General features: G+C 41.7%; 2 protein-coding genes across 18 annotated transcripts in view; one reads left to right on the top strand and one right to left on the bottom strand.

The window, feature by feature from the left end:
- Window positions 1-3879, bottom strand: part of Arhgef37 (Rho guanine nucleotide exchange factor 37) — a 65664-nt gene extending 61785 nt beyond the window's left edge. For 3 of the 7 annotated variants that reach the window (XR_010059573.1, XR_010059572.1, XR_010059574.1), the window contains exon 1: window positions 3511-3669. The gene's annotated coding sequence lies outside the window, so the exon portion shown is untranslated. Of the gene's footprint in view, window positions 1-3443; window positions 3670-3743 lie in introns of those variants that run through there. The other 4 variants (XM_006254811.5, XM_039096828.2, NM_001100974.2 and 1 more) reach the window with 4 other exon arrangements.
- Window positions 3880-17750: 13871 nt separating this feature from the next.
- Window positions 17751-53135, top strand: Csnk1a1 (casein kinase 1, alpha 1). 11 transcript variants are annotated; one of them, XM_063277052.1, is made up of 12 exons: window positions 19935-20622; window positions 21165-21271; window positions 32056-32182; window positions 32872-32970; window positions 35284-35367; window positions 38914-39053; window positions 39512-39590; window positions 39914-39988; window positions 41408-41514; window positions 43274-43422; window positions 45197-47415; window positions 48108-53135. In XM_063277052.1, exons 1-11 carry the CDS (start codon window positions 20500-20502, stop codon window positions 45229-45231), a joined length of 1125 nt encoding a protein of 374 aa, XP_063133122.1. In that variant the 5' UTR covers window positions 19935-20499; the 3' UTR covers window positions 45232-47415; window positions 48108-53135. The 11 variants fall into 11 exon arrangements, with proteins under 11 accessions (XP_063133125.1, XP_038952466.1, XP_063133124.1 ...); XM_063277053.1 differs by having other exon boundaries at window positions 47232-47415; XM_039096536.2 differs by having other exon boundaries at window positions 43274-43386.
- The last annotated feature ends 18412 nt before the right edge of the window (window positions 53136-71547 follow it).

A 71547-nucleotide genomic window follows, 5' to 3' on the forward strand; every position in this document is an offset into this window, starting at 1 on the left:
CACTGACACAGTCATCAGTCTTTCTTGTTTCTCTGGGGCTAATAACCTTGGGCACACTTTCCAGATCTTATTTGCCACCGATATATTTTCTGGAACAACATCTTTAATGCTCGTAAGTTAGGAAAAAGGCTCTTGCTCATTACAGAACCAAGTAACAACAGAGAAGGGTGTGAAGAAGAGGGCATAGTCCTTCACACTAATCACCACCCCGTGGCACGAGGGTAACCACGGGGTATGTGAATCACAAGAGACACATACAAACTAAGCACAGAACTCCCCTCGAAAAGTTCTGCTTCAAAGGGCTGGCCTGAAGCATTTAACAAATGTCTAGGAGTTTTTGATGTAAGGGTTCTATAAATTGTTCCTCAAAAAGTCTGTTCTGGGATGTAGGTAAGTGGGTCTTGGGCAATTATGGGGGCTAGTGAGCAACTGTTACCAAGTAAGGAAGGAACTCTTGCTAAAATAGGAAGTATGTTTGCCATAAATGGTCCTCTATGGAGAGCTAAAGTTTGAAGTCTAAAAGGTCTAAACTGATCATTAAAGCCCACTGTTGTGATGCATGCCTTAATCCCAGCACTCAGGAGGCAGAGGCTTGCAGATCTCTGTAAGTTTGAGTCCAGCCTGGTCTACATAGTGAGTTCCAGGATAGTGAGAGCTACACAGTGAGACCATGTCTTGAAAAAAAAAAAAAAAAAGAAAAAAGAAAAGGAAAGAAAGGGCTGGAGAGATGGCTCAGTGGTTAAGAGCACTGACTGCTCTTCCAGAGGTCCTGAGTTCAAATCCCAGCAACCACATGGTGGCTCACAACCATCTGTAATGGGGTCCGATGCCCTCTTCTGGTGTGCCTGAAGACAGGCACAGTGTACTCATATACATAAAACAAATAAATCTTTAAAAAAAAAAAGGAAAAGGAAAGAAAAGAAAATTCAAAATGTTAGAAACAACTGGGGAGGGGGGCGGTTCCAGAGGACCTGGATTTAGTCCCCAGAACCCACAGGTCAGTTCAAAATAGTATTCTCTTCTGATTTGGGGGAGCACTGCACACACAGGGTACACAGACACACAGAGAGGCAGGCTGGACATCCATATACACAAAATAATAAAACCAAACCAAACAAGTGTGGAACAAAAATCATAGCATAAAGCCAGAAAAAGAGAGTTACCATGCTGAAAAAAAACAAAAACAAAAACAAAAACAAAAACAAAAACAAAAAAAACCTCCATGAGTTAAGAGTGATACAGAAGTGAAATAGAACAAAGACATATCTGTGTCTGTCTGTGTGTGTGTGTGTGTGTGTGTGTGTGTGTGTGTGTGTGTCTTCTCTTTATAAACACATGGTCAGACAGGTGGTACATGTCTTAACCCAAATTAAAGGACAGCTATTTACCCTTAGCCAGACTTCCCTAGCTCTACTTGGAAGGTTGAAAGGGGTAGAGAAAGGAAACCATACAGTATTTAAAAAAAAAAAAAAAAGCAGGTCTTTTTATAGAGCAGTGGGTCTGCCCAGTCTGTGTCTTCACAATTGCTGATCCACAGATCTAAAGTTGTTCAGCCTGTCAATAAACAAGCACCAGGCTGTGGACTGTCAGGCTTGGTGAATGCCATGCTGCTTGGGTGACAGCACTCGGACACACACCCCCTCTCCAGAGTTAAATAAGAAGCCATTGATTTGAGCTGGAGCAGAATCAACCAAGGCACTGTTTGCTGCAGTACTCTGCTGATCAAGAGAGATGCGAGCCAGCTGTTGGCGAATCCTGGGCCCTGGCACAAATTCAATGAGGCCATGTGGCTGGGCAAGAATGGTGCTGCCAGGTCCCAGGTCATGTCCTCTCCTCTCCTTCCAAAACACTCTGTAAGGTTCTGGCTCCATTCGAAAGAGGCAAGGGGGACACCTAGGGCCCACCTTCGTTAGAGTATCTGCGAGTTTCCATTTTTACTTTTGACTTATAGTGAACTGAGGGGCTGGAGAGAGGGCTCAGTGATTAAGAATGCCCGCGGCCCTTCCAGAGGACCTGAGTTTAGTTCCCTTTGCCAATGTCACTCAGCTCACAGCCACTTGTAACTCCAGCTCCATGGGGATTGGAAGGCATCTGACCTCAGAGAGTTCCTGCGCTCACAAGCACATACCTACAAACAGGCACACACATACACGTGATCAAAATAAAAACAAGTATCTTAAAAATAGTGCATGTAGTACCTTGCTGCACCCTTATTTAAGGTGCTCTCACCACAGTACGAGCTGGGTTTTGCTAGTCACGATATCATTGGCTTTATTATACTTTCATGTGTACATTTTTGTCTTTGGGGTGGTGCATGAGTGTGGAGGCCAGAGATCCCAGTGGGATCAGCCTCTCTCCACCCTATTTATTTATTGGCAATCTCTTACTGACCCTGCAGCTCACCTATTTGGCTAGAGTAGCTGGCCAGCAAGCCTCAGGGATCCTTTTATCTCTGCCTGTCCCCACTCCCTGGGCTGGAGTTACAAACTCCCCAGCAAGACCAGCCTTTTAAGTGGGTGTTGGGGATCCAATTCCTCATGCCTTTGGGCTTTGCCCCGTTCACGATCTCCCCAGCTCCACTCACATACACACTTTTTCAAGTTTTCATTTTAGGTTACTTTGTACACAGCCTAGTTCCTTCCAGGCCGTTCCTAACTGGCACAGCAGTGTTTGATCAGATAATCGGCATCAACCCTTCTGTTGAGCGTCTGCTGTGTGCCAGGTACCAAGCTTTACCCTCAAAACAAACAGGAGGGCAAAGTACAGGGCCTGGAAAAGGGCAAATTGGGCTTCCCAGATCATATAGAAGGTCAGGAGGCTGCCTACTTCTCCACTGTCTGTCTGTCTCTGTCTTTCTGTCCCTCTGTGTGTCTCTCTCTTTTTACCCACCCATTCCCCAGGAACAAACTGTTCTCAGAGATTCTGCCGGGATTGGCAGTGGACAGCTTCTTTGCAGGACCACTGACCTCCAGAGGACTAAGAACTAGCACCTGTGCTAAGGGTGCACCGCGCCACCTCCAACTTGCCAGCACGCAGGAGCCACGGTTCTGCTTTCTGGACCCAAGTTCTGATACCACTTTACTACCGGGTCAATTCTCCCTTCAGTTCGTCTTGAATTTCTGACCCTTTCTTCCTAGGTCTTGACCGGTCTACTCAGTTTCTTAGCCAAGGCTCTTTACCGTCCTTTGAATCTTCCCTTTGTTTTAATGAATGCTTTATTAAAAGCCGCCTACCAGGCAGCGAGGTAAGAAACAGAACAGTTATCATTTGCTCTAGCCCAGCTTACTTTCCTGGACCTTCCTCCCACCCAGAAATAGGATCGGGGGGAGCCATTTGAATCTGGTGACTCCAGCTCCTAACAGGGTAGAGATCCAGCACTGTGGGGCCTGGGATCCGGCCACACCCTGCCTCTCTGCTTACCCCCGACCCCCAACCTCGCGCACCTCATCTGTCCAGCAGCTGTTTCCCCGCAACCCTCCTGGCGACATCCTGTCGCCAGGCTGGACTCACCGCGCACGCGCCGGATGCCCTCCGGTGTCACTCGCACCCGCTGGGCTCCGGCTGCGAGTGCAGCTCCTCTGTCTGCTGTGCACGCGCAGAGCGCGCCCCCGCCTTTGTCAGTTGCCACTCTAAGCCTAGGTTGTTTTCGGCGCGCGCTCCCTGAGTCACCCAGCAGTCGAGGGCGTTCCCAGACCGCGCCTCCGCTGGTCCGGGGCGGGGCAGCGCCACACCTGCCAACTCACCTGCCCGACTTCACCCCAAAACCAGGGCCACAGGTCGGCTAGTGGGCTCTCCTGCTGGCAATGGGTTTCTTCTGTACTGCAACCAGAAAACTCCAGGGCAGTGTCTTAACTTACTTTCCGTTGCTGCGATTAACACATGACCAGAAGCAACATAAGGAGAGGACTGCAGTGGGTATCAAAATCACAGCCAGCTCTCAAAGGAAGTCAAGGCAGGAACTGAAGCAGGGTAGGAAGCTGGAGGCAGGAACTGAAGCAGAGACTGTACAGGAATGTTGTTTACTTGCCTTCTCCCCAGGGTTTTATTTTGCTGAGCCTGCTTTCTTCTACAAACCAGGGGCTTCAGGGGTGTCATCATCCAGAGTGGGCTGGACCTCCCCACAGCGATCATTAATTAAGAACATGCCCCCACAGACTTGCCTAGAGACCAGTCTGAAGCAGGCATTTTCTCAACAGACCCTTGCTTGTGTCAAGTCCACAGAAACTAACCAGCTGAGGAATTAAACCTGGGAAGCACTAAGGGTTCTTGCTCCAAGGGTCTGTGCACGTGATCTTAGACAAAGCTTCGAGCAGTTTCTTCTGGGATGAGAAAGTGCTGGTGTTTTATTTCGTATTATTACAGTGAGCAGGGGTGACCTCTGGGTACTGAAGAATCAGAAGTTAATTCCACAGCTAGGGTCCCTGTTAGCCTTGGACACTGAACCCACAGTTGGAAGAGCAAAATACAGCGAAGCCCACAGTGTTCCTTATCAGTTACCTAAGCTTGTTTATAGGGACAGCACTTACCAGCTCTACCCTCCAATTTATCTAAAGACAGGGTCTCACTATAGAACCAGAGCTGACCTGGAACTCACTATATAGACTAGGCTGGTGTCAGACACACAAAAATCTACCTGCCTCTTCCCTCAAGTGCTGGGATTTAAAGTGTGCACACTACGCCTGGTCCAGATTTTTGTTTTTGTTTTTTAGTAATGATTTCTTGAACTTTAAAAAAAAGTGAATATCACCTTGCCCCAGTGACAGCCAACCCAGAGAGAAAAACGATTCACCTCTACTTCTTTCCTCAATAGTCGCCGATCTTTAAAATTTACCTACCTAAAAGTTACATTTGTCCCACAGAGTGGTGGCACGGATCTCAGCACTCTTGAGAGGGAGAGGCAGGCGGATCTCTGTGAGTTTAGCCAGAGCTAAACAGTAAATTCCTGTCTCAAAAACCAAACAAAACAAAACTACATTTATTTGTCTCATTTAAAATTCAAAAAGCGTATTCTCGGGATTATTTCTCGTTGATCTTTGGCTTGCTTTAGTACCTGGCATACTGCCAAAGACACCGTTAGCCCTGAATTAGTGTTTGTTAAGTGGGTGGGTAAGAGACTACGAATTAAGAACTGTGAAAGTCAGAGAGAGAGAGAGAGAGAGAGAGAGAGAGAGAGAGAGAGAGAGAGAGAGAGAGAGAGTTATGATTTGAAATGGGGCAGCAGATATTTTGGGAATCAAAAGACAGTTACCCCTTTCTCTGCCATTTCTCCTTTTTCCTGAGGTATACAAGACTTCAGAGGAACCCAGATAGAACTCCCAAACCAATTACAAAATTAACCTAGGGGGAGGACTGCAGTGGGTATCAAAATCACAGCCAGCTCTCAAAGGAAGTCAAGGCAGGAACTGAAGCAGGGTAGGAAGCTGGAGGCAGGAACTGAAGCAGAGACTGTACAGGAATGTTGTTTACTTGCCCTCTCCCCAGGGTTTTATTTGCTCAGTCTGCTTTCTTCTACAAACCATTTAGAGATACATACTATAAGCTGCAAGATCGAACTCCTTGGGATTAAATCTATCTAGAGGTGATGGACTAACTGTGCATGCTAGGGTCTTCAGCAGTAACAAAAACTGGTACTGGTTAACTGAAGCACCAGCAGAATGCATTGGGAGATCGTAGGGGGCTCGCCGAGCCAACAGTTAGAGAACTAACCGAGAGTTAGAAGAGAACTAATGGCTCAGCAGTTAAAAGTGCATGCTACTCTTCCAGAGGACCTGAGTTTAATCTCTAGCACCCACACCACTGTGGGCAGCTTATAGTGGCAACTCCAGCTGCAGGTGGGTCTGCTACCTTCTTCTGGCCTCCACAGGTAACTGCACACGCATGGCTCACAGGCATACAGGCAGGTGTGTGTGTGTGTGTGTGTGTGTGTGTGTGTGTGTGTGTGTGTTAAATCTTAAAATCCTAATAAATCTTAAACAAAAGGGACAAAAGGAAAGAGTGAAGAACCAAGCTAGAAACATGGGCAGGCATCAAAGGGAGCTAGATAGTGATCTTCAACCTGTGGACACATATCAGATATCCTCTATATCTGATATTTACATTGTGACTCATACAGTACCAAAATTACAGTTATGAAGTAGCAATGAAATAGTTTTATGGTTGGGGTCACCACAACACGAGGAACTATATTAAATGGTTGCAGCATCAGGAAGGTTGAGAACCACTGGGCTAGATGATCAGATCCATGAAGAAACCACACCACAGGAAAGATACTTCTGCTCTAACACTGGCAGTGGGCTCTGGGTCTGGTGATGGAGGCTCAGAGTTGACCCAGCTGTCATCCTCCGAACAAGTATTGACTGATATCTTCACTGTAACTCACTACAGTTGACTGAACACTTTTATGAATTGCCTGCTTCCCTTTACCTCTATCTGTCTGTCTGTCTGTCTACCTACCTATCTGTCTCTGTCTCTTTCTCATCATAGTCTAAGATGAACAGTGTATTTTTGTTGCTGTGACAAAATAGCTTAGGAGAAGAAATTTTATTTGTTTATGGTCTCATAGGTTTAAGTCAATGACTGTACAGGTGCATTGTTGTTAGGTCTGTGGCAAGGCAGAAATGTCATGGAGGAAGTTCATGATAAAAGAAAGCTTCTCACCCCCAAGAAATCAGAAGAGAGAGGGAAAAGGAGAGAGAATGAGAGTGAACAGAGATCTAACCCTCCAACTAGCCTCTGTTCCTGATAAACCCATTCGTCTATGAATTCATCAGTGGATTGATCCATAGAGGAGATCAGTGTTCTTGGGATCCATTTGCCCTCTAATAAAAACAAGTGTTGGTTTCATGTTGTCTTAACTACTTACTAATTGGTATGATTAAAATATCCTGGCAAGGGCGAGTGAGACGGCTCAGTGGTTAAGAGCTCTGACTGCTCTTGCAGAGGTCCTGAGTTCAACTCCCAGCAACCAATCATCCGTAATGGGATCTGGTGCCCTCTTCTGGTGTGTCTGAAGACAGCTACAGTGTACTCTTATACATAAAATAAATAAATCTTTAAAAATATATATATATATATCCTGACAAAAGTAACTTATGGGAGAAAGGGTTCTTTTTGGCTTACTTTTTAGGAGAGATATGGTTCATGAGGGTGGGAAAGACATGGCAACAGGCAGGGAAGGTGAGGGGCAGAACAGGAAGATGATTGGTTATATTACTCTTGCACTCAGTAACCAAAGTGTGAGTGGGGCCAGGCTTTAAGGCCTCAAAGTTCCCAGTAACTCTCCAGCCTCGGACAAGGCTTCACCTCCTAAAGGATCCATAGCCTCCTCAAACATCATCATCAGGAGTGTGTGTGTGTGTGTGTGTGTGTGTGTGTGTGTGTGTGTGTGTGTGTGTGTGTGTCCTGGATTGGTCCTGTCCGAAAAAGCTGGCTGTCTCAGAAGTCCCTTCAGCTTCCTTATATCTGGACCACACCTTGTGAGGTGCCAGCCACATGGAGGTGGGTCTTCCCCTGTCAATTAATCATCTTCAGAAATACTCTCACAGACATGCCTAGAGATGTGTCTCCTAGGTGACTGGGAATCCTGTCAAATTACCAAGCCCAAGTATCACATTTGTGAAAGTGTTTCTAAGGAGAAAACGTTTATCAATGACCTGAAAGAAGTTTGTATTAGTCAAGATTCTCCAGATGGTGACAACCAATAGAGGTTATGTACAGACACAATCCGGACAAAGGTGGGGAGTGAGGAAGAAAGATGAATTTCAACAGTTTGGTTCAGGAAATTGTGGAAATGCCATGAGAACGAAGTCTTCGGTGGATGCTAGTAGACTTGGGACTTGGGAAAGCGGTAAAACTTGTGGTCCAAGCCATCTCCTGATACAGTTATTTCCAGGTTAGTGGAGGTCAGTCTTTGTTCTCTTTGGGCCTTTGGGCTGGAACTCCTTAGAGAGACCAGGCTAACCTTGGACTGATAGAGATCAGACTCCTTTTGTCTCTAGAGTGACTTGATTAAAAGCATGTGCCACAAAAGCCTGACATCTCCCTGAGCAGGGCTTCTCAAGCCTTTTCCATTTATGACCCTTTTCTCCTAAAATCCCACAAATATAGATATATAAAAAAGTGTTACAAAACTGAACACCTATTAACACATCATAAAGAAATTTTAAAGCAAGTCTTTGGTATACATTTTCTTTTAAAAAGAAGGAGGAAGAAAGGAAAGGAGGGAAGGAGGGAGGGAAGGAAGGAGGGAAGGAAGGAGGAAAGGAAAGAGGGAAGGAAGGAGGGAAGGAAGGAGGAAAGGAAAGAGGGAAGGAAGGAGGGAAGGAAGGAGGGAAGGAAGGAGGAAAGGAAAGAGGGAAGGAAGGAGGGAAGGAGGGAGGGTTTATTCTGGTTTCTAGTTCCAGGAGGTACACACTGTCCTGGGAAGGAAGGCACAGCAGTAGGAACAGGAGATTGCTGGTCACACTATACCCGCAGCCAAAAAATTGATGATATAAAATTTAATAGTACAAACTTCCTATCATTTCACTCATGACAAAAGCACATGTTAATGGTAAGGTTGATATTCTTATTTATTTTACATAAAGAATTCAATTTGAGGGGCTGGAGAAGAGGCTTCAAAGATTAAGAACACTGGCTGTGCTTTCAGAGGACCCAGCACCCACATAGTCACAGCCATCTGTAACTCCAGTTCCAGGGCACCCGATGTCCTCAGGCACCAGGCATGCACATGGTCTACAAACTCACATACAGGCAGAACACTCACCCACATCAAATAAAGCGAATGAATCTTTTAAAACGTTAATACTAAATTCTAATAAGCAGGTTTCTGAGGCTACCCTCTGGACTTTTAATCATTGGGCCAATGATGAAAGATAACTTAGAGATGAAGAGGAACCAAATTTCTGCCTGTTAAGACAAAAAAAAAACAAAGCAAAACAAAAAAACAGGACACTGGAACTAGAAGTATACACATTGAAGAAGAGACAAACCAGGAACGTTGAGCACACTTAGCACCCAGATCTTGACTTTTTTTTTTTTTTCCTGAGCTGGGGACCGAACCCAGGGCCTTGCCCTTGCTAGGCAAGCGCTCTACCACTGAGCTAAATCCCCAACCCCCAGATCTTGGCTTCTAAGTAGCATTCCTCATTAAAGGAGCCACGACTCTCTTGGAAGAAGGGGCTGGTAAGCCTAAAACAGCTTGCTTTAGTTTGTTGTCCTGTTCCTGCAATAGAACAGTGGCCAAAACCAAGTTGGGACAGGGGGATTTTCATTTTGACCTTCCATGGCAGGAACTCAAGGCAGGGATCTGGAGACTGGAACTGAAACAGAGGCCATGGAAGAGCTCTGCTTGCTAAATTGCTTCTTCCTTTCCTTTATAGCCTAGGCCCATCTGCCTAGGAATGGTACTACCCACAGTGGACTGGGTCCTCCTACAACAAACAGTAATTAAGAAAATCCCCACTGCCTGCTGGTGGTGGCACACACCTTTAATCCCAGTAGTTGGTGGGTGGGTCTCCGTGAGTCAGAGGCCATCCTGATCTACAAAGCAAGTTCCAGGACAGCCAGGGCTGTTACACAGAGCTCTATTTCAGGGGTGAGAAGTGGGGTGTGGAAGAATATAATAGTCAAAACGGTAAGAGAGTTAACTTGCAAGGGTTTCCTTGCTAATTCTAAGTTAATTTATCAAAGTAAGTATCACCAAGGAATGATAAATCAAATATCATCATCATCACCACCACCATCAATCATCTAGGGCCTGACAAGATGGCTCAGTAGATAAGAGCTCTTGCTGCTCTTCCATTCTCAGTAACCCTGTCAGGCCTTTTACAATGGCCTGTAAGTCTCGCTCCAGCAGCTCTAACACCACCGTCAGTCCTTAGAAGTCTCACACACGTGGCATACACTCACACAGACAAGCACACATACATGCAAATAAAAATAAGCATTTTTAGCAATAATAATCCACAAGCCCATACTGATATAAATAACAGGATGAATGAAGAAATAAATGAAGACTGGGAAACTGTTCCTTACAGACTAATATACATGAATAGTCTGTTAGAAAACTCCTTAAAGGTTGTTGTTATAGTGAAAGTTTGATATGAATTGGGGTCAAAATATCTTGCCGAGCTGGGGATGATGGTAGAGGCCTTAATCTCAGTCACTTGAAAGGCTGAGGCAAAAAAGAGGACTAATTCAAGGCCTGCCTAGGCTACAGAGTGAGTTCAAGGCCAGCCTAGGCCTGGCGTGGTGGTACTCGCCTTTTAATCTCAGCAGAGGCAGACAGAGCTCTGAGTTTGAGGCCAGCCTGGTCTACAAAGCGAATTCCAGGACAGCCAGGATTACACAGAGAAACCCTGTCAAAAAAAAAAAAAAAAGCAAAAACATAAAATAAACAAAGTCAGCTTGAGCAAGTGAGTGAGACCCTGTTTCAAAGTAAAAATTAAAAAGCACAGTGGTCAAATGTGTACCTGAAGCATACAAGGCTCTACACTTAATCCTCCGTACTGAGGGCTCACACTTCCGGAGGGTGTGGAGGTGGGGCAGGGGGATTACCATACCCACTCATGAGTCACAAAAGCAAAGTGATGTCTTTGCAGTGGAATAACCGCCTGCACCACCTTAACCAAAATTTAATCTCACCATCACTGAGATGTCTTGGCAGCATGTGACACCCACAGGATACAAAGGAAAGGACACAGCCTTGCCACTAACAGGCTCTTGCTCCAGATGTATAACCTGGATATACTTATGTGGAACCATAACATAAATGCAGATCAAAGGCCATCTCACAAAATAACTGGCCTATCATCTTCAAAAATGTTAATTCAGAGAAACAAAGAAGCCAGGAGTGCTGGCACAGACCTGCAATCACGACACTTAGAAGGCAGGTATAAGAGAATTGCTTGCTGTAAGGTCAAGCATACCTTGGTCTATAAAGTGAGTTCCAACTCAGTCAGGGAAGACAGCATATCAAAAAGAAAACAGAACAAAGAAAAATAGACCCATAAACAAAGGCTAAAGAGTCCAGATTGAAGGACATGGATGGGATTGCGTAATGCAATGCAGTTCTCAATGCTGAACTGGATCCTGGACTGTGGGAAAATGGCATTATTAGGACAACTGAGGAAGCTCGAATACAGGCTAGGGATCAAACAGCAGTATTGTGTCAACATGCAATTTCTTGATTTTAAAAATTTATGGTTGGAGAAATGGCTCGTGGGTTAAGAGAACTTTCTACACTTCCAGAGGACCTCGATCAGGTCCCAGTGACCAGTCAGGTGATTCACAACTGTCTTTAATTTCAGTCCAGGGTCTCTGGTGCTTTCCTCTGGCCTCGTTGGGCACCTATATATGTCATGTATGCACTTAGACACACACATAGACAGACACATAAATAAATAAATAAATAAATAAATAACCAAATCTTTAAGAAACTGGGGTTAAAAAAAAAGATTGGGAAATATACAGAAATATTTAAAGATATGGCATATGGTTATATATAATTAAAAGTTATATATATGTATACACATACTCATAAAATTAGAAGTAGAATGATATGCAGTTCTCAGCAAATAATAGTACTGTCGGTATCTCGTAGTAAATAAAGTGGCCCTTGCCGTGTGGTAAAAGGAAAATGAATTTGAAAATTTCACAAACCAGCCCCTCTAATTATCTTTGTTATTAACTTTGGATGTATTCATTAGTGTTTCTGGGACTTAGTTTCTTGGGTAAAGTAAGTATACAACCTATATGCCTTTTCTTTTGTTTTTGTTTTTGTTTTGAGACATGGTCTCACTGTGTAACTTTAACTGGTCAAGAACTCACTAAATAGACCAGGCTGGCTTCAAACTCAGAGAGAGATCCGCCTACCTCTGCCTCCTGAAAAGCGTGTAGCACCACACCCTGATCAATCTATATGACTTTCCCAGCGTTGATTGACAAAAAAAATGAAAAAGTGTATAAGAAAAAAATATAAACTTCAGAGTGCCCAAAATGGAGATCGCCTAACCATCTCCCAGTATTTTGTGGGATTCGTTGAATTTAGACTAATTCTAAATTTATAGACAAAATGACATTTCTTACTCAGACCTTCTAAGTCTAGACTGGAAACATCCTAAATGCAGGGATTTTAGAGCTTATCACTTAGTACAGTGACTGGCCCACAGTGGCACTCAGTAAATAATGCCATGCCAGTAGACGTACCTAATGGCTGTCCTTAGTGGTCACTGAGAAGGTTAAATATGTTTTCATTTCTCTTAGTCACCAATATGCTTTTGCTAGTCCTGAATAGACTTGGTACAGAGTACTGAATGACCTGGGAATCTAGAAAACCTGCTCAACTACGACCTTGAATTTGTCCTCTGTTCTCTATGTCTCTCACTCATTAGGTCACAAAATGCAAACAGACCTGATAGTCATTCTCATCGATCACTGTCTACAGAGAGACAGAACGCATTGCACAGGGGTTATGACACAGCATGACGTCATTATAGTAGGAAGAAGAAAGGATTCTTTGCAGTATGTATTGTTCTGCACATAAGGTTTAATTGTTCCCTGACGTGGTCTTTTTCATCTACCATGTTCTATAAGCATCATATTGCTTTCTTTTTCAGAGTGAGTTCAACACTGTATGTTTCCTTGGGGATTATTTTCTTCTCTGTGATTGGCAAATGCCCGATTCTGTGCATTAAATATTTGACTTCAGATACGGTTAAGCAATCCAAGTCACAGTACGGCAACCGTAAAAGGCTGGCTACAGTAAATGCCCACAAGATGGCAGCATTGTATAAATATTGAAAATCAAGACACTGGGTTCTTGAAGACTCCCTTCTGTGGCATATTCTTCAATCTATTAAATAGATGTCTGCTTTTGAAGCTTCTTTTAATTATGACATATATTTACAGTTTCCTTCCTTGATATATTTTGCAATCCTGAAGTGGAGGGGCTTAAGTAATAAAAAGCACGATTTTTTTTTTCCTTCGGGGCTGGGTACCGAACCCAGGACCTTGCACTTCCTAGGCAAGCGCTCTACCACTGAGCCAAACCCCCAACCCCAAAAAGCACGATTTTCAATGTGAAAAAAAAGAATCTGTTTAAGCAGATGAGCCTTAGCTGTTCTATCAAAACATTTTAATGACAGATTGTTCCTATGCAATATGTATGGCATAAGCGAATGTATAAGAATAATATTACAGATTGGATATAATGGCAAATTCTTTAATCCAAGGACTCCAGAAGAAGAGGCAGGAGGATCTCTTTGAGTTTGAGGCCAGCCTGAGATACATAGTAAATTCCAGGTCAGCCACTACATTGTGAGACTTTACTTTTAAAAAAATTATATAATAGAAACATGGTATATATTTTTGTAAATATTGTATAATGGGTGCAGTAAATATGGCAAGTAATGTTGCCGTAAGGTGCCATGTAAAAACCCAACATTATCACGTTGAGTCAGGGTCAGAGACCTTTAGAGTAGCCTGGACATTCTTATTTCTATTCCCTGTGACACACTTAAACACCTATAAATACCTTGTCATCAGGAATTGTCCCCATGAAAAACGAGTTGTGGAAATGTCCTGATCGCTGCCTTTTCTCATTTCAAACATCAGTCAGTAATTGTGATGTTCCTCTTTTAGCTGGCAGCCTATCTCCTCCCTCTAGGAGGTGAGAGAATGTCGCCTTTGGTTTGTTGAATTGTCTAATAATAACTGTAGCAGCACATATTTCCGTGAGGTTTATGGCTGAGAGAGAATGCTCTCCCATATCCTGTTTCAACAAACGTAGAGCAGTGTGGTCCTTGACGCTGTGGGGGACAATAAAAAAAACAAAAGCTAAGGAAGGATGCTAATTGAACTTGAGCCTTTGAGAAATACCAAATAAGCCAGGTGGTGGTGGCACATGCCTTTAATCTCAGCACTTGTGAGGGAGGCGGTGGCAGGCGGATCTCTGTGAATTCGAATCCAGCCTACTCTACAAAGTGAGTTCCAGGACAGCCGGGGCTGCACAGAGAAACCCTGTCTTGGAAAACCCTGAATAGATAGATAGGTAGACAGATACATACATACATACATACATACATACATACATACATACATACATACATACATGTGTGTGTATATATATGTATATGTATACATCCATACAAACACACATTCATACATACATATTAAAATATGTTTCCTATGGGCTAAACAAGCTGCTAGGTAGGTAGGAGAATCCTGTCTATTATTTGACCATGTAGGTAAGACATGTTTTTAGGAGTTCTGACCACTCTCAGAGCCCAACAGGAAGTAAGGAAGTCATAAACTACAAAGTACACTCAGAAGCGTAAAGGGCTGTTTCAATGTAATTGGATCTTCTATCTTGGTGGATCAGGGCCCTACCAGCCAAAAAACGTCACCACTGCACACACACACGACCACTCTGGCTCTGTCCCCTGCACTTCAGTGAGTCTCAGCGGGCACCAAGTGGAGCAGTTATTCCATTTCCTGTGATAACCATCAATGCCTCCCAGCCTCAGCCCAGCAAGTTGAGAGTTAACAGGATGTAGCTTTAGGACCAGCGCTCCTCAGGAATGGTAACTCGAGTGGCTGCACATTTAGTCTCACAAAGAAAAGTGGATTTCTAGAGTGAACCATGAGTCACAGGAGCCCGGCTTCACGCCCTTACGAGTGAACAATGCAGAGGGAGAGGCCACGAAGGACAAAAGAAAGGAACACAGCAATTGCAGAAACTCCAGACTTTAAGGACCTGTCTTCCGGTTAAAAATAGCTAATGAACGTCCCAAAGTGCCAGGCGGTGCGCTAAATGGTTCATGTGAATTGAGCAAAACCATTAAAGATATCATTTGATAATCTAAATATTGTCAGGTTGATCTAACCAGAATTGCGGGAGAAGGGTAGAGAAGGCCAGTCAGTGATGGCACTTTGTCTTTTACAACCTGATGCACAAGGCCTGGCCTTAGTCAGGTGGTCAGCAAGGACAGGTCTCGGGGATGCACGCCTTCTTGTTAACAGTCAGGATGTATTTCCAGCTTTTGTGCATTATACTGCGGACATTCGGTTCAGACAAACAAGTCAAAGCCTCCAGCATTGTTTCAGAGTAATCCCGAGAAAGAGGAGGAAGGCTTGGGTGGGTCTTCATTGTTGAAGTTCATTACTTTATTGTGTTGGTGGTATAAGTCATTTTCTCCTTTCACTCTACATTAAGCTTTTTTTTTTGCAAAAGGGGCGGGGCTCTTAGAGATTATTTAACACCAGGTCCCTCTCCTATCTTCAGGAATAGCTATTCTGAAAACTGAGTTATAACTGCTGTCTTTCTTTCTTTTTTTCTTTTCTTTTCTTTTCTTTTTTTTTTTTTTTTTTCTTTTTTCCGGAGCTGGGGACAGAACCCAGGGCCTTGTGCTTGCTAGGCAAGCGCTCTACCACTGAGCTAAATCCCCAACCCCTTTTTTTTTTTTTTTTTTTTTTCGGAGCTGGGGACCGAACCCAGGGCCTTGGGCTTGCTAGGCAAGCGCTCTACCACTGAGCCAAATCCCCAACCCCTTAACTGCTGTCTTTCTTAAAGATCCTGAAAGGGAGTATGTCTCTCAGTCCCTTCTAATTACAACTCTGCTACTGTAGCTGCTGTCAGAGGACCATTTATTGTTTGCTTGTTTGTTTGCTTGTTTGTTTTGGGTTTGGTTTGGTTTGGTTTTTTTTCCCCGAGACAGAGACAGGGCTTCTCTGTGTAGCTACAAAGTGGAACTACAAAATTAAATCCGTTATGTTAGTCAGAAAGGAAGACCCTAACAGCCCCTTCCGGAAATAAAATGAAAAGACTTGGATTAGAGTGTGTAACTGTAAGATCAAGCGAAAAGCTAGACGAGCCCTTGAGTGAGCTGAATCGCTGCAGAGTGTATCAATACAGAATCAGTTTCTGGTGAACCTGCTTGATCATATATGATACAGAGTGTTTTTAGGCCAGTGGCATTTCTAGAGACATTTCATGCTCTCGCCGATTAACGTCGCATGATAAGAAATATTTAGCTATGGTAATATTCATTACAGCATTGTTGGTTTAGACTAGAAAAGTCTGGAAAACAACAGAATATTCCGCTGGGATTGGTTCAGTGTCCCAACTATATCATTCATATTTCCATAGACATTAGGGCTATTTCTGCAGAAGACTGGTTATACGGGACCACAGCTGCAACAAACGATTTGGGGGGAGGGGTGGAAACTGGTCTCAAGACAGAACTATGACTATCTTGTTAGTTTTTACAAATAAAATTAAACATGTGTGTGCACACATGTATACTTGAAATTTTAAACAATCTTTAAATTTTTTGAGATGTGAATTTTACATAAGCTAAAAGGGCTAACGGGTAAGTAGAGAGGTCTTAAATCTATATCATTTGCCCACTGAGGTATAAGTAAGAAGCTCTATTAGGAGTTCTTGCCAAGTTCAGAGCCCAGCAGGGAGTAAGGATCTCGAAAACTACAGAATAGTCCTAAATGTTAAGGGGCTACTTCAATATAATTTTTAAACTTCTTTTTCCAGTACTGTGTACTTGAGATTTCCCACAACCATGTTGAGTATTAACTGGTGTTCTCCTCGTGATGGTTTGTATATGCTTGGCCCAAGGAATGGCACTATTTGGAGGTCTGTCACTGTGGGTCTGAGCTTTAAGATCCTTATCCTAGCTGCCGGGAACCCAATCTTTTCCTGTTTGCCTTCGGAACAAGATGTAAAACGCTCAGCAACTCCTACATCACGCCTTCCTGGATGCTGCCATGCTCCCCACCTTGATGATCATGGACTGAGCCCCTGAAACTGTAAGCCAGCCCCAGTTAAATGTTATCCTCATACAGGTTGCCTGGTCGGGCTGAAGAGATGGCTCAGCGGTTAAGAACACTGACTGCTCTTCCAGAGGTCCTGAGTTCAATTCCCAGCAACCACAAGGTGGCTCACAACCATTTGTGCTGGAATCCGATGTCCTCTTCTGCTCTGCTAGAAAACAGCGACAGTGTACTCTCAGACATGAAATAAATAAATTAAAAAAAAAAAAAGTTTCCTGGTCATGGTGTCTGTTCACAGCAGTCTTGTTTAAGTGGCCATCTTTAAGTGGAAGGTAACTTACTGTCATATATAGAAGACACTAAAGGGGTTGGGGATTTGGCTCAGTGGTAGAGCGCTTGCCTAGGAAGCGCAAGGCCCTGGGTTCGGTCCCCAGCCCCGGAAAAAAAAGAAAAAAGAAAAAAAGAAAAGAAGAAGACACTAAATAGCGATCCACATTAACAAAATCCTCTGAACAATGCACTAAGGGAGAGAGAGAGAGGAAGAAATGAAGGAAGAAAGATAAAATTGCTGTCAAATATAGAGAAACAGGCTGAGTAGGTGACTCTGACCCAAAAGTACATTTCCGGTCTCCTCCAGTTTTTCAAGCCCTCCATCGACTCCTGCTTCTGATACTTGAGTATCCTCAGGGGTGTTTGATAGTCAGCACCTGGGGCAGCGCTTGATGTACTTGTTCTAACGGTGTTGCTATTTTTTCTACTGATTTGTAGGTTTGCGATCCAAGCGATGGACAAGCCAGCTTGCGTTTTCTGAATCCACCTCAACTTCTTGTGTTTGTTCTTATTTTACCCCAAACACACTCTGATTACCAACCAGAGAGCTTTTCTTGAGGAGCACAGGCTTCAAAGCAATTGTAGCCACTCAAAAATCTAGATTTGTCAATAAATACAGATGTAATTGCCGGGACACGATTGTTCAAACTTGTGTTCAACTCTTTTCAAAAGTTCTCCCTTGCTTAAGTTGAGATTCCAGTCCCGCCTTTGTCATTAAGGTCTCCGGGACCTTGGGCTCCACAGTTTGAGGGCACAAATGGTGTGTGTGAAAGCACTCTGCAAGTTGTATTTGAAATGTAGTACTTATCAAACTCGATCTCTAAATTTCTCCAGGGCCTACAATTTTTAGTCATTTTTAAAGTAATTTTAGAAGGTCCAAAAGTGAGGTTTTTGGGGGTTGGGTTTCTAACAATTCCTTTTTTTTTACAAGTTAGATATATAAGTTGACTTTTAAAAGTTTCCAAATAAAGATTTAAAATGAAAATCATTGACCCTCAGCACCAGTTTTTAAGGTTGTTTTTACTTGGGGTTGGGGATTTAGCTCAATGGTAGAGCGCTTGCCTAGCAAGCACAAGGCCCTGGGTTCGGTCCTCAGTTCCGAGAGAAAAAAAAAAAAAAGGTTGTTTTTTACTTAATGTGTATATGTGTTTTGACTGCATGCATACCTGTGCACCATGTGGGTAAGCTGCTTCAGAGACCAGAGGGCATCTGATCCTCTGGAACCGACATTACAAACACTTGTGAATCACCATATAGATGCTAGGTTCTGCTAAGAGAACTGCAAGAGCTCCGGTCCTCTGGCAGCCCCCCAACCTCCGAAAATGTATTTTAATGACACAAATGTAAGAAGATAAGAATCTCAATAAAATACATGAAATTAGATTGGTTGCAGAAGAACCAAGCACTGTTCCTCTATAATTCTGTGGAACACTTTGCTAGACTTGCACCTATCTAAATGCACACCTTTGAAAATCACCCAGTTTAGTTCTCTAGTGCTCTCACTACTGCACCAACACAGCATTTTTCATCCTCCATCAAGATGTGGTGTGTGTGTGTGTGTGTGTGTGTGTGTGTGTCACGTATGCTTTGCCAACCCTAGTTCACTTATCCTTCAGAACTACTTGTTAAGCCCTAGACAGTCTCTACTTCTAACTACTGTACCAGTGTTCAAAGTTGTATTTAAGACTTTTTTTTTTCATTTTTCCTAGGTCTGGAGTGATGGCTCAGTGGTTTAGAGAACTTAACTACTCTTACAGAAGACCTGGAGACCAGTTGTTACCTGCATCAGGTACCTCTCAAGCACCGGTGATTCCAGTTCATGCAGTCCAGTTCCCTCTTGCATCCATGTATGTGATGCACAAAAACTCATACACACACACACACACACACACACACACACAAATAAAAATACACCATTTTTTCCATTTTAATGTTTATTTTAGCATTGACTTAAAAAAGTTTTACAGGCTATACTCATGTTTCATAGTGCCCGAGGGAGCTTTTGTAAACCTTAATTTTCAGTAAAATTTTGTACTTGAAAATAAAGACAAGTCCCGTTTTATCAGTTTTTAATAAAAAATTACCTTGTTTTAAACGATGTCGGTTTTATTTTGTAATATTCATTTGTACCTTTTGCACTAATAATGTACTTCTCGACATGATCCAAGACGAAACTGCTTCTTTGAAGGATAAGTATAGCAAATTTTATTATGCGCAAATTTATTGTCAAGTTTTTCTGTTCATAACGCTAGTGATAATGAAGTTTCTATTAGAATTGCTCCTTTCAGATCAAGTGTATTCAAAGGAATACGAACAGACACAGGGTGAGACTAATACCAGGTTCTTCATGTTCCCTTAAAAAATGGGGGAAGGGGAATTAGCGACATTTCACGGAGCCCTGAACCCTTAATTACTAATAATCAGTAGGAATCTGCCACTTCCTAAACCCAGCTCGCCCGGCGCAGCTTTTCTCATCAGAGGCCACAACCTATTTCGACACACTGTGCAGGAAAAGGACGGCTCCAGAGTGACCTGAAAAAGGATCAAAGGCTATAAACCGCTTCAAACGCGGAAAAAAGATCACTCAACTCCCAAGGAGACCAGAAGCTTTCATTGGCCACATTTGAAAAGAAGGTGACTCCCTAACGCGCTCGCCTGACGCATAGCAAGACACTGCCCTCGGGGTCCAAAGTGATTAACAGGTAGCAAGAGTAGAGCCCCGGACGGCCGGAAGTGGAAGTGAGCCCGGGCGGGGAAGAGCACAGGCTACACCAGACCTGCGCAGCCCGCAGGCATCTCAGTGCGCAGGCGCACCTGGGCGTGGCTGGGTGACGCTAGGAGCGTGGGTTGCGACTCTCGCGGATCCGGTTCCGCCCTCCCTCTCTCAGCCCACCCTACCGAAAGAGCGCCCGAGATCCCTTTCCCAGAGTGCTCCGCGCCGTGAAGAAGCGGCTCCCGGGGACTGGGGGCATTTTGTGTTGGCTGGAGCTGGAGTAACAAGATGGCGGCATCGGCGGAGTGACGGGTTCCCTCCGGGCCGGAGCCGGCGGCAGTGGTGGCAGCGGTACTGCCGCCCTAATTCACCGCGCCCCTTCCCCAGCCCGCGACGTCGCCGCGAACAAGAAACAGCGGCGGCCGCCCAAATAGCAAGTGGCCGAGCTTCAGCAGCCGCGACCACCCTTAACTAACTGCGGCCAGGCCCTCAGCGAGCGGCGGCGATCCGGCTTCTCTCAGCCGCCTTTGCGCCCTGAAACGCCAACAAAGCCTTGGTTTTAGGTTGCCTGCCGCGCTCCTCAGATCTGCCGGGTGGAACAGCCCCGGAGGCTTCCATCCTCTTCCAGAGGTGTCGGGGCTTGGCCCCCGCCTCCATCTTCGCGTCTCAGGATGGCGAGCAGCAGCGGCTCCAAGGCCGAATTTATCGTCGGTGGGAAATACAAACTGGTGCGGAAGATCGGATCTGGTTCCTTCGGGGACATTTATCTAGCGATCAACATCACCAATGGCGAGGTAATCACCCGGTTCTGGGGGAACGTTAACGCTGGGCTTTTTTTCACCCCCAACCCCCCTAAGTACTCCAAACCTTCCCACTGCACGCACGCACGCACGCACTAGGGAGTCCAGAGCGAGCCAGTTTTCCTGGCTTAGCAGCCTCCCCCACTATTTCCCTAAAAAGGAAAAACCCGATAGAAAGGGAGGGTAAGCTCTGAGGTTTCCCACCTTGTTCAAAGTATTTCATTTTAACCGTTATTTAAGAGGAGAAGGGCGAAGTCGTGTATGATCGCCATGGTTTTCTTTGTATTTCTCAAATTTAATCTGGGGTTCTTGTTCCAGTTAGAACAGTTTCCTTTTAAAAGTCTCGCCTTACGTTCCAAGGTTGCCTGTTTTCTGGATGACTCCTTTTGTTTCACTCACTTTAGATTTAGAGGACATGCCCGTCTCTTCACGTCCTCATAGTGGCAACTGGAAGCAAGCATTGCTAACATTTCTCGTTTCCCAAGTGAGTTTGAATCCGTAGGGATTTTGATACCATCGTCCCCTTTCCTCTGCAGGAAGTGGCAGTGAAACTAGAATCCCAGAAGGCCAGGCATCCCCAGTTGCTGTACGAGAGCAAACTGTATAAGATTCTTCAAGGTGGGGTTGGCATCCCTCACATACGGTAAGAACCTTGAGCACGTAGTCGATCGCTGGGAATTGCGAAATGGTGAAAGGGGTTGAGGCTGGTAATTGGACGCGATGAATCGGTCTTGGTACTGCGTCCTCCAGATTCCATAGTTAACCGTAATCGTTGAGTAATTTTTAGTTCTCCAACTTAGTTGAAATTTTGTTGTACTGCTGCATTCAGCTTCTGTCATTTTTCCGCTTCCTGAGGCTTTCGTTTGCAGTTAACTGTGCGGGTCGTCTTTGGTCCCTACGCGGAAGGGTTGGCTTTTTGTTATTTTTAAGGAGGTACCTTTGGTGTTCACACGTTTGTCCCCTGAAGTGTGTCCCCTGAAGGTGTGGATGTGCGTGAGTTTGGTCTACTGGGGTTGCTATCGGAGCTGGTTTGGGAAATGGCTGCTCTTTTGTTGTGTTTTTGTTCCAACATGTCTTCCTCCGCTTAGAAAATGGCGGAGCGACGTGACTCAACCCCCATATTCCTGCCTTTTTCTTAGCTTGGAACCACAAAATAAGCTTCCTTTAGCAGCCTTAACCCTGAAAAGCCGAGAATTGAGTTTCATAAGGCCATGAGAATCTGGGAAGGAAATGACATGACAGTATGTGATCTCTGCAGCAGATGCAACATAAACTTGGGACATTTTTACTCGTGTAAAATTCTTACTATCCCTGTCCAATGCACTCATTGCTTTCTGCTTCTGTGAATGGCAATGTTTGATATGTTTCAGTTCCTACAAACTTTATGTGTAATTGCAAAGGCAGCTTTGAACAGCACCAACTGTTGAAATCTGCTGGTCAGCTGAATAAAAGAAAGCTTCGCTTGATAACAGTTTGATAAATAGTTTCAACCTGTTGAGTTATTTTGTTGGTAACATTTAAAGAGAATTAGAAGGGGCTCAATGGTAAATAGAAATAATCAGGATAAAAACTGCTCTTTGAAATATTTTAATGTTATTGGGATAATTTTAAATTTTGATTTGAAATTAACCTTTTTTAAGATTAGTTTTAAATCTCAACTGTTTCGTAACAGTACTCAAAGATAACATTTGCAGATAGAAAAATAGTTGAAAATTAAATGGACATAACGTATTCTCTCTTCTGTCCCTCCCTCTCCTCTAACTAGAATGGGCTATATAGACCACACACCCTGGTCCTGGAACTCAACAGAGATCAGCCTGCCTCTGCTTCCTTAGTGCTGGGAGTAAAGAATTGCACCACGCCTAGCCTTTTTTTTTTTTAAATAGAAACATTTTAATAAAGATGTTGGGAGATAAATAACCACCAGTCATTTGTAAATGAGCTCTTTGAAAAAAAAATCCAGATTTATGTGGCAAAAGATTGCAGTGAAATTGGAGGTCTAAGTTTGAGTTTCTGACCACTTTTTGTCCCTAATATACATGGGGGGAAATAAAGCCCTTGGCCTCCACTGATTTGCTCTTATTACCATTGTTTTCCCTGGGATTTCTTAGAAGTACTATCAGCCTGTATCAGGTCATTTGTGTTTGATTCTTTTTGTATGTTGCCTTCTGTTGGGAGAGTTGTAAATTTCAAAAAAAAAAAAAAAGGGCATAGTATTTTCAATGCTAAACAAATGCTAATGTGTTGTTTAGTCTAGTAGCTTATTTAAGGACCTTGCAGATACAGATCATTAAGGGCAGTGGGTAGTATTCTAAATGAGCAGATGAATAAATTAACTTGGCAGCAGACTAGTAGGTGCTTACTATAAAGTGAGTGCAGAGAGAGTTAAGGCCTTAGTAAGCTTTCTGTGGGTGTGGCTAAATAGATTAACCTGGCTTTTAAATTAAGGCTTCCTGGGAAAGGAATGAGATTTCAGGAAGAAAGCTTGGTGGACTGGTTGGGGAGGGCATCCAAGAATAGATGGCTTCTGGGAGTGGTTCCTAAAGCAGAATGTGGTAATTAGGTAGGGGTGGGGAAAGTGTACAGGGATACTTAGTAATGGGAGCAGTTGGTACATAGAAACAGATTCAGTGTGTTAGGTTTTGTTTTTAATCATCTTTGAGACAAGGGTCTGATTGTAGTTTCTGGCTGGCCTCAAACTCAGATTGTTTTATCTTTCTAATGCTGGTCACCCTGGCTGGCCAGTTCATTGGTTTTAAAGGGAAGTAGCATTTTCCCATTCTTTTTGTATATTGTTCAGTATTTCTATGTCACTTATGCATAATAGGTAGGTAGGTAGATAGACAAACACACACACACATATAATATTGGTACTTACCAAGTTGGTGCTAAATAGAGCAATATGGGGCTGGAGAGATGGCTCAGTGGTTAAGAGCACTGACTGCTCTTCCAGAGGTCCTGAGTTCAAATCCCAGCAACCACATGGTGGCTCACAACCATCTGTTTGGGATCTGATGCCCTCTTCTGGTGTGTCTGAAGACAGCAACAGTGTACTTATATATATATAAGATATATATATATATAAATAATATATATATATCTTTAAAAAAATAAAGCAATATGTTTTATCCATTAGTTGATATTTTATAATTTAAAATTTAAATTTTCACCTCATTGTACCCATCCCCCTTTCATACTTAGGTTTGTGTACACAAATATAATCTGTTTATAAGATTGACTTTAAGATTATCTGGTATATCCTAAAAGAAACTCAGTTCTGGCCTACAAAGGTGGTGGCCTCCCTCTTCCTCTGTACTTTGAGGGACTTACAGCCACTTAGAAGTCTAACCTCAAGAGTGAAATATGACATTCAGTTGTTGGTACAAGAAACTAATTCCTTTGGCTTGTGGAACATCTGGAAGCCCATCTAGAATTGCCGTCTCCTTTATATTCCTGTTCTGTGTGCTGTTCTCAAGTCAGTTCACTTCCTCTAAGGGAAAAGGTTTAAATAAACAGGAAGAGTTCTTACCTGAGTGGAAACAGTTAGGGATTGGATATTTGAGCTCTATATCTGCTCAAGGCTCTTGAAGCTAGGGTTATCTAGAGTTGGTCTCTTATCCTCTTTAAGGCTCATCAGCTTCCTCATGTATACAGTTAAAAAGTTACTAATTTATTACTGTCTTTAGTTTTGTTGAGGGTGGGGAATGTTGAGGAGACTCGGCAGTGAAGAGCATTTAGGTCTGAATTGAGTTCCCAGCTCCTGCTGCTCTCCCCTGTCACCCAGGCATCTGCGCTCACTCACACGACACACAGTCACATAGTTACACGACTTCTTACTCCCGAGGAAAAAATGTTTGGGAAATGTATTTTTCTGGGAAAAGAACTCCTTCCCAGTTTTTTTTATAGTCAAAAGTTTTGGTGTGAATAAAGATTTCCTATTTAAAGTGTTTTGATTGCTTAATTGCAGACCTCTCAGTTCGTGAGTTTGTAAGACCTGCTTCCAGGTGGTCATTAGAAGCATTCTCTTTGTCAGAGTGTGGTGCTATGTCAAAGTCATACCATTAAATGTGTTTTTATGAAACTACCTCCAAGACTTACCATCTGCTTCTGGCAACTTTTAGGTTAACTATTTAGGAAGACATTATAGTAAAATATACTTTTATAGGAAAATTGTGTATAAAGGGTGTTTTGGATATGGGAAAATAAATTTTACCTGTGTTTTTCAACCACATCTTCCTGCATTTATTTGTATTTATATTTATGAAGCATTAGTTATTACATTCACTGCTAAAAGGAGTTTAGACAATTGCAGTCTTAAACTTTTGCTTTCAAGTATATATGTTGTGAATAAGGTTGTAATGTTAGAGACGAAAACATTTGAAAGTATTATGAAAAGTGACTTTCAAATTGCACCTCAGGTCAAGTATACTAAAAATGCTTTGTATTGCTAGCTTGTGGGATGGTGTTTTGAATCCACAAAATGTGAGAGCATGAGAGAATATCTGATACAAATTAAACCTTGAGTTCCTAGCTCCATGTTCTCCTGAGAGCCATTATCGCCTCCACGTCAAGGTCATATCCTGCCTGCACTACACTCCACACCTTTATTTGATACTGAGAGAGATATACTTTCTCATTCGCTGTCCACAGTTCTTATGTCTCTATCCACACATAATTAAACAAAAAACAAAATGTAGCTTAGAGTTGTATGTCAGTGATGAAACACTCACTTAGCCTATAGGACACTCTTAAATTTAAGTACCAGTATTCCAAGGAACAATATAGCTAGGCTTGGTGACTCATACCAGTATTCCCAGCATTTCGGGCATTGTGAGGCCAGCCTGGGTAACATAGCAGGACCTGTCTGCAAAGAAAAACATGTATAGACGGAAGGCTAGAATCTGTTGGCATCCTTTGGAGTCAGGGTCTTACTGTGTAACTTGTCTGACCAGAAACTCACCTTCTAGATCAGGCTGACCTTCAACTCAGATATCCTTTCTCTTGGTGTTGGGATTAAAGATGTTTGTTCCCCGGTACTTTTCACTAATTCAGTCTTTAAAATAGATTATTAAGTAAGTTTATTAAGTAAGTTACTTGAATATCTTTCGTAGCTACCAGTGAATAAATGACTGCTTAAAACAATGCTCTTTGGTTAAGGCTTAGATATATTTATATATACTGAAGTGCAAAGATGCTAATGTTTGGTTGAATTAGTTTTAACAAATGCACGCCCTTACTGAGATACAAGAATTATGTATAAACTACAATCTGTGACCTTTTTAGGGTAATTTTTATATCATAGTTGTGTGTCGTTTCTTCTGAATTTAATGAAAGTACTAACAACAAGAAAGCCTTCAGGTGGCTACTGTGCTTCTCCCCTTCGGTACTCTGTAGAGGTTACCTGACAAAATAACTAGGTGGTCGTGATGCTCCTGTGAATAGTGATAGTTGATAACTTTAATTTGATTCTCCCTAGACCTAGAATATTGCCATTCCCTAGTCTCAGTGACCAGTGAGTGGAAATGTATTGTAGCTGTTTTCATAAGGATTTTGAAAGTGCCATACAGAAAGAATTTGTTGAAAAGCATTAGATACTAAATGAAAAGGCAAAAGTCAAACTGCATTTTTGATGCAGGAGGTTCAAGCACAGCCTGAGCTACAGCGTTCAACAACAGCAGCAGTACAGCAATAACCTATCAAACAGAAAAGAGCTCAGTAGTTAAGAATGTGTGCTCTTACAGCGGATCTGATTTATTTTCTCAACACCTATTTTGGGTGGCTAATGACTAACTCCAGCTCCAGGAATTCAGCTCCTCCTCTGTGATCACTCCACGCATGGCACATATAAACGTTTTGAAGAAATGAATAAGATGAAGAGCAGGAGTCACACATCAGGCCTTATGTATTAATTATCTCTTTTAAACAAGAGGCCTACGAGTTAGGAGTGTCATATAAAACTCATATAGTGTGTGACAACAGATATTTAAGACCTCATAGGGTGAGTCTGATGTCAAAAATACAGGAACAGCCATACTACACTGTGTAGGGTTTTAATAACTTGCCTGTCTGCTCAGCTAACTTATCCCTATTTTTTTCTGAACGACAGATCAGTAAGACCTTGACCTTTGAGTTGGCTCATGCCTTTAATCCCAGCACTTGGGAGGCTGCCTTAGGTGGGCCTCCAGTTTGAGACTAGGCTAGTTCCAGGCGAGCCAGGGCTATCCAGAGAAACTGTCCCAGAGTTTCTGTACTCTTTATGTGCTGCTAACCTCATACAACCAAATGGTTTGGTGATTTTTGTTGTTTGATGAGGGGTATATCTAAAACTGAATTAAAAACACTTTTTCCTGCATTCCTACAGTGCTTTGAAAAAAGAACTTGGTCTTGCTGATAGGGTCAGCATAGCCTTCGGGGATAAAGCAGCTCTTGCTCTGACTTTGTATGTGTCTGCTTTTTTATCCAGCTGTAGGAATAAACACTGTACATAGAGTGTATGGTTGGGTTCCTTAGCTTCTCCAGTTCTAAACTAAGATTGGGCTAATGCTCTTTTTGCCTTGAATACTGTTGTAAAGAAACCATTGTATTGTTGAAATTTAATGTCAAGAACCAGGTGTGATAGAACACACGTGTAATCCCAGAATTCAGAATTCTGGGTCAACCTGGGCCACAAGTGATACCTTGTTTTTTTGGTTTTTTTGTTTTTTTTTTTTTTTTGTTTTGTTTTTTAATTAAAAGATCTTTAGCTTATTATAAGTTTAATTACTATCTTAGTTATTTAAAATTTCCAGGTTAATATCAAGAGGCAGTTGCTGCTTTGGGTATTTGAGTATGGTGTGTAATTTTTTTTTTTTTAAGAAAATGGCTACAGTGGCTGAAGTATAGGTAGCATCAATTGCCCATGTTTAATTGGCATTGCCTTTAAATGTACAGTGGAGAAATCTACAAGTGAGCTTTATCTGGCTTATCTGAGATTGAAAGGCTTGGAAACAGCTTCACTCATACTTCCTACTTGGTAAAAATGGAGGAGAGCCTTCTGGACTAGAGCTCATACTTTTACTACTATCATTTCCTACTTTTCTTTCCTTCACATTATTTTTGGTTTGTTTTGTTTGAGATGTATGTAGATAAGGCTGGTCTCTAACTCAAGATCCACCAACCTTAGCATTCCTAGTGCTGGCATTGAATGTGTGCCTGTGCCACAACTCCTGACTTCCTTTTTCTGTTCTTCATTATGCCTGTTATATATTAGTTGGAACTGGTTTGTGTGTGGTCTGTTGACACTGACTTTAAGTTATTCCTAACACCAAATTGTATTTAGTGAAATCAGTGTTCCAGTCTTGAACTTCTGTACTTTTAATTCAGAAATGAATATTAGCTTCAAATCTATAGTTGAAACTGTCTCAGTTAAGTTAATATACTTAAACTTATAAGCATACTTAATATAGCATATCTAAGTAAGCTGTATATAAAAAGCTCTTTTTGAGCTCCCACTGTGTAACAGCGAGTTTAAAATAGGCACACTTCAATGAAGAGTCAAAAAATTTGTTTTTTTTTAACATGTGTCATGAGTCAAGCATGTGGCACCAGTAACTTCCTCTGAAAATTCACACAACCATGTCTCAGTCTCACAATAAGATTGAATGTGTAAGGGCGTGAGAGTTTTCAAGAGGATAATATATAAGAGAGAATAAGCTTCAAACTACCTAGAAACACTCGGTTGCTTTCATTGGTCAGTGTCTTTTTTAGAGGTGGCTGTTTCTATGACAAAGCACCATGACCAAAAGCAACTGGGAGGAGTTTGTTTTAGCTTAGAGTTCCATAGCACAACTGAGGGAAGTCAGAGTAAAGCTGGAGGCAAAAGTGCTCACTCGCTCGCTCAGACTGCTTTACAGCAGCATTTAGGACAGCCAGGTGGGACCTGAAGGAACGGCGCCACAGTCTTTCTTATTCACAGCCAATCTAGGGGGACACTTTACAGATTGAGGTTCCTGCTTCCATATGACTGTCTTGTGTAAAGCTGACATAAAAACTCCTTGCTGGCACAGTCAGACTTAAGGGACAGATTGCATTAATGTTGTCTGTTTGAATCTGGTGAAGTGAGCCTTTCTCAGACCTTAACGTTTGTAGTAATTAGCTACATGACGTGGTGGAGAGATGGCTCACCATCTTTTCTTGGTTAAGAGCATCTGTTGCTCTTTGAGAGGATTGGAGCTCTATTCTGAGCACCAAGATGGCAGCTCACAGTCATCCATAACACACAACACACTCTCACTCTCTGTCTCTGTGTGTATATGTATATACATATATGTGTAGACTTGTGTATCCGTATACATACATGCAGAGTTGTTTGTCTTAACTTGGCAATCCTCTACCTCTGCTTCCTGAATACCGGAACTACAGGTATGGGCAACTGCTCAATACTGACATGGGAAACAGTTCCCTCACAGCCTCTCTCAATGTTAAAATTATGATCATGAGCCTCCATAAATACTCTGTCTTTAAGATTTTATAACTTCTAATTAGAGTATAGGAGAAATATTAGAAATAATTAAAATAACAATTTGCTAATGAAAAGTTTGAACTGTTTAATGTGTGTCTTTTTTTGGGGGGGGGTTCTTTTTTTCGGAGCTGGGGACCGAACCCAGGGCCTTGCGCTTCCTAAACAAGCGCTCTACCACTGAGCTAAATCCCCAACCCCAATACTTGAATCTCTTGACCTTCAGTTGTCTACACTTTGCCCCATAGTACTACCACTATTAGCAGTGTTTAAAGTAGTGACAACATGAGCTGCCAAAAAAATTCATTCATTGTGATTTTTGTCACATTTTAAGTAGTATAATAAGAGTGTGTTGCTTTAACCAAGAAAAACATTAGTAAAATAGCTGATATAAAATGGTTTTTTAGTGAATTAACTAGTGAATAAGATAAGGTAACTGATTCTTCTTTGTATACAAACCACACTGGTTACCTGCAGTTTATTGTGATCATTCATGCTTTCGCCTGACTCAGTAAAAGTAACTTTTTCTCAAGTAGAAATTGTCTGAAGCCTTCTGCATCTGTCTGCTAGCCTAGGCCTGGTCCTGGAAGCATCTAGCCTCTATACAATCTAATCTAGGCCCAGAATGTTTTCAGCCTCTGAGAGCTGCCACCGAATAAATGCACTCTGCCATTCTTAGTTCTTTCTGAGCTCTGGCTGGCAGATTCAACTCTACACTGGCTGAAAACTTCTTTCCAAGCTGACTGAATCAGTCTGGCTTCTATCTTGTCCTCTCATGAATTGTTCTGCTTGGCCTCAAACTAAATCTAGCAGTCTATTCTGACCTTCTGGTTCCTTCTCATTCTCTGGCTTATTCAGTCTTCATTTGTGTCTAGTTTGTTCCCTTCTGCTTTTTTTGAACTGTCTGTAAAGTCCTCCCAGTAAAAATGCCTGGTGTCCCTCCCCACCCAACCCCTACCACCCTCTCTCTGCATTGCCCCTCAAGTAGCTTCCCTTTCCTCCATTCTCATGAGAGTTGGGCATATCCTATTCTGTCAAATCTTAATCTGATGTCACTTTGTCTGCCATTCAGCCATTGGTGCTTTCTGCAAACTAAAGCGACCTTCATTGTTTGGGATTAAAGGTGTATACTAAGGGTGTATCTATTCCAGCCAGAAGGATTAAAGGTGTGTGCTAAAGGCTAAGCCACAGCACAACTAGAGACAGGCTTTTCAGTAAAACAGTAAAAATCTTGGTGTTTACAATGAGGTCAAGCATCCTGCAAAAACTCTTTATAGTGTGATTTTTTTTTCTCTGACACATCTTATTTGACCATACATATTGCATAGTAAACAAATATAATTGTGAGAGAAGATATTATTTAATTTTGTCTTATTAGCTACTAAAAACATCTAATTCATACATGTGCAGTAGCTTGAGTAGTATTGCAGGTTTTAGACTGATGAGAGAATTCAAGAGTACATAGCCAGAAGAAAATGTTCCACAACAATACCCTTCTACATCTCGGTCCACTTTTATATTCTTTGGGAATATTCCCTGGGTCTTGGAGAAGAAGATACAGAAGTCTCCATTTAAGGCCCATTTGCAACAGTTAATGTCAGCACTGTGACCAGTTAGCAGTCTCTGCATAACTGCACATAACCGACTGCCAAAAGAAGTCTCTGATGGCAGCTGATGGCAGCACTGGTGCATGGACATAAAAAGAATATTTAGAAGGCATTCTGATCTGCATGCAGTCTTTAGTCAGCAGTACAACAGTGGGGGCTTCCCTAGCAGGGCCCATGAGTTCCCAAACCACAGGCTTTTGACCAAGTTCATAGTACCAGATGTGAATTACTTCCTGGGAGCATTGTATAGTGAAGTCTTCATATTCTTAGGTTAATACTAATGTTTGTAAGTCAGTGCTATTTATCAACAGTGCAGCATATTAGAGCACAAGTGTAAAAAAGAAATACCTAAGAAGTAGTTTCCTAAATAGCTGTAAGTAATGCTCCTTTTTTCTTTTGTGTGTGTGTGTGTGTGTGTGTGTCTTTTGAGATAGCATCTCATCTTACCCTGGAGCTTAGGTGGACTCAGCCCTACCTCAGGCTCCTGAAGGCTGGTGTTACAGCCAACATTCACAGTTTTTATTTTCAACAAATCTTGGCTTTAGTTCCTATTTATATTTGAAACAAACTGAGCCAGGTTAAGCTTTTTATGTCACAACAGTTCTAGTTTTCCTGGAGACAAAGGCTTGCTGTATACATAGCCCAGTTGGTTCCATATTATTTTGGAGAAGAATATGTATTTGCAGACATTAAAATGTGAAAAACTTAGGGTGGTGATTTCTAGTCCTTGGGACAAGAAAAATTAATAATAGCACATGAGTTATTGGGGAAATTTACCTAATGTACAGAACAGGATAGTTAAACAATCCTTCTTGAAAAGATTAATCATGTTTGCCAATCAAAGTACAGTTTGGTGTGGAGGGAGTCATGAGCAGATGATAGGCCTTTCTGATGACTTGTAGGATGGCTGATGGAGCCATTTCCTTATTACAAAGAATTTGTCCAAGGTCCAGGGGAATGATGCAGAAGGCTACAAAATCTAGCTGTGCTGGTGCAGTCATTAGGTGGCTGTGCAGGAGGGAAAGGTCTATTCTGTTGCTCCTTATTTTCTGTGTAACAGTGTAGTCAATTATCCAGTTTGTTTTGTGACTGGAGGAAAGGTTACCCTAAATTAAAAGTATAAATCTGTCTTTGAAACAGCGCCATCTTAGCTGAGGATGGCTTAAAACTCACCAATTCTCCTTAGTCTCTCAAGTGCTGAGGTTATTACGGGTGTGAGCTACCATGCCTAAGAAATGGTTTTAAGCCTTAACCTTAACAATTTAAATTTTATGATATTAAGTGATGATTAATGTTTTGTATTGACTCTTCTTGTTTTGTTAGGTGGTATGGGCAAGAAAAAGACTATAATGTGCTAGTCATGGATCTTCTGGGACCCAGCCTCGAAGACCTCTTCAATTTCTGTTCAAGAAGGTTCACTATGAAGACTGTACTTATGTTAGCTGACCAGGTATGTGAACTTTTGACAAAACAAAAAACAAAAAGGTTCTTTATAAAATGTCAGCATTTCATAGAACTGGGGTTTTATTTTTGTTTTGTTTTGTGCATGATGGCATAGACTCTAAAATCCCAGCATTCAGGAGACTGAAGAGGGGTTACCAATTCAGTTCCAGCTTGGACTTTATACCAGATCTTGTTTATGATGATCAAAGAATAGCAAAGAACTTTTTTTCTTTCTTTTTTAAATTAATAAGGCACCCAAATAACTAGCAATGAACCTGGACAAATTAATGCCTAGAAGAGCCAACACTCTAGTGAGGGGAAGACCAGCTAAAGTTGTAGCAAAGGCTTTCTTGCCATGTAGTCCTTGGCAGTTACTCTTTTCTTGGTGTGTAGAGCCCAGAAAGATGTACCTGCTTTTGTCTTCTGAGTGCTGGGATTAGAGGCAGGTGCCACCACATCCAGCAGCCCCATGTAGTTAATCATTTCCACTCAAAACAGGCCAAAGGCCATTACTAGTTTAGGCCTGAATAGCCAGCAAGCTTGAAATAAATGAGGGGCTTTGTTGTTTGACTTCCTGTAGTTCTAGTGCTGACTTAAGGGATTTTCTAGTGCTGAGTTAAGGGATTTGACCTACTGCAGTGTTTCAGAATCTCAGCTGCTTCTTTGATCACCTGTTCTACCCTTTTTCTCTTTCAGATGATCAGTAGAATTGAATATGTGCATACAAAGAATTTTATACACAGAGACATTAAACCAGATAACTTCCTAATGGGTATTGGGCGTCACTGTAATAAGGTTAGTTAAATGCTCTTTGCATGAAAGAACAAAGAGTAAAATATTGATATGAATTGCTTTGATAAACTTTAAATCTTTAAGAAGCCATAGTAAATTGAATTTGCTGTGATTTGCTTAAGAGATTGTGCTAGAAGGATAATGAGTTAACTATTAACTTAGTAACTTGAAATATCTTCTCTACAATTTATCCAACCAAGGTTAGTTTATTTATGTGAAGCTTTTTAATGAGCTTTAATCAACTATATTTAACTTGGACAATTGAATCTAGTTTTCATTCACTTAAATAGTGAAAATACTTACATATAATCCTTCCTGAGTGAAACAAATCAGATATTTAACCTTAGACTCTAAAGTGTGGGTTTTGTAATACATGCGCTTGTGCCAATGTGGCAACCACTGACCCATCTGTCACTATGGCTGAGTGTGGTTGATACTGAGAATTCTTCACTCCTTGGATTGATGTATTTAAAAGACTAACTCTTGGGCCTGCTTCACAAGTGGCTTACAGTTTATTACTTACAGTTTATTACTCGGGTTTCAGGTTGGGTGGGTTCTGCAACCCTCCTCCCTGCTGTTACAAGAAAATGCTGACTAGTGAATTGAACGTTTGTAGAGTAAAACGAGTGCTTATTGGGGTTCCTGGTGATCATTCCATATATGGGGTGATTAGGTTGTGACGCATGATTGCAGTTAGAAACTAATGATATTGATTTTGTCTGCAATGCTTAGTCTTCTTGAGTGAATTGCTTTCTTTATTCCTTCACTGTTGAGCTCGGGCAGACAGGCAGCATTGGCAATGCACGAAGCATGCTCCGATCTGGTGATCTCAGAAATTCTCAACTTCAGGACAAACGGGGTGGGGGTGGGGGGGGCTTTTTATTTTGTTTGTTTTTTGGAAGGAAACTTCCCATTTGTTAACCAGGTAGGGGATGTGGTGTTTTAGGTCCAGCTGTAAATGTTTACCTTTGTTTGCCTGTATGAATGCCAACTTGGAGCCATTATTAGAACTGGTGTTACTTGTTAATGCTAGAGATATTAATGTTGGTCTGACCAAGTTTTAGGAAATTAGATTTTTCACCGAATTTCATATATTGAATGGCTTTTTAGCCATATAATTTATCTTGCATCCCCAAATTGCATATAAAGAAACGTACCTTCTCTCTTTGAAGCATCCAGGTTCTTAGTTATTACTGTAAACCTGGTAATTGGTTGGAAAAAATATCGGCCTTAATTTTTCCTCCTGTAGTTTTGGTAGTTTGACTCTTCTTTTGGCCATCTCCTCCCTGTTTCTTGTCCTTAAACACCCCTTATGCCCACGTGGTCCCTGTTCTGCATAGCGGCAGAGCAGTGAGTGCATGGTTTTTGCCCTTACTTTAAACAGTGGCCTAGATAGTAACACCTTCCACTCTTTCCCCTTCTTAGGAATAGTCTGTTTAACTATATAGATGTCTTGGGAAGTCCATGCTCCATTTTTAGAATCTGTGTCCTCGGTACAGATAGTAAAACGGATTTGTGGCACTGCTTACCTGTAGCAGTTTTGAGAGAGACCATAGATATAAAGTGCTCTGTTTAAGTTCAAATATAAATGTTCCTCTTGGACACTTTAGTGTCTTGTTTCTGTAGTTGGTTTTTTTTTTTTTTTCTTTTTTGTTATGTTTTGTTTTGTTTTCTGTACTACTGTAGTTTGAAAGTGCCCATTGTGTAAGACTGGCTCCTTCAGTCAGCTTGTACCAGTAGATTTGTATACGCAAGGGATCAGGCTTGATGGGGTGGGGGCAGCTTCCAAGTTTGGCTTTTGAAGTTAAATTTCTTACTTGGAAATTGTTCTGAATTTGATATTGGAGTAGCTACTCCAATCTTACTGAATTTGCTCATCTATTCAAGTAATCGGCCCTGCATGGTTTAAAAATAAATTTTAAGGTGACTAAATGCCTTCTACCTCTTCCTTACTGAAGATTTTTCCCCCCATTCATTCTTTTTTGGGGGAAGGGCAGATTGTGGTTTTAAAGATTGCAGATCCAAATTCCCCGTTTTTTAATTTAAAAATTAAAGAGCCAAATGTCACCATTGATATCCCTGTTTCAGGCAGTGACACAATCATAGTGGCATTAAAAATGAAGTATTCTAGAATTCAATGTTCTTGAGCATGTGATTTTTATTTGGAAAACAGAAGCTACAGTGCTTGGTGGAAGAAGGATGGCATTTGGCTACCCTGTTCTTTCTCTAATGCCTCGGTGTTGCCTGTCTGCGCCGGCCATTGTTGCAATGTACGCAATACTGTTTGATGCACTGCCACCTCTATTGTCTGTTCAGTGTTTAGAATCTCCAGTGGGGAAGAGGAAAAGAAGCATGACTGTTAGTCCTTCTCAGGACCCATCTTTCTCAGGATTAAACCAGGTCTGAAACTGTCTCCTATTCCAACCTCAACCCCAAATTCATGTGCTTTTCTTTCTTATTGTTTTATTTTAATTACCTTTTATTTAATTCTGGGGAATATAGATCTCGCTCAAGCACCTCTTACGTTGGCATTATTCAGACATACTTGGCAAACATGTAACATTACTAAGATATTTTTGTGGCTTTTGCTTAAAACTTTTAAAGCTTAGATCAAGCCTGAATGAAAATAGGATATTGTCTTTATTTTAGATTGCTAACATTGATGTGAGGAAATGCTATTAGTTTAGTATTGGAACCTTTACTTAAAAAATAAACCTGAGGTAGACTAGCTTTAAAATGTGTTTGGAGTCAGAGAACTTAGTATAGAAATTGAGTCTCACTGTGTTGTAGTGACTGCTCCTCTGTACTTTCCTCTCCTTCCCTAAGAACCTCAGGTAAGTATAGTCAGGCTTCATAGCCAGTATTTCTCAAACTTGATTCTGAAATCAGACTGTCAGTTCTTAGCTTCAACCAAATGCTTGCTTAAAAAGCATTCTATGCTCTAGACTAAAAGGCACTGTATTCATAATAGAATGGTGACAATTTAAGGAGTAAAGAAACTAAATGGTCAGTGACAATTAGCAACACAGTACCTTAATATATGACCTGAATTTAGATTTGGGCAGGACAAACAACTCAGTAAGTTAATTACTTTATATTTTATTTACTTCTCTAGAAGTTGTAGTCCACCCAACCTCACCCCCTGCCATGTGAACTTGTTTGTTTTTGTTTTGAGGCCAGGTCTCTGTAGCCCAGTTGGCCTAAAGCTTAATATGTACACGGGCTGGCCTCCAAACGAGAGCCGTAACACCTGCCTGCCTGTACCGACATGTCCATGGGAATCGCTTGTTTTGGTTTTCAAGGCAGAGCTTTTATGTGTATGAGGCTGGCCTGGAGAGCTTAGATCTGCCTGCCTCTACCTTCTTAGTGCTGGAATTAAAGGTGTGCACCACCACCACCCAGCTCCAGTAGGAATTTTTATAGAGACAAAGGAACATTTACTTTAGGGATGTGACTATTTGTGCTTCTGGAACCAACAAGTCTTTAGTTTTTGATAATATATTCTCTGAAAAGATTATATTGGCATAAATAACCAAAAAATGAAGGCATGTGCAATGCTGCACACTGGTTGAATTGTCTAGATGACCTCTCACTGATCCTCTGCACTGCTCCAGTTTTGTTTCTGATTTTTGGTGTGTTCAGTACTCTGAGGGAATAGCCTACTGTGGAAAGATTTCATATACTCAACCTCATGTAGACAAAGAAACACCAGTATTGGACTGAGTTGTGGTGCATGCCTGTAATCCAGCAGGAAGAGGAAAATCACCAAAAGTTCCAGACTGGGACTAGTTGCATAAGGAATTCCAGATGACCTAGGGAGTTGTTATCTGTATACCCAGACAGGTTCTCAATAAATAACTTCCAAACACCTTACTTACTGCTGTGGCTTAATCTTGGTTAGGGGTAAGAGCACATGACTTGATGCATCCATTATAAGAGGAAACAATTTGTAAAAACTCAGTAGCCTCATTTTTACTTACCTTCCCATCTGTATATTTTGCTTACATTTTGTAGCATGACAACTTGATAGTCTACTAAATGTTTTAAATTTTATTAATACTATACAAGCTAGTTAGGTTGCAAATACTTACTACAAGTTCCCAGAAAAGTAACTGGTCCCACTAATGACTGCCTGTGTCTTTGCAGGTGCAGTGCTTATGCTTAACTGATACTGACTTTCCTTACTTGGTTCTCTACCTTTAGGTAGTTTCTTAGTAAAGATCGGGCATTTGAGGAGGTAGTATTTGCTTTGGGGAGTTTTTTTGTTTATACTTTTGTTTTTAATACTGTTTCCTCATTTTTGTAGAGGAAATAACTTGAGTACTTGAGTTTCTTGTATCAGTTTTTGGTTGTTTACACAGTACTTGCTTATTGAGTACCAGCTCTCAGACACATTACATCCACATTAGCTCCCTTTCCCTTCTCTGAAAAACTGAGGGGAGTAACAAGACTCCTTTGTTTGTTTTTCTGTTTTCGGTGTCAGTCTGCAAAACGGTGCGCTGGTTTTCTATTAAGAGGAATGACAGTGTGAGCTGAATGTCAATTAAAATACTTACCCATATTCCTAAATAACTCGATTGCTTAGGTAGTGTAATATTAGATTTACAGTTTTGTAAATAATGAGAGATTTGTAATAATCTCTCATTAGTTTTGTATTATAGTAGACCAAATGAAAGTGTATAGTTCATAATAGCTGGCAGAAACAAGTTTTGTTTGGCTAGGGGGTGTTGTCTCACTGTGTAGCCCTGGCTAACCTGGAACCTTCCTTGTAGAGCAGGCTCTCCTTGAAGGAAGAGATCTGCCTGTCTTTGCCTTTCAAATTTGGGAAATAAAGGCATGTGCTGCTACCCCTGGCTGATATTAACCCAAATAGATAATTTGTTTACTTATTTAATGTGTTTTAAAAGATTAAGTTAGCTCAAGGCCCTGGGTTCGGTCCCCAGCTGGGGGGGAGGAGGGGGATTAAGTTAACACACTGCCTAAAACATCACAAATCCACACTGGCAGAAGAGACCCAATAGTTTAACAAAAAGAATAAAGTACAGATAGAATTAGAAAAGACACAGTCTTCATGTGTTCTATGTGCACGTGGAGATGTTGATAATGTTGGAGATAGACTTTTATTATAACATAGTATGATAAATAGGAAGTTAAAACTTCAAATACATTGGTAAATAGAAATGAATTTTATTACCTTTTCATCAAAAACTAGGTTTCCCTTTAAAAGCTACAGTTTTGTAAGCAAATTTGAATTACTTAGTGAAATGTGCTGTTAGTACTTTATTCCTGGGGCACCATGTAGATTATATACAACTAAACATTTGCTTCTAAAATGCTGATGTGATTGGGTTAGGTCGGTTAAGCAGATAATTTGTAAGCCACCTTAATTTAAATGCTATGCTTTTAATTTTTGTATTAACATTTTATATTTTTCAGATATCTTGTGAAACAATGTAGTGCATGCTTTTTTATTTTAAAAAATATTTTATTAACAATATCAGACTTTGAGGATTATGTTATTGAAATAATTAGCTTTTTATTGACATTGATGTACTGAAGAGTCTCTGTGGATGAGAAGATACGCAGAAAGCTGTGCCTAGATTTGATGGAGGCATGCTTTGTTTTATCCATAAAAATGGGCTGTCAAGTTTCATGAGCATCCTTGACAACTCTGCTGTGGGACATGTATATTCTTATTGTGAGAAGACAGGCTACTCTGTGTATAAAAGCTAGGCAGATGAAGTTACACAGATAAGGATAAATTACTAGGTATAATGAATGGGGGGTGGTTGTTACTGGTGAAGAATAGTAAAGGCTTATTGGGATGTTAAATCTATAATCTGTTCTATTTAGACTACATTTTGATATTTGAATATACTACTGAGTAAGAGAATGTTTAATTGAGCAAGGTGAGAAACCTAATGTCTCTTTATTTCTCTTTTAAAGTTATTCCTTATTGATTTTGGTTTGGCCAAAAAGTACAGAGACAACAGGACAAGGCAACACATACCATACAGGGAAGATAAAAACCTCACTGGCACTGCCCGGTATGCCAGCATCAATGCACATCTTGGCATTGAGCAGAGGTGAGTCAGTGCTGTGTGTTTGGGTCGGAAACTTGATAAGTGGAATATGAGAATAGAGATTAATTTGTGAATATTCCTGTTGTACTGTGATTGGACTGCACTTTATGTATTTTATGGCATTATATGTCCAAATAAATATCCCCCTAAAAAGGTATTTTTTGTTATTATATTTCTTCCTCTGCGTGCGTGCTCAGTTTTTTGTTCATTTACTTAAGCATCTGTGGCCTTTAGGAGCGAGAGTTGTCTAGTTATATTGACATTCTTTAAAAAAAAAATAATTTCAAGTCCTGTAACAGTCTTGAGTAGCAGTCTACTTTGAGCTGTGTTACTTTTACTGCCCAGTTTTGTAAGACACTGTAGTGTCTTTATCTTCATTATGAGCATTTCTTTTGTGTACAATGCTTAAGTTTTCATGTTTTCCCATAATCTGGTTTATAAAATAACATTCTCTTTTCTAGTCGCCGAGATGACATGGAATCTTTAGGATATGTTTTGATGTATTTTAATAGAACCAGTCTGCCATGGCAAGGGCTAAAGGTAAGAAGACTCAAATTGCTGAGGGCTTGTTTTTGTTTTATCTTACTTGAAGGAAAAAATAATGAGGCGGCAGGTGATCGCAGAATTTGGGGGTGGCTTGGGCCTAGTAGACTAAAAGCAACCTAGGCAACATAAGGAGCCCTTCCATCTCAAAGCAAAGAAAGCCTTGTAAGGGGAGAAGAGAAATATCTAATATTAACTTGCGTTTTTTTTACTTAGTTTTCATATACTGAATCTCTAGTATATGTCTGTTCAATGAGTTTAACTTGTTGCACTTCTAAATATTAAATCAATTTATGTTTGCGTTCCTCGTTTTCTTATAGGCTGCAACAAAGAAACAAAAATATGAAAAGATTAGTGAAAAGAAGATGTCCACTCCTGTTGAAGTTTTGTGTAAGGTGAGTGTACGTGATGCATGCTTAACGAAAGTTAATGTAGGCCAAATGTGGTACACATACACCCTAATTACGGCTGGGGGGGGGGGGCCAGGGACAGCCTTGATCTATATATATAGCAAGTTCAGTGCATCCAGAGCTAAGGAGGTAGACTAAATAAATTAATAAATAGTATGGGCTACATGATGTGGGCTGGAGAGGTGGCTCAGTTTTAAGAGGTGTCAGGTGTGTTGCACTTGTGCCTTTAATCCCAGCATTCTGGAGTCGGTCAAGCTCCAGACATGATTTTCTGTCTTTGGCCTCTGTGCACCAAGTATACATGAGGCAAACACAGTGCATACATATGTACACATATATAAATCTTTTAAAAATAAAACTAATTTGTAGAAAGGGCAGGCAGCAAGGAGGCACATTAATTAAAGATGCCTGCCATCAAATCTGATCACCTGAGTTTGATCTCTGGGACAAGTGGTGAAAGGAAAGAACCAACTCTTTTTTTTTTTTTTTTTTTTTTTTAAAGATTTATTTATTTATTTTATGTACAGCATTCTGCCTGCATATGTGACTGCAGGCCAGAAGAGGGCACCAGATCTCATTACAGATGGTTGTGAGCCACCATATGGTTGCTGGGAATTGAACTCATGACCTCTGGAAAGAGCAGTCAGTGCTCTTAACCACTGAGCCATCTCTCCAGCCCAAGAACCAACTCTTAAGGCTGTTCTCTGATCCGCACGCAAGAACCGTAGCACATGCACACGCACTCACAGACATGAAGTAACAATAGTCACGCCATTGAGAGGAAACGGGCAGATCTGACCCGGACAGAGAGGCGTCTGATCTTAGTCAGTTGTCTTTGTATTGCTCTCAAGACCTGAAATGTTTGGGAGCACAGGACTCTGGGAAAGGTTGTTTCTTTTGCAGTTGTATTGGAGTTTCTATTGCTGTGATGAAACACTGTCCAAAAGCAATTCCAGAAAGAAGGGTTTGTTTCATCTCTTAGCACTGAGGGAAATCAGCAGAGAATTAAGACAGGAATCTGAAGTGAGAACTGAAGCAGAAGCCAGTGGAGAACTTGATGCTTTCTTGCTTGCTTGCTCCCCAGGGGTGGCACTAGCCCCTGAGAAAGACTCGAATATCAGTTATCAATCAAGAAAATGCCCCACAGGTTCCTTCCCAATTGACTCTAGCTTTTGCCAAGTTAACAAATAGAACAACAAAAAAGACTAACCAGAATGACAACGGCATTGAATATTCTAGAGTAGATGGTGACGTTTAAAATTGGTGAGAAAATCAGGCATAGGTTCCTACAAAGTAGGGAAACAGCGTATACATTTCTTTTTGCTTATAGTTTGAAACTTTGGTAATTTTTTTCTCTAACTTGGTGTTTTGCTTTTCACTCTGTTTTAAATGTTAAATTGATAGGGGTTTCCTGCAGAATTTGCCATGTACTTAAATTACTGTCGTGGGCTGCGCTTTGAGGAAGCTCCGGATTACATGTATCTGAGGCAGCTGTTCCGCATCCTCTTCAGGTCAGTTGGTCAGAGAGAAGTGGCCACAGAGGCTAAAAAATGGCTTACCAGGAAAGGGGGCAGAATGTTCTTGCCGATAACCCAAGATTGTGTGGGGGTGTGTGTAAAAGTGTGTAAGCAAGTGGAATAGACTGGAATGTTGTATATCCTAGATATCAGAGGCTATACCCATAGTTTCACCAACATGACTGCTTACACTAAGAAATCTTGAGTGCCAGAGACATGCTCCGTAGGGAAGCCCTGAAAATATAGCATACAAGTAATGTCATACATACTGAGTGGATTGTGCTCCTAGGTGGGGGTGGGGAATAACAACTGATCAAAAAAAAAAGATCATGGTTGGTGTTGGTGTTTTTCTTTAAGAAAGGGAGTATGTAGGTGTGTTTGGAGGGAAGAAATAGTGTATATTTCAAAGTAGAAATTTTAATGATTTTTTGGGGGGGGGGAAAACAGTTGCTGTGGTACAGAACCCCATTCAGTACCAAATAGAAAGCAGCAAAAACTGGGCATGGTAGCATTCATTGCTCGGAAGGCAGAAGCAGGCAGATCTCTGACTTCAAGACAGCCAAGGCCACACAGAGAAAGCTTGTCTTAAGGCAGTTTGGGAGTGGGGTGTTAAAATACAGAATCTGACAGAGGATACCTGAAACTTCAGCACTAAGACTAGACTTTAGAGTATTTAGGACTCAGATTCTCTGAAGGAGCCAACAAGTAATTCATTAGTCTCAGAAATGATGTCCCAGGATACTGTTTCCCTCACAAGATGCCAGTTCTGTGCATGCTCCCCTAGGAGGTTCTTCATGAGTCTTTCTAGGTATAACTGACAGCCTAACTGCGGTCTCTCCTTACTCTGCTTTTTCATTCCAACATGCCCCTTTCCAAGAGATGGGGTTGGAGGTGGGTTTGGTTTTTGTTTTTGTTTTTGTTTTTGTTTTTTTTCTCGGAGCTGGGGACCGAACCCAGGGCCTTGCGCTCGCTAGGCAAGCGCTCTACCGCTGAGCTAAATCCCCAACCCGTGGGTTTGGTTTTTGAGACAGGGTTTCTCTGTGTAACAGTCCTGGCTGTCCTGGAGCTTGGTTTGTAGACTTGGTGGCTTCAAGCTCACAGGGCTCTTCACCTGCCTCTGCCTTCCAAGTGCTGGGATTAAAGTGTGCGCCAAAGCGCTGACTCCCTCCCCCGCCTTTGGTCTCACTATCAACTATGTGACTTCAAACTCATAGAGATCCACCTTGTGCATGTGGAGGTTAAGGACCTGTGCTACTATTCTGAGCTACTTTGGAAAGTTACTATTACTTTTTATTACTTTTTTTTTAATCTAATACATCTAAGGTTTTCTCCTCAGTTATGACATGTGAGAAATAGCTACTTACTGAGCAATTTTTTTTTTTTTCCGGAGCTGGGGACCAAACCCAGGGCCTAGCGCTTCCTAGGCAAGCGCTCTACCACTGAGCTAAATCCCCAACCCCTTACTGAGCAATTTTTAAAGTTACTTATAGGAAGGGAAATCCTAAAAGTTATCAAGCTTATGAGAAAAAACTAAGTGTAAAGAAAAGCCCTGGCAGGAGTGCTTGCCTTTAATCTCAGATGTCAAGAAACAAGCAAGCAGGTCTCCAAGCTTGAGGGTTCCAGACCAGCTGGGGCTGGCTATCTGTATAGAAGAATTTCCTGAACAGTTTGAGTTTTCAGCTGTCTTAGAAAGTGAGTCTGACATTTAGCTGGACAGTGTTATTCAGAGGTTAACACAGCACTTTGTTTTCAGGACCCTGAACCACCAGTATGACTACACGTTTGATTGGACGATGTTAAAGCAGAAAGCAGCCCAGCAGGCAGCCTCTTCCAGTGGGCAGGGTCAGCAGGCCCAAACCCCCACAGGCAAGCAAACTGACAAAACCAAGAGTAACATGAAAGGTTAGTAGCCAAGAACCAAGTGACGTTACAGGGAAATTAAATGCAAATTGGATAATTCATTCAGTTCTAACAGTGTTAGATCAAGGAGGTGGTTTTAAAACATAAAATTTGGCTTCATATTTAAAAAAAAAAAGACGTCCTTGGAAAATTTGACTACTAACTTTAAACCCAAATGTCCTTGTTCATATATATGTATATGTATATGTATTTATATATACATATATGTGTGTATATTATATCATTTCTCTTGGGATTTTGGGTCATTTTTAACAACTGCATCTTTTTTACTCATTCATTAACCCTTTTCCAAAATAAACATTTGGTGTTGGGAATATGGTATTGCCAATCAATCCAAAATCCTAGACCTAACACTTGTTGATTTTTAATAAAGAATCTGGTTAGCCATGGTATTTTGACTTACTTTCAAACTAACAGTGTTAAGATATTTAAATTTTTTGTTTGCATGTTAATGCTTTGGCATTTAATGGGAAAGGTGAACATGATCTCAGTTCCAGAGGTGAGTCTTGGCATTGCCTTCAGCATGTCTGTCTTCTCAGTTGCAGAGCACCTTGATAATTGGAAATCTCAGTATAGCTTCCGAAATCAAATTCTCTCTCTGCCAATGAAATATGACATTTCAATTTCAGAATGATGTTTCTTAAGGGGAGCACTTTTATTTAAATGCTAAGGAACTTCTGGCACTAGGGTTCGGTGTGGAACCTGAAGCCTGCCTGCAGTTAGACTGTGTCGGTTGAAGATAACTGAGGCAAATGCCATTCAACTGCTGGTCTGTCTTGCATCTTGAGTGCTTCTGAGGAGTGGAACTGTTAGAGCACAGCGTCATTCCTTGTTCCTGGTGCCTTAGAGTTCAACTCCTGTTTCCTTCCGTGTTACTGACTCCCTGTGGGGCTCACCTACTGAAACCTGCCTGCTTTGTGCAAGTGGTGGGCAGGTACTTGGGTTTTGAGTTTCTAACTATTGAATTTCTGAAAGACTGCTCTAGTCTGAACATGGTTTTCAAATAATAGTATTTGTTTTATATTTCAGTGTTATATTTAAATGATTCTTAAATTTAAGAATAGATTCTAGAGCTGGGTGTAGTAGTACAGGCAGGCCTTTGATCCCAACATTTGGGAAGCAAAGGCAGACGGATCTCTTACTTCAAAACTGGCCTGGTTGGGGCTGGGGATTTAGCTCAGTGGTAGAGCGCTTACCTAGGAAGCGCAAGGCCCTGGGTTCGGTCCCCAGCTCCGAAAAAAAGAACCAAAAAAAAAAAACTGGCCTGGTCTACAGAGCTCCAGGATGACCAGGGCTAAATAAGACTTTGTCTTTTTAAAGAAACAAAGAAAAACTTCTAGTGTCTGAGGAACATTTGAAAAAATAAACTAAACTGGCGTCATCCTGATCCCAGCAGCTTAGTTATTAACGTAAAAAGTCCAGAGAGGCTTCCTTTTTGAGTCTATTTGGGAAGGACTGAGCTGAAGATTTGCTGTGGGTGGGATTAGATGATGCGGCCTAAGCTAAGAGCAGAGCAGTGTTGAGGCCACTCTTGACTCTCACCTAAATTGGGACTTGGATGCCTCCTTCAATCAAATTCTTTAATGTTGCGTTAAAGAAGCTAAGCTTGAGATCTCATCTGGCCTAGAACAATTTTCTTCAGGCATTCAGCAGCCTTCAGAAAGAAGTATCTTAATTTTGCCTAGTTTTATTGTTCCAATTTACTATGTGTTTCTTACTCAATAAACAAGCAGAATTTTTGTCCTGCTTTATCTAGGTATTAAAGACGAGAAGTTGGATCCACTGAGTTAGTATGTTTCCTTGAAAAAGAAAAGTGATTAAACTTAAGTTTAAGCCTTCTTTTGTATTGTAACTTTTTCATAAAAGTAACTTGAAATCTTAACAAACTAGACACAGTGCAAATTATTACATGTACATGGACTTGTAGTGTTCTGAAATAAGGGATTTTTAAGGAAATAATTGCATTATTATTGACTGTGTTCAAAGGTACATTTAAGACCAGTTTCATTGGCATAATTGCGTATGGTCTCAGCTACTAGGAGGCAGAGGCAAGAGGATCAGGCACTAGAAAGAGTTCCTTCAACAGTAGGTGGGTGGAGTAGGTTACCAAGAGGTATTTTCTTTAAGCACAATACTGCTTGCTACTAAAATAAGTGATTCTGGGGCAGGAGAGATAAGTTGGTGCTTGCCTTGTAAGAAATAGGACCTGAGTTAATCCCTGGAACCCACATTTAGAAAGCCAACAAGCTCCGATAAGCAAAAGCTACACAGAGAAAACCTGTCTCAGGAAAAGAAAAAACTAAAGAAAGGAAGAAAAAGGCCAGCAAGGGCTGGGCATCGTGTGCAGCACATGCCCTGAGTTCCAGCAAACAGATCTCTGAGTTTAAGGCCAACCAAGGTGACTAAGACCCTGTCTCAAACACAACAGAGCTAACAGGCTGTAATGATGTGTACTTGTGAGCAAAGGCCTGAGTCAGCCTAATCAATGAGTTCCAGGGCCCCAATGGAAGACCCTGATTATAAAAGGTGAGATTTCTTTAAACATCTGTAAAAATTAGTGTCTAGATAGAACAAAAAGCTCTCTGTGTACATAAAGTTAAGAAAGTGCTTCTACCCCAATGGTGGCTTGAAACAAGCATGAGAAACCTAGTCTTAGACCTTTTGCCTCTCCCATCATGTAGGTTAATGGTGACTTGAAACTCTAGGTTATAGTGTATACATAGAACTATAGGCTATTTCATATCTATCTACTCAAAAATCAGAGAAAATGGCTAAGTGGTGGCACACACCTTTAATCTCAGCCTCAGGGGACGGGGGTATGATCTCTTGAGTTTGAGGACTGCCAGGGCTGTGTAGGAAAACTGTCTTCGAGACAAAAATGTAGAACTTACTTCTTAGAATGCTCCTTTTGGTCATATCTCAGAAGCTTGCATGTGAGTTTCATAAATCTTCAGCAAATGGGTTTCTATCATAGACACTCTCTTCTGCAAAGATCTTCTCAATGTTAACATTTACTGATAATTTTTTATAGTTCCTTTGAGTTTGTAGAGAGGATGTTTTGGTTTCTCGACAAGTGGTTTTTTGTTTCATTTTGTATATTTCTTTCATAGAAATTATAGAAAGTTTAATCTTGCTTTTTTGGTTAATACTTGTTTTGTAATAAGGTGGGTTTCTGGTCCGATTACTTGTAGGCCTTTCAGTTATTGCATATTTCATAGACAATGTTTTTTTTCTAATGTCTCTTGGATTTTTTTTTCCAATGCTGAAATGTCTAAAACAATAGAATAATTTGGAGGGCTCCCTAGTGAGATCTCTTATTAGAAGCACAGTACATATAGAAAAAGTTTAAGATCACTGTTTCTTCAGCTATGGACAGCATAGGAGAGAAACTTAGCTAGATCATTTAGAAGGCAGATTCTCATGGGATTCTGCTCTCCTGTCTTTAGCTGCTCACTGTCTCAGACATAAGTATTTATGTCTTTATTACAATAGAAAAGGTTGTGCCGACCTTCCAAGGTGTGGCCTTCCCTCACCCTCACCTGCCTGTGTCAGTGTTCCCGAAGCAGTGCGTGGGCTTCACCTGCTGTGTAGCCTAACCGTTTCTGGCTTCATCACCCGCTGCCAGGAACACAGCTGATAATTCAGCAACTTAACCCAAACAGGGAAGGGAAGACCTTAAGATGTCTGGAAACACTTGTCTACCCTGGATACACACAGTCCAAAGAAGACCAGGGAACTGAATCGTCTTGCTGAAGTCTGGGGTTTTTGTCACCCTTTTTCATTGTGGACAGTAAAGCTGGGAGAGTAGCACAGTCCAAGAAGAAATGAAGATGGAAGCCAAAGAGGTCTCTCAGGCTTGCTGACTCCTCAGCACGTCAACCTCTGTGGTGATGGCTGTCAGAAGACCCTAACAGTGCTGCTGAACCTGTATACTGCCCAATCTCCTGTCAGTTGGGAAGGATTCATTCATAACAGGTATTTTAAGTTAACTGCCCTAGAAACCTGTTAGAAAATGAAGTCTGAGTAGAGAAAACAGTAATTGAGACTGTTAATCTGTTGGTACAATTCAATCTTTCACAGTTTTAGTTATTTGTAGATGTGAGTTACTAGGCTTTTTGGGAGTTGGTAGGGTGTAGTAGATTTGTACATATAGGCAGCTTAATTCAGAACTCATCTAGCTTGATTGTGTATAACTAGAAGACCATATGAGAGCATTGTAGGAAAAGTTAGTTAATATAAGTGACACTGTGTGGTGATTATTGAATTGAAAATAACTTGAAACTGTTCCATTCTTACACTGTGGAAGGAGTCTAAATTTCAAACACCCATCACAGATAGATAAGCCTTATTACCACGTGATGGCCCTTCCTTATGATCCCATCAGTACAGAAGTATGTAGAAACAGGTGGAACTGCCTCAAAACATAACAGTGTCTAGTTAAGATGGAGTCTGGTTCTACCTTTTAAAAAGGGGGCGGGGCGGGGGCTGAAATTGATTCATGAGTAAAGATTCATTTACTTTAAATTTCTTTTTGAAGGGATAAAGTATGTTACATAAAAATGAATGCCTTTTTCCTGTTTGAAAACTTGAAACAATATGCCTTAATTACTGGATAATCACACTAATCCTCCAGTGTTGGTAATATTCTTCATTCTCCACTCCTGTAGGAACAGAGGTGTTCATGCCTCATTTTTAACTGAGATTACAGTTCAAAATGGAGCCCGAGATGCCACCCAGACTGCAAGGTTTTAAAAACAAACAGAAGACTAAAGCTAAAGCCACTGGAAGACAGTGCTTGTTAGTAACTAAAGATTGAAAGTCGGAGACCTGCCAAGATGTCTCTCCTTCTTGAGTACCATCAAAGGACAGCTCATTGGAGAGATGAAACCTGGGTAGAACGTCTGCTATTGGCCTGACTAGTAGAAGAACGACATCTGGACTTGACTGCTTTATTCTACCAGGAATACTGTTAGACTAACCTTCAGCCAGTCCCTAAACACTTGTTTGACTGAACTGCCAGGTCCACACAGATAGACTTCTGACCTAGAACTTCCCTATTATTAAAGAAACCAAGTTATCTTGTATTTCGGCTTAGAGTTTGTAGTGAATGATTTTTCCCTTCAAATCTGCTTGTGTGAAGGGATATTCAGTGTAACAATCAAATTACTAAAATACAGTTACATGATTGCAGCAAATTATTATAAAAGGGGGGAAATCCTAGTTTTAGGAGCTAGGAAATCATGTTTGTTTGTTACAATATTTAACATCCTGATGGGGTAAAGGTCATTTTTCTTTAACTTGTCCATAGTTTCTTAATAGCTTAAATGCTGTTGAAATTGGAATTAGATCACAGGTGTAGTCGAGTTTTATAGATACAATTAAGTCTTGTTTGATAGCCTTTGTATGCCTTACTGTGGCTGGGGAGCTAGTCTAACAGATAAAGCACTAGCAGATGGCGAGAACCAGCATTCAGACCCTTCAGAACGGGTGGAATGGAGGCCATGTGTAACCCTAGCACTGGGAATGCAGAGATAGGATCCCCAAAGAAAGCTGGTCAGATTGTGAACTCCCGCAAGGTGGGGGGCCATCTGGAAAGATGCCTGATCTCAGCCTCTGACACGCATTATGTGTGTGCCTATACACATGTGTGCCAGCACATAAGAGAACATACTGCACAGAGCATCTTTGATTTTTTTTTTTTAAGTTCACCAATGCTATTTCAAAACCTTTATTTACTGTTTGCTTTATGTGGTCTTAGGATTATGGATTCAGTATTGGTTATTTACATATTCTTTCATAGTAGACACTCTAAGAAGAGGGAGTAAAACATCTTTGCGCTCAGAGCTTAGAATGTTGTATTTAACAAATGAGGAGTTCCTAGTTAACGGATGAAAATTATAACTGTTTTTGCAATTTTATTCTTGGAAATACTTGTAATAGAGTAAGTAGTAGGAGAATTTTATATCCCATGAAGCCCAAAAGAAATATCCTACCAGTGCTTGAGAAGGAAAGGGGAGCAATCTATTACTGACATGGGTTTCTGTTGTAGTGGTGGTTTATTTTTTGTTTTTGCTAAAGAAGTCAAGAAACAGTGTGAAATGTATGTAGTTAGGTCACCTTGGGGGTTTAGGAGGGAGTAGACCAAATGGCCTGTACGGGATGTTCATGTTACTAAGAGGTGGACTGTTTATTCTGTCTTAGGCAAAAAAAACCAGCCATTAAAAGTAGCAGCCCTGAGTTTCCCTTGTGAGGAGAGGGGACTGTATAGCAGGACAATTTGGGAAGTACACAAAGCATTCCTAGCTTAGGAGTTAGTGACCGGTGTGATCTTTTTAATGCAACAATGGAAGTAGAGAAGTAGTAAGATCAACATGAGCGTTTTATATAGAAATTATTTCTTAGAGGTTCAAAATTCATTGAAGCTTACTGTTGGATAATCTCATCAGAAATAATTCATGCTTCCGATCTAGCTAGAACCATATTCTAGTGCTGCAGTAATGTCCTGTTTTTCCTCGCTTGTTGGGTACCAAAGGTGAAGAGCTGAGCATTTGAATAACAACATTGAATAACATTTGAATAACAACAACTCTATTATAGCTTAGAGTGGAGTGCTGAGGCTCTGATTGACTGTGGACTGCTTCCTGGGTTATTCAGAATGAGGGCTGGGAGAGGCTTTAAAGGAGATGAGCTTACTCTTTTGAGAAGTTTGGGTTGGTGATTTTCCAGATAAAAGCAACAGCACTTAAAAGTGATTACTGCCCTACTTCTACCTAATTTAGGGAGTACTTGTAAAAAATGTTTAAAACTTGTAACATCTTTTTTCTGTTTCAATATTTTAATAGGTTTCTAAGCATGGAGGAAGAGAAGCAGCAGAGCAGAAGATTGGAGCAACATTTGTTTCTCCCCAGATCTAGACCTTTTAGTTCATATGTACACTAGCCAGTGGTTGTGGACAACCATTTACTTGGTGTAAAGGACTTACTTTCCGTATAAACTGGCTCTGGGTAGCACTGCTGATCCTGAGCTGTAGCCGCTGTAATTGTGAATATTAACTGAGGTAGTGAAACATGGTGTCCGGTTTTCTATTGCATTTTTTTCAAGTGGAAAAGTTAACTAAATGGTTGACACACAAATTGGTGGAGAAATTGTGCATATGCCAATTTTTTTGTTAAAATCTTTTATTTTGAACTATACTGCTTTGAGATCTCATTTCAGAAGAACGGCATGAACAGTCTTCAGCCACAGTTGTGATGGTTGTAAATGTTCACAATTGTGTGTTCTTAGGGTTTTCCATCCCTGGGGTTTGCAAGTTGTTGACGTAAAAACATTCTTTAAATGGCTGGCTTCTTGTTTGCAAGCTAGCTGATAGGGTAGCAACCAAAGATTCCAGTGTTCGAGCATTTGAAAGACTCTGCCTGCTTACTGTGCTAGAAATAACAGCATCTAAAGTGAAGACTTACGAAAAAAAACATAGCGACTACTAGATTATCTTTAGGACTCTGCATTAACTCTATAATGTTCTTGCTATTAAAAAAAGCATATTTGTCACAGAAATTTAGTTACCGTCTTACAACTGAACATGTATGTGTGTTGCTTAGATAAATGTAATCACTGTAAACATCTATATGATCTGGGATTTTGTTTTTATTTTGAAATGGGAGCTTTTTGTTTACAAGTTCATTAAAAACTAAAAACTGTTTCTGTAAGGAAGTGAAATTTTTTAAACAACAAAAATGCCTTGCTAACTCACTATGAAGTGTGTGTGTACATATATATATGTGTGTGTGTGTATATACACATATATATCCATCCCCAGTTATTTGTTTTTGTTTTATATTTTGAGACAGAGTCTCGTTTTGCAGCTCTAGCCAGCCAGGAACTTAACTGTGTAGACCAGGCTGGCCTAGAACTCTCAGAGATCCTCCTCCCTCTGTCTCCGTGAAGTGCTGGGACTGAAAACACGAGCCGCCACGCCTAGCTTTCCCTAAGTTTTGATAGACTACTTCAAGCCATTTGTTCTATGATACTCCTTTGCTGAAAAAGATTTTGTTTTCCCTTGATCTAAAGAGAAAGGCATTCTTTGACTTTTTGTTTTGTTCATAGCTCGCAGGCACACTACCCAGTGCTACAGCTACGGGCACTTTGGCGTTGACTTCTGCCAGACTAGCAGACGGACTGATGACAGGGAAAGTGTTAAAGGGTTTAACTATATTACAGAATGTTTTTCTTCAAAATCCTTGTGAAGTGGCTGTAAGCCTGTCATACAGTGTGAAGTTAGTGATTGTCGACCCTCAAGCCCCATCTCTCTAGGTACCTGTGCACGCTTCCCCAGGTTGTTCTTGGTTGCTCTTCAGTTTTTTCTCTGATCCAAGAGAAGGGAAAACTTAACTGACAGTAATTCTTTAAATGGTGTAATTTATTCATTTAAAGCATGTCAAGATAAATTAAAAGAACATTTGTCTGAAAATGCTGCCAGGAGCCTATTGTGTAACTGTAGGTATTTTGTATAATAATCCTGAATTGTAAATTGACCCATGTTTGGTAAGATTGTGTCAGAATTGATTTGTAGTGTTTTTTTTTTTTTTTTGAACAGCAATAATTAATTCCATGATTGCCACATTCTGTCACCATGAGATGTGTTATTACCATAAGGCTGAAATAATCTTAGGAGGTGGATCTGATGGTGGGGTGGCAGCTACATGTTTCTTTCCCAACCATGCTTGACAGTTAAAGTATTTGTGTCTTGACTAATAAACCCTTTGATACTTTTAGCCGGAAATCAGTCTCATAAAGCTATTTTTGACTATAGTTTGTGTAAAATAAAAGTGTTCGGCTTTGGCAACAGCTTTCCAAGCTGAGCTCCCTCTCGAGCAAGATATTTTTCAGTGCTTTTATTTACTATGCACTTAGACTATGCACTTTTTCTGAAATATTTTTGTAACACTTTTTTGTATTTTTGCCATTTGAAAAGGCTGTGGTGTCATTGGTCTGTCATTAAGTTGCAGGTTCGAAACCGCTGTTAGCTTTGTGAATCAGAATCTAGAGATGTGTCCGTCCTGTGATGTTGTCGTCCCATCTTCACCTGGAGCTGGAATCCATTGATCTTCTAGCTACCATTCATTTTCTTCACAGTTCACAAAGAAGAGTGTGAAATTCAGTGAATGCAGTTACTAACCTGTCTGGAAATGAATCTCATTTCACCAAATCAATTGTTTTTCCACTAAAATGATGGTGTATGTTGAAGACATCACTGAGATCGGAAGACCTCACCACTAAAGGCTCCACAGTGGCTGGCTCAGCTGAACTTTAGGTTTCCACTTCTTCCTTTGTTCACCCATTGGGTGATGCAGCTTTTTAACTGTTGGGAGATGACCATTCTAACTACTGTTGAGTGTCTCTGTTTTGGGAAGGTAAAATAAGAAAATAAAAAGGAATATATATGAAGGGAGAGGCTGGTTGTCTCTCCCGTGTGGTTGTGCATATACTCTTAATGACCCACAAGTGGATCTAGAAGGCTTACCTTTGCTGTGATTTCCTCTCTGCTTTAAGTCTATCATACTGTAAATATTTCAGAGTGTACTGTAACGAGATGAATTGTTATAAATCATGAACCACAGAGATGGTGTAGTCTAAGCCAGTAGGCTGTTTTCCCTGGAAATTGCTGGGATAATAAAGAATAGTTTATTGTAACTCAACTAGAATGAGCTATGGAGATTGTGCAGCATCAGTGTGGGTGCACTAAGTGGTCCTCCAACTTCCCTGGGCTGTCTTTTGTTTAGTCTTTCTGGACCAAATTGTCTTATATGGTGAATAAGACAATGGCCAGGGTGTGGGGTCTAAGTCAGGAACTTAGACCAGATGTGCTGGCCCATTTGGGGAGTGGGTGGTCCAAGACCTATTGCACTACATTCTCGGCTTGTGTCACTTTGAAGGGCCACTGACTACATTGCTGTTACAGCATTTTTGGGACCCAGTCATTGAGACATGTCACAAGTATCAAAAAGTTTTAATGGCTTTTTCTCTATTCCTGTTGATTATAGTTAGTACATGCTTTAATTGGCTTGTTTACAATTTGTTTAGCAATAACTGGGCATGGAACCGGAAGCCTGCCTGTCATGCAAACGCATTGTACTACTAATGGGTCTACCACATACTCCATGATCAGCCGAACACCAAACATGGGCTGGTCTACATTTCAGAACGCTGGTTAGGTTCAGGCCTAAAGCGGAGGGTGGCACATGCCTTTGAGTCCCAGTGCTTCAGTGTAGCTCTGGAAGTTGTGGGCCAGCTAGGGCTACCTGGAGAAAACAGAAGGGACTTTTTGGACCATCCTTTGCCAGAGATTTCAAAATGTGCATGAATGTCAGAAACAAGCCACTTGCATGTTTTGGAGAGGCGGCGTCTGCCAGTGAACACTGGTGGTGATTAAAAAGTAAAGGATTTCATCATTTTACAGAAATGGGAGTTCTATTTTGGAAGTCAAGAAATAAATGGCAGGAACACTGCATACCTGTCTATGTATGCCTACAATCCCAGAATTCAGGGGGCTTAAATGGAGAGGCTAGGAGTTATGGACAAGCCTGGTCTGGGGGTGGGGTGGGTTAGGGCGCTAAGGGGGAAGGAGAATGACATCACCAAGTATTGGTGTCTTTAAATGTCCTGTTTGGTCCTTGTAAGTCAATGAGGTAAGTGGGACTGACTACCCTTGGTGCATTGGTCAGTTAGAGCCCTGTCTTTCACATGTGACAACACCAAAGCCTAGTGTTGAGAGATGGGGTGTTTAGTTTTGGGTTTTTTTTTCCTCAACACTGGTTTGGCTGTTCTGGAACTTACTGTAAACCAAGCTGGCCTCACACCCAAGTGCCATCTGCCCACTGACTGCTGGGGTTAAAGGAGTACTTCTGCCGCCCAGTTCCTAATAGCTTTGATTTGGGATGTGTAGGCTGACTCGCCTGGCCTTGAGAAATTTCCCCTGCCATACCTGACGTGAACTGTGGTAGACTGACTTCCACCTACTGTATCTGGTGTTTGATGGACGCAGCGTCTCCGCTTTCCCACACTAGAGCCACTGACACCTGCTTTTTACACAAGTGCTAGAGAGATGCTTTGGTGTAAGTTTTTGAGATAAGGGTGGTGGTTTATAGGATTTGTTTGTACTTTCATTAGTATGTTTGCTTGTTCTTGAGCCATGAGTGGACTGTGTCTTAACACAAAGTCACTCAGAAATTCAGAAGCAGAAGGCCTTAAGGTCAAAGAGCTATGACACTGTATTGTGAGATGTTTGCAAGTCTCTCCCTTTACACTGGTTTTGAGGTTTTTCCAAGAAATAATCTCGCATAACCTAGGCTGGCCTAAAATTCACTGTGGAGTGGAGCATGACCTTGAACAACTGCTCTTCCTCCCCTGTGCTGGGATTATAGGACTGTGTCATCTGTTAGCACCAGATCCACAAGAGAGGTGGATTCAAATTGGTTGTTTCATTGGTTGGCTTTCTGAGATGGCTTCTTTGGTAACCCAGATTAGCCTGGAACTCTGGAGATCTGCCTGCCTCTGCCTCCTGAGTCCTAGGATTAAAGGTGTGCACCATCTCACCCATCTTTCAAGTTGATCCTTTTTTTATGAAAGGAGTTATCCTTGTTTGTTCCTTTTGTGGTTCACTAAATTAAGTACAGAAGTGCTCGAGATCAGGTGTCAACTACAAACCTAGCCCCAAACCATATTTTTATTTTGTCGAGATGTTCTCACTGTATAGATGAGACTGGCCTTGAAACTCAATGAGGTCCTCTGGGATTAAAGGCATGTACCACTTCTGACCATGAACTGGGTGCTTTTTAAATCAGTGTTTCCTAGTAGCACCATTAAGCCAAGGTGGTCTCATTACATTCCTTAACCTTTAGCAGTTTGTACCTTGATATCAGCTTCCTTGGGTGTTGGTAGTGAGAAAATGAAGTCAGCCTGCATTGTCTCGGCAACTTCATTAAAAATCGCAGTTAGGACTGTCTGTTTGTTGGGTTTCTCTGTGTATAGTTTAGTTTTATTTTACTGCATTGGTGTTTTACTTACATGCATCTCTGAGGGAGTCAGAAAAATCCAGTTGTAAGCTGCCATGTGGGCGATGGGAACTGGACCTAGACCCTCTGGATGGAAGAGCAGCTCTTAACAGATGAGTGGTCTTTCCAGACCTGGGGATATTTTTTTCTGCAGTTACTATTGATAAACTAGTATTGGATACATTTAAGATACAGTTCTTGTGGTCCAGAATGTAATGGTATGAACTCTGTTACATGAAACAGAGTTCTCTCTGCTTGTAAATATAAATATACCATTAGAATATTTCTGTACATCCAGGTATATATTAGTTAGTCTGATACAAACAAGGGTATAAGCAGAGAGAATTTTTTCCCCTTTTACTCTAGAATACAGTACTTTTAGAGTCTGTCATGGAACAGAACATTTGTTGCAAAAGTGCAAGCCTTTTATTAGTGTATATTATGTATATGATAGTGGGTTTGACATTTCATACAAATATGTACTTTAATTGTGGAAAACCTATTACTCTTTTTTTTTTTTTTTTTTTTTTACTATATTCCCAGTCAGTCCCCTTTAATGTCTCTTTGTGTGTATGACCCAGTTACCCCAGAATATTTCTAGGCAACTTACTAATTGTTTGCAGTACTGGAATAAAGCCTAGAGCAGTGATTCTCAGACTTGTGAATTTAGACCCTTGCAAGGCTGGAGGTCAACTATTTACGATAGTCTTAAGAACTGAGATGTAACTCCTTTATCCAACTCCAGGCAGGTCCTCCCTGGAGACAGCATCAAGCCTTTCAGGATCAGCTTGTCATTTACTCCCTCTATGACTGTCATTTCCTTCAGTCACAGTGAGAGTTGGTTTTTCTGGTCTATGGCTCAGCACAGAGCTAAGCTTGCAGTAGGGGCTCTGCATGTGATTGAGCTCTATCTCTAGGCGTCTGACTGGTTCTACAATTGGTTGGGCTCTGGAGACTTCTCAGGGGGTTGTTTACTCATTCTAGCTACCTATTCTTACTTCAGGCCAGATGTCAAGGTGTCCTCGGATTGGCTGCCTACATCTGTTGTTACTGATCACTGGTTCCTGGACCTGGGTCCTCATTTCTGAGAAACAGAAACTTAGGCCTTGTCTCCCAAACTGCCAATTTGCAGCCTGTCATGAAGTCAGCCTGTCTCTAGCTAATTCAGTCCTCTCATTCTCCCCCTCTGATTTGTAACTGAATCAGATCATTGGTTTGTCAGTTCTTTTTCCCAAAGTCCAAGTCATTGACCAAGGGGTCAGTTGGAACCTAAGATCCATAAGTTATTGCCAAAACGTGGACCTTTTTGATTTAGCATCTCAGTCTGTAAGGTGGGAGTAATGGATGTCATATTTTAGTGACATGAGGATATTGTCTTTGGAATCCCAGAAAGTCTGGCTGTGCACAGTTCAGGCAAGGCCCTGACAGCTAGTGAGGCATTGGGGCAGTTATGGTTATTATACCACAATTTAGATGATGTCCTCTGTCATTGTGCCCATCTCTTCTTGGAGACCTTGGTGAGTCACTGTTAGGACTTGGGAATCTCTGACCATTATGGTAAGTTTAAACATATTAAATGCCATATTCAGCAGATCAGGTTTGAGAGTCAATGTTTACATAGTATATCTGAGTTAAACAATCTTTGTTTTAGTTGGCTGTTCTAAGCTGTACCTTGCAAACACAAAATGGGAGTCTAAATAAGGCTTTAACTTAGAATTAACTGCATCAGTACTTAGCATGACTTCATACATATTTCTGAACATTTATAAGGTTACTGACTATCCCTGTTAGGTTTGAGCCTTAAAAGTTACAGTTTTGAATTGAAGATCTTCTAGTATTAAAATAATACTTTTAAACTTGAGAACATACTCCATGAGGAGGCTTACATTACAAAACATAACACTTTCCTGTATGATTTAGTTTATGCTGAAACCAGTGTCAGGACAGGAAAATGTTAAAAAGTTCAAGTTGAGAGAATTCTTATCAGCTCTTTGGGCTGTTAGAACCTTGCAAAAGTCCAGCCAAATTGAAAGGAAGTGGGGTGGATTCCAAGAGCCAGTGACTTTTAACCTTTTTAATGTTTTAACCCTTCAATATAGTTTTTAAATTGTCAAATTATTTCATTAAAAAGACAAAGCTACACCAAATAAAAGCCTCAGGAATGCATTTCTAGTTGGTATTGTATTGCATTAATCAATAGCTGTATTTTCTGCAAACTGGCTATGCCAGCCCTGAACAAGAAGGTTTCTTATTTTAGCTGCAATAACTTTTCTGACCATGGACTATCATTTTTCCTATGGCAGATTTTTATATTTTTTCTAATGCATTTTGAATAACTGTCTTAAACTGCAGTTTTCCCAACAGTTCTGTTTTTTCTCTTGCCAAGAATTATAGCCCATTTCTGTTTTGTTTTAAAACATTTTGTTACCATATCCACTATTTTTATCATCAGATATATAGCCATCATTATAGGGACTGCCTGAGCTTTTTTCATCAAAATGTCTCCCTTCATAGGTTTATAACCTGATTGAAACCTGATTGTTGTCCAATAAAACTTTTTAAAATTGTATTATACCAACAAAGACATTTTAATTATTTAATAAAATTTAGAATGGTTCACGGTTTTATATATTTTAAAAATTTCCTTTGCAATACCAAAATAAAATATCCTTTTTTAAAGAATGAAGTTATAGAGCATAACCACAACTTTTAGAAGACAAAACCAACTTTATTTATTTTTTTTTTGTTTCTTTTTTTCAGAGCTGAGGACAGAACCCAGGGCCTTGTGCTTGCTAGGCAAGCGCTCTACCACTGAGCTAAATCCCCAACCCCCTAGCTTTATTTTTTAAAAAGCAGTTTAAACAATTTAGTGTTTCTAAAGTCAATATCAAGTATGTTATTTTCATGTTACAAAGTTTGTCTGCTAGCAAGTAAAGTTCTTGTATACCAACAAATGAAGGTTCAGTTTTAACACCTCATTAAAGACACGTTTTTAAATTTTGTCTGGTTTCTAGGACAAAATATTATCCCAATTTAAAGATACCTTTAGAGACCTTAGTTGGCTCATGTCATGTATTGTTGCCCAGGATGACTTTAACTCTGAGTTGTTTTAAACCAACTTTCTGTTACTGATGTTACGTATTATTAACCATATATTATAAATTACAAATTAATATTTTATTACTAAGGCATGCATAACTATATATATGACTACTCAGGTAAACATGCAGTGGCCATATATATTTTCATATTTAAATCAGACAAAACCTTTTTACTTTTTTTTTTTTTTTTTTCCGGAGCTGGGGACCGAACCCAGGGCCTTGCGCTTGCTAGGCCAGTGCTCTACCACTGAGCTAAATCCCCAACCCCTTAACCTTTTTACTTCTTTAAGCTATAATTTCTTTTTTTTTTTTTGTCCTTTTTATTTTTTTATTTTTTATTTTTTATTAACTTGAGTATTTCTTATATACATTTCGAGTGTTATTCCCTTTCCCGGTTTCCGGGCAAACATCCCCCTCCCCCCTCCCCTTCCTTATAGGTGTTCCCCTCCCAACCCTCCCCCCATTGCCGCCCTCCCCCCATAGACTAGTTCACTGGGGGTTCAGTCTTAGCAGGACCCAGGGCTTCCCCTTCCACTGGTGCTCTTACTAGGATATTCATTGCTACCTATGGGGTCAGAGTCCAGGGTCAGTCCATGTATAGTCTTTAGGTAGTGGCTTAGTCCCTGGAAGCTCTGGTTGCTTGGCATTGTTGTACTAAGCTATAATTTCAAGGAAGGAGCACCTTGCTGTGTGCTGAATCCAGTTCTCGTGGGGCCGAAGTTCAGCAGCAGGATCACCTGTCAGCTTTCTTTTTTTTTTTTTTTTCTTTTTTTCCCCGAGCTGGGGACCGAACCCAGGCCTTGCGCTTGCTAGGCAAGCGCTCTACCACTGAGCTAAATCCCCAACCCCACCTGTCAGCTTTCTTACCAGGAAAACTGGGAAGCCGTTCGTGTCCCTTTAAGAGCAGCTTACACTTCATCATCAAGCAATCTCTTGCCTAATGCCACCTTGATTCATTACAGGAGGTCGGTTTTTTCTAGCAGTGTTCAGCTCTAGCTGCAGGTGCAAGGCTTTTGAGAGCAGCACCAGTTTAGAAATCCCTGTGTTAAGACTCAGTTAAGGGTGAACAGCAAGCAGATAAGTTTGAGCCATCTGTTTGAGTATGAAACAATCGGTCCAAACTAAGACTGGCTGGCATTCCCAGGGAGTCTGAGGATGACATCTCAGGCAGGTTAAATGAGCCCTCAGACAGCCATTCAAGCTGGCAGAAGAATGGAGCAGAAAATGTGGGGGCACACATCGTTCTTGCAGGGCTAGGAAAGGTAAGGGCTGGAGCCATGGCAATGGGCTGGGCATGCCTCAGACCTCCTGCATGGCAAACTTTTCTCTCCTTTGTGAATTCAGATAGTAAAGGAAGGCTATTTTTCCTTAACCAATTTTTCCCTTCTGAATATGAACCAAGGGCAGCAATTAAGCAACAAAATGAAACTATAGACATAAACAGACACGGCAGACAGTGCCCCAAGGACAACCAATGGAGTTTGATGGGTGGGGAGATGGAAGGCTCCATCCTCAGGCCATCCTACTTAGGGCCATTCATTCTTACAAAAGATGGATAGTTTGCCAGGAAGAATAGACCTAAGTCTTCCACAACTCGGCAGAAGTCCTTGAAATGACTCAGGACTAAGCCTGTCCCATCTTAGAAATCAAAACCTAATTTATACACAAGGGGAAAAAAAATTACAGACAAACGTAGAACTGTATTCCCAGGTAAATGAAAGCAAAACAGGATGGCTGACTCAGATGCTCTTCCTTTCTGTGCATATGAGGATTAAAGACCCACAGTCTTGATAAATAGACAGACAGACAGACAGACAGACAGATGGTCTTTCACCGGCAGGCTGTCTTTCTCCTTGCACACAAGAGGCCCACAGACCTACAGCAGATTCAGAAATCAGATAAGCACTAACAAATTCTCCCAGATGAGTTTCCAGGAGCGTCTTCCTTAATCCCAGGCCTGGTGACAGAGTATGCATCCGCTCCCCCTCATTCTCCAGATTGACAACATAAAAACAGAGATAGAGACACAGATGGAACACTCCTAACTTACCAATTGGTGGGGAGAGAAATTTCCCCAAAATACTCAGCTCGTCCATGATTCGATAGATTTGAAGGGTGGGGGTTGAGTCTCCATAGAATCCCGGACAAGCCCCCAAATCCAAAGTTTACCAAAGAATGACAGCTTAGACGCAAATAGTATGCTAAAGCAAAGAGCATTTATTCAGCTGAATTTCCTGCCTGCAGGGATCTCCACATTTTGGATTGGAGACCTCTGGTTGGCCTTGCAGGACCAGTTTTATTGTCAGGAGAATTCCAGGGAGGGCTGTGTACTCTTTTACCTTGGTTGGTCAGCTCTATCTCTACGCGTCTGACTGGTTCTACAATTGGTTGGGCTCTGGAGACTTCCCAGGGGGTTGCTTACTCATTCTAGCTACCTATTCCTGCTTCAGGCCAGATGACCAGGCGCCCTGGGATTGGCTGCCCACATCTGTCATTTGCTGACCCCTGGTTCCTGGATCTGGGTCCTCATTTCTGAGAAACAGAAACTTAGGCCTAGTCTCCCAAACTGCCAGTTTGCAGTCTGTCATGGAGTCAGGCTGGTTTTGGCTAACTCAGTCCTTTCAGTTTTACCTCAATTATAACAGCACCACATTACGGCAGGAGTTGGGATCGTGACAGGGATTTGTCCTGCAGTTCTGTCAGTCAAAGCTACGAAGCTAAACAAACTAAGCCGCCATCTTGACAGCGCGCCATCTTGATAGCGAACACCCAAACTCTACCAAGGATACCAACTAGTTTAGAAGCAAAGCTGAGGGACTCAAGAAAGCAAGACTTGACCCTGGTGGCAAGTACCACACACAAAACATAGCATCCGTGGAAGCTTCATATTTGATGGCGCTCAGAATCGCCAGAGCTATGGGACCTCACGCCTTTGCTGACGATTTTCCGTTGCCAACGGCCAGAGACGTTGTCGGAGTTATGATCGGAAACATGACATTGAACCAGACAAAAGGGTCATGGTGATAATTTCTGTGAGAAGTTCGCACATGCTTGAAGAATTTCTTCGTATTTAATCTACCTGACATCCCACTTGTGCTCTCCAGAAGCCCATTCACAGCCAAAGTTGAATATGTTCCTGAGGAAGCAAAAATGACTTCAGTGAAGTTATTAACAGAGATGCGGGGAGAACTGATTTCTCTACAATGCCGGTTACAAGATTCTGGATCATGCGTCCGCAGTCACACCTGTTCTGTCTGAGACTCTATTGTACCTTTTCCATTTCCAACAACGCATCTTTGCGGAACAGGGTTTTCCAGCTCGTTGGTTTTCACGTCTACAAACAGAAATAGATTTATCGTAGGAAGAGGTCTAGGCTGCACTCTCTTGCAAAGATTGCTGGGCAATTTCTGATTAGGTGAGAAAGAAGCAGCCTCAACCTTCACACCGATGTTGGATGTTTACACACACTGTCTGCGTAGTTTACCTGTGTCATATTAAAACTGTTAACCATCTACACCATGCTTCAGGACAAAATTTCATTTATTTGTAATTCGAAATAAATATTCCATGATATAAAATTACATATCATTTTGTGATTAATCCCTATGCTTTAATTATTTTCGAATTGTAACAATGAAAACACATCCTGCATATAAGATATTTACATTATGATTTACAGTAGCAAAATTAGTTATGATGTAGCAATGAAAATACTTTTATGGTTTTGGGGGGTCACTACATGAGGAACTTTATTAAAGGGTCCCAGCATTAGGAAGGTTGAGAACCACTGGCTTAAAGTTTCTGCGTGATCCCTCCCTCTTTGCTGTAGTTAACTCACTGTCAATCCTAAGTGGGTAGTGGGGTTCAAAAGCCCCTCCTCCAGAATGTAGCCCTTTCTCTACAATATCAAGTCTGAAGTGTTACTGGCTCAGGGAAGGAAAACAGTTGTAACAATCCCTGTGGACCTGAGCCCATCAGCCATTGGCTCTAGTGTATAGCACTGGACACTGACACAGTGAGGTTACTGTGTTCTGAAGCTATTTAGAATCCGGAGAGACAGGTGGGTTTTCATTGCAAAGCTGATTTACTTAGCTAACATGCACGACTACTGAAAGTAAAGACGTAGTCCAGACTTTGTAAAACTGGCCGACTTGGCCTCCGGCTCTGGGTAGTTTTAATCTGCAACGTGGAGACCATGTAAGTTGCTGCTGCTATGAGTGGTTTATGACTGAATGCAGGTTTTGGCTCTGAGATGGAGTCTTGCTGCTTTGTCCAGGCTGTCCTTCAGCTCCTGAGCAGCTAAGAGCACAAGTTTGTACACACACCATGGTCACATCTTAGTTTAGTGTGTATAAAAGTGAAATTGTCAATACTATACAAACAGTAACAAATTATTTTTTCTCACCGTTTCCTAAATAGGAAGAGTTTCAGTGGCCAGCATTGTTGGTCTTTCCTAGGAATTCAGACATGGTGTTGTATATGGGACCCATATAAAGTGAATATATGGTGAAGCAAAACAGTACAGAAGCAGGTAGGGGCCAGAGTAGGATGCTCTGAATTACATGTACAAACACCAGCCTCTTGAATAATCTTAGCCAGCATAACAGCCTTTCCTTCTGCAAATGCTGGAGATTGGTGTGTGTTACGTGAAAGAAGTGCCCTTGGGTGCACACAGTATGTACATTTTGACAAAAGTTCAAATATATATATGAAATATTAGGAGAAACCCCAATTAGCCATTTTCCCTAGCCAATAACATGGTTTTGGTTTTGTGATGGGGTCTGTCTGTTTTTCTTCACAGTTTCTATTAGTGTCCATGTTGGGGGTGGGGGGTACACAATGAGGAGCCTGACATGAACCTGACAGCAGGAGAAGGTGTTTGGAGGATTGAAGCAACGGATGCAGCATGGAGGGGTGGTCAGCGGCAGTCAGAAAACAGGTTCACACTTGAGCCAGCTGGCCCTTTAATAAAGCCATGTCTGTTCTGCCAACTGTTGATTAAACCTGAAAAAAACACATCACGAATGGGAAAGTACCATGCTATCCTGAAGAATGTTTCCATTTTTAGGCTGGTAAAATGCCCTGCTGGGGTAAATACATGTAAATGTCTTCTGGGTGCTGTTGTCTGCCCAGGCTTTTGTAGCCGGGTAAAGATTCAAACCCAGAACTCATCTGTGAAACATTGTAATGCTCAGCTTTGGACCTTTCTACTGTTTCCACCCTTGCAGTGAGGAGAGGTGCTGTATACATGGGGAAGGAGACCCCATACAGTAAACTACTGCTGAAAGGTCTCAGAAATCCACATGCACTGCCACCCGGGAGGATACTAAACTTAAGGTGAAAACTTTGGATTCTGAATGGTGAAGAGATGGCCCAGTGTTAAGGGCACTTGCTGTCCTCCCCGAAGTCTTGGGCTTAGTTCCTAGAACCCACATCACGAGTGTGTGCATCACAACCACCTGTGACTCCAGTTCCAGGACATCTGATGTCCTCCTGCCTCTGTGGGCACGTACACATACGTAGCTCCAGATGTAGACAGCTAAATCATTTTTAAAAATTGGACTCCTTTCCTTTCTTGTTGTTGTTGCTGTTGTTGTTGTTTTGTCTCCAAGTACTATGTTCAAAATGGTGATGGAAAGAATAAACAGAATGAAATGCCAAGAAAAGAGTAAACAAAATGTGGAACGCATACAAATGCATATATATATATACATATATATATACACATACACACACACACACATACATACATATATACACATATTTATATATCCCAGGACCATTGAATTTGAAAGAGGTAAAAGAGAACTTTAGGCACAGAGCTGTTCCTCCTCTTCCTCTTCCTCTTCCTCTTCCTCTTCCTCCTCCTCCTCCTCTTTTTCCTCCTCCTCTTCCTTTTCCTCCTCTTCCCCTTCCACAGTATCTCAGTTTTTATTCCCAGGTTGGGCTTGAACTCTCATGCTGGGATTAAAGACATGCCCTGTAGAAATGTACGTTCTCAAACCTTGACTTAGACCCATAGAATGGGTAGGGTCCAGCAATTTCACACATACTATGCACAGTCATCTTTGAGAGTCCTGGCAAAAAGAGATGCTAAGTAGACAGCAGGGTAAGCCAGGCGTGGTGGTGCGTGCTTTTAATCCCAGCACTGGGGAGGCAAGGCAGGTGGATCTCTGGGTTTGAGGCTAGCCTAGTCTACAGAGCAAGTTCCAGGACAGCCAGGACTATACCCTGTCTCAAAAACAAACAAACAAACAAACAAACACAGAATAAATTAGGACCTAATGCATGGCCTAGTCTGAGATGACAAGCCGTAGTTTTTTGTTTGTTTGTTTGTATTTTTATACATGTTCTGCATTTTGCTGGTCGTGAATGGAATGAAGTCAGGTTAAGGGTGTGCTCAAATGTTAATGAAATCCACTTTGGTCATCATAGCTCTCATTTCATAAATACATACACGTTTATGAGGGTGGCTCATGCATACATTGGTGGGAACTGATTCTCTCTTTTCACTATGTGTATTCAGGCTCAAGCTTGGCAGCAAGCACCTTTACCCGCTGCGCTGGCTTGCCTGCTAGAGTTCTCTGAACTAGCCCAATCAGTGTGCTCTGGGTAATCACCGTTTTCTTTTTTTTTTTTTTTTTTTCCGGAGCTGGGGACCGAACCCAGGGCCTTGCGCTCGCTAGGCAAGCGCTCTACCACTGAGCTAAATCCCCAACCCCCAATCACCGTTTTCTAACCCCAGTTCTGGGCTTACATGTGCACGCTTCCTGACTTGTGTGCTAAGGATTAGAATCCAAGTCCTCATACTTACAGCTTAACATACACACATACAAACATACATACATACATACATACATACATACATACATACATATGTACTGTACTTTTTGAGCTTCGCTGTGTCTATCCCTTACCTATCATTTCTACAAAAGCTACAGTTCCATGAACCCTGTGACACCCGAGGAGACAGTGTGGGGCAGAACTGTGACTTTGCTAACATGCAGAGCAAGGTGAATCCTACACCGAAAACTTGGCTCTAGAACTGACCAGCTGAACATAGTGCCGGATACACAAGGACAGACAAGGACAGAAGGTATTGAATGTACCGGAGCAAGCTAAACCCAGTGGGTTTAACAGGACAATACAGACAGGTCAACGAGGAGACTTTACTGTTTGGTTAGCCAGCACTACCTAATGCGGATTACTGCAACGGACAGGGGCAAAGTAGATTTCTCCTTAACATGAGCTCTGTGTTGAGCCCCCCAAGTGGATGAGGCAGGGAAAGCCAGTAGAAACAGACCAGCAACCAGTTATCTCATCTCAGGGAGTATGACAGCCAGACATGTTTTGATAGTGACTGCCCTAGGTGTTCGGTTCTAACGTTCTGTGTCACGGGCTGTGCAGAAAAAGTTGGAAGGAGTTGAGAGGCAGTTTCTGTCTGTATCCTCAGGATCTGAGTTAGGTCTTCCTTCCAGGAAGGAAGAGAGGCCAGGCCTGGTAAACTCACAGCTTTTGTACTGGCTCCTTGCCTCTCTTTCAGGGCTTGTCACATAGGAAAACAAGCTGTGTAACTCCCTCCGTTGCTAGGAGATGTACAAACACAGCCAGGAAAAAAAAATCTACTGAGGGTTTAGTGTTGCAGCTTTCCCATAAATGACAAACAGCTGTTTGAGGAAGCAGGGGGAGTCGGCGGCCATATCTCTGTGCTGGTGGCAAAGGAACAAGAAAGGAAAGAATTTCTGCTGGAGCTGTTTCTTGTCCTCAAATTCTAGAACAAGCATGCCAGCGAACACCCACTCAGAACAGAGTTTGCTTTCCAGCAGCCTCATGCTGTAGGCTCATAGGACTTGGGCTCTACCAAAATGGAGAGAAAAGCTTTCACCCGTATAGAATCTTAAACTCTGAAGGAACCCTACCATTAACCAACAAAACCCCCTTTCTAGGTTAGGAACTGTGCTGTGCTGTCTCCTTGACCGTAAATGGATTTGTTGTTGTTGTTTGTTTGTTTTATTTTGTTAAAACGGGGTCTCACCGTGTGGCCCTGCTTGACCTGGAACCATAGACGAGGCTGGTTTTGAACTTGAAAAGACATCTACCTGCCTCAACCTCCCCAGGGTGCAGGGCTAGAGGCAGGAGCCACCACTTCCAGCCATCAAACGAAGTTGTAACAACACCTATCCAGATTTTGAGAGTCTGGCTTTTAAAGTTCACATTCAGAAGACCAGTGCTACAGACCTAAATTTGGTAACTTGAACCTTTTCTTTCTCCAGGTGAGGCAGGTCCTACAACCAATGTGTTTTCTCACACTCGCCTACTGTTCGATGCTTTGGTGTCTCTTCCCACAAGACATGACTGTGACTTGAAGTCTCCCTCTGCCTCCAACTTGGTCCTACAGCCCACCCTGGGCTTCAGGTGGTTACTCTAGTTCACCGAGTGCCTCAGTGTTTTGCCCCCTGAAAGCTTAATTTTGAGAGTTTTGTGCGGGAAAGTCAAAGCCCATGCTTCCCTATGGCTACTGCGTCTACTGCGTCTACAGAGGGAATGTAATCTGCCTCTTTAGTTATGTTTTCTATCATCCGCATATCATCACGTCCATCCACACTGCCTCCCTTAATTTAGCCTTTCTCATTTCTGAAGGTTTCTTTTTTTTTTTTTTTTTGGTTCTTTTTTTCGGAGCTGGGGACCGAACCCAGGGCCTTGCGCTTCCTAGGTAAGCGCTCTACCACTGAGCTAAATCCCCAGCCCCGAAGGTTTCTTGAGATGGGCTCATGTAGCTTGTGTGGTCCAGGCTGCTCTTGAATGCACTCTGTAGATGGAGTAACCTTGAATTCCTGATCCTCTTGGATCTACCCCCTGTCTGGCGGGTGCGCGTCATCATGCCCCGTTCCCATGACATTCCTGTTTATGTGTTGCTTCCACGGCTCCCTGGTTCTGACCCCTGCTCACGAGTCTCCCCAGCCCCACTCTTGGCTCCTATCAATCCCAGCTCCAGCTCGTATGGCGGTACCTCCTACATCACGTGCACTTGCGTCTCCTAGGACGCACCAAGCATCCGGCCTCTCTCAGAAATGCTTTGCACTTTACCAACTTGCATGTCTCTGGGAAGCCTCCCCATGCTCATCAGGAAAGCTGCTCCCCTGCCCCCACAGTAGCTCTGACCTAACTATATTGAGATCATATTTCTGTGATTGTTCAGACTGAGAGCCCCTCAGGAGTCATGACTCATCCATGTCTGAGTCTGTCCTCAGTGTTCAAAGGAGTGCACACTAGAGCCAAGGTGAATTCTGTGATAGGTTCACAAAGAGCCAATTATGTGTTGAGGCAGGTAAAAATCTATCGGACATAGGGTCTCAAGAATGAGTGTATCTGTCACCCAAGGATGTATTTATCCTTCTTCAAGAGGGGGTGTAGACCAGAAAGGTCACAGAATGCAAGATTTTGTGACTTAAGTAATCACATGGGCCAACAAGGTGGTTCAGTGAGTAGAGGTTGCCGCTAGACCAGGCTTGGCAGCCTGAGTTTAATCTTTGGACCCACATGGTAGAAAGAGAGAGTTGACAGCCACACAAACTTGTCCTCTGACCTCCACAGGTATGCCGGGCATGACACACTCAAGGAAACACAAACACAATTTAAGACAGGAAGAATCTGAAAATGTCATTGCTAGACATTTAAGACTATCAATCCTTACTTAGTACAGGATTGACCTATTACATGTATACTTTAAAGGATGAAGAGGAGGTCACAAAGTCCTGCCCCTCCCTGAAGATCGAAGGCTGTTCATGCTTGCTAAGAGCCCTCAAGGGGTGTAGACACTGGGAAGTTGTCCATTAGAAGTAATTCTAATGTCATCAGACTGGGTGAGCATAAAAGCAGGAGCAAGCTAGTTGGAAAGAGGAAAGAATCAGCAGAACTGCTAAGGGGTAAAGGAAGAGTAATGGGGGTGACTGATTTCATTACAATGAAATTATTATATATTATAACTTATAATAATATAAATACACATTATAATTAGTGTATGCCAATCTAAAAGTTTCAAAGCTACGAGGGCAGGGAGTGAGCTCATCTTGGGTTGATCTGTTCTCAGGGCTGCACTGGTCCTGGATTACAAGGGGTCTTATAGAACACTCTCTGCTCCTTCTCTGGACTGAAGCAATCAGGTGCCTACATGTCTTATATTTTGTATCTTGGAGCCTAGAAGGGAGCTCAGAGAGTCCCTTCTTAAACAGTCCGTGACTGGCCCGTATGTCCATGTGTGGATGTAAAGCAGCAGTGTTGTTGGGTGGTGCTGTCACACACTTTTAATCCCAGCTCTCAGGAGGCAAAGGCAGGCAGATCTCTGAGTTCAAGGCCAGCCTGATCTTCAGAGTAAGTTTCAGGACAGTCAAGACTGAGAAAACCTGTCTCAAAAACAAACAAACAAACAAACAAACAATAGCAGCCTGACCCTGAGTTCCAAGAGAGGAGGAACACAAAAAGAAGGCAGGAATGTCAGGCCTTTATCCTTTTCGGTTACTCTGTAGGCCCAAGGAGTCGAATTTCCTGTGTCTGTTAGAGTTAATGGTCCTTGGGACACCTTCCAACTGTCACACAGCCTTGCTGCTGCTGATAGCTGTAGGACCTTGTCCAAGGACCTCCCCTTTCTTTTTCTGCGCAACATTTGTAAATGTCTGAATCCCTTGGTCACCAGAGTTCTGTGTACATGAGCTAAATAAATTAATAAATAAATAAAGCCTGAAAGATCTTTTATCCAAAAAATAGCAGCTGGATGTGATGGCACACACCTTTGATCCCAGTACTCCACAGTCAGAGTCATAAATTGTTGTGAGTTTGAGGCTAGCCTGATCTACAAAGCAAGTTCCAGAAAAGCCAGGGCCATTACACAGAGAAAAATAAACAAAGTAGTATCTAATGGAGGGATGTCGTTCGCGCAGCAGAATTCTTGTTTGGTGTACACGAAGCCCTCCTCAGTCCCCAGCACCACGTACAATAGGCACGACACTGAGCACCCGTGATCTTAGCAATCAGGAGGTGGAGGCAGAAGAATCGGAAGTTCAAAGTCACCCTCTGGTACGCAGTGAGTTCAAGGCCAACTTGGAATACAAGTGCAGTAAACAAGCCAGGCACAGTGCATCTGCCTGTAAGCCCAGCACTTAGGAAGCAGAGGCAAAAGGGCTAGTCCAAATTCAAGGCCAGCCTGAGCTAAAATCAGTGGACAGCCCAGCAACTTCTTCATCTTATGCTCTGACTACCTCTTTTCTTGGAGGCTGTTCTGAAGTAGCTTCTCGAACAGTGTTTCTTAACCTGTGGGTCATGACCCCTTTGGGGGTTCCACATCAGGTGTTTACACGTGATTCCTAACAGTAGCAAAATTACAATTATAAAGTAGCAACAAGATAATTTTGCAGTTGGGGGCCACCACAACAGGAAGAACTGTATTAAAGGGTCGCAGCATCAGGAAAGTTGAGAACCACTGTTCTAGAACAAGAACAGAAGGTGCAAGTTTGCAATCTGTTCGCTGGGGTTTCTTCTTGGCATGGTCTGCTCTAAGGGGTTGAGACCCCTGGGGCTCTGCCTCTCTTCTTTAGGTTTGAACTGCTGTGTCTGATTCCTGAAATTCCTTTAGGCTGAAAAATCCGGATGGTTTTTTGCCCCTCAGCCTAGCAACCTAGCTGGCTGCCTCCGCCAGACTGACTGGGCCCTCGGCCCTTGCAATGAGCCCAATAATCCAGTGATGTGCTTTTCAAAGTCCAGTTTGCTGGAAGCTTTTGGTGTCAGCTGTTGGAGCTATTTACAACTGGCGCTGACACAATGCAACGTCTACTAAGTCACTGAACCACTCTGGAAAATTTTCCAGAGACTGGTGCTGGCCCCTGACTCTGTGCCCTTAGCATTTTCACTCACACAATTAGCTTGGCCTTTGTATCTGAATCTGCTTGGATTCCTGCCTCTTCTGGGTCACATTAATCATCTCAGTTTGCATTAGAGCTCTCTCCTTGGCTTCCTTCCATGTCTAATAAAGGCAAAGCCTCAACATCAAAGCAGCTGCATTGGTAACTTTCTTGTGCATTAGCCTTTGTTCTAACCAGAAGCCACATCCTCTTCCTGGAGAAGCTCCATCCCTTAGAGACAGCACTGAGGCTGGTGAGGATGAAACCCAGTTACTAGACTGTGTACGTGCGTGTGTGTGTGTGTGTGTGTGTGTGTGTGTGTGTGTGTGTGTGCGTGTGCGTGTGCGCGTGTGTGTGTATGTGTGTGTGTGCATGTGTGCGTGCGTGTGTGTGTCTGTGTGTGTGTCTCTGTGTGTGTGTGTGTGTGTGTGTGTGTGTGTGTGTGTGTGTGTGTGTGTGAACCCAAGGCCTCTGACCCTCAGCGTACATACCCACAAGCCCCTGGCTTTCATTATGACATTGTAACTGACCTGGTAAACAAAGATAATCTCAGACTATTAAAACAATGGATCCCAGAGAAATGGGGATTTCCCCCCAGGAAATCATGCTGGGAGAAGGAAAATGCACCAACCAGGTGGAAAACTTGTAAAGGGATTTTACACAGATCTAACAACTTGTCAGACTGTCTTACAGATGAGGCTAAAGCCCAGACAGTGACGTGTTGGAGATGAGGAACCACACCTTGGCCTTCACTGCTTAGATGTGCACATCAGTGTAGTGAGAAGTTTGGAGTTTTTTTTTTTTTTTTTTTTTTTTTTTTTGGTTCTTTTTTTCGGAGCTGGGGACCGAACCCAGGGCCTCGCGCTTCCTAGGTAAGCGCTCTACCACTGAGCTAAATCCCCAGCCCCAAGTTTGGAGTTTTTGCTTCTTTAAGAAACACAGAAATGTTATAAGAATATGCATTTGTTTTAATCCTATGTGTAAGGAGACAGGGCTGCTTTGGATTGTCCGCAGCGGCCGACTATGATTTGCCTCGAGCTCTAGCAGAGGCATGGTTTTGCC

This window comes from Rattus norvegicus, chromosome 18 (assembly GCF_036323735.1).
Source record: "Rattus norvegicus strain BN/NHsdMcwi chromosome 18, GRCr8, whole genome shotgun sequence".
Classification (NCBI taxonomy): Eukaryota; Metazoa; Chordata; class Mammalia; order Rodentia; family Muridae; genus Rattus; species Rattus norvegicus.

Bases quoted from the DNA above. Each gene is read 5' to 3' on its own strand.
- Csnk1a1 (XM_063277052.1), top strand. From the start codon at position 20,500: ATGGCGAGCAGCAGCGGCTCCAAGGCCGAATTTATCGTCGGTGGGAAA. The intron at 39,591-39,913 runs GTAAGAAGACTC...GTTTTCTTATAG, and splicing joins TGCCATGGCAAGGGCTAAAG to GCTGCAACAAAGAAACAAAA. The intron at 39,989-41,407 runs GTGAGTGTACGT...TTAAATTGATAG, and splicing joins CTGTTGAAGTTTTGTGTAAG to GGGTTTCCTGCAGAATTTGC.